At 34.5% G+C, this 71221-nt stretch overlaps 6 protein-coding genes across 13 annotated transcripts in view; 2 read left to right on the forward strand and 4 right to left on the reverse strand.

Moving 5' to 3' along the window:
• The first annotated feature begins 5883 nt into the window (after positions 1 to 5883).
• Positions 5884 to 8775, forward strand: LOC129308506 (1,4-dihydroxy-2-naphthoyl-CoA thioesterase 1). The gene is made up of 3 exons (XM_054949634.1): positions 5884 to 6228; positions 6300 to 6491; positions 8190 to 8775. Exons 1-3 carry the CDS (start codon positions 6094 to 6096, stop codon positions 8340 to 8342), a joined length of 480 nt encoding a protein of 159 aa, XP_054805609.1. The 5' UTR covers positions 5884 to 6093; the 3' UTR covers positions 8343 to 8775.
• A 20580-nt stretch (positions 8776 to 29355) lies between these two features.
• LOC129309987 (uncharacterized) lies at positions 29356 to 30317 on the reverse strand. Its single transcript, XM_054951790.1, has one exon. It carries the CDS (start codon positions 30183 to 30185, stop codon positions 29559 to 29561), a length of 627 nt encoding a protein of 208 aa, XP_054807765.1. The 5' UTR covers positions 30186 to 30317; the 3' UTR covers positions 29356 to 29558.
• A 4145-nt stretch (positions 30318 to 34462) lies between these two features.
• On the forward strand, positions 34463 to 45918 carry LOC129308148 (uncharacterized). Of its 3 annotated transcripts, none has more exons than XR_008592551.1 (25): positions 34463 to 34864; positions 35137 to 35200; positions 35553 to 35641; positions 35779 to 35834; positions 35982 to 36057; positions 36425 to 36491; positions 36611 to 36677; positions 36760 to 36826; positions 37301 to 37384; positions 37472 to 37513; positions 37694 to 37849; positions 39113 to 39190; positions 40437 to 40505; positions 40665 to 40730; positions 40845 to 40973; positions 42214 to 42270; positions 43051 to 43140; positions 43331 to 43396; positions 43848 to 43916; positions 43989 to 44093; positions 44232 to 44357; positions 44657 to 44753; positions 44867 to 44925; positions 45015 to 45051; positions 45257 to 45299. XR_008592551.1 is itself a non-coding variant. In XM_054949183.1 (25 exons), the coding sequence occupies exons 1-24, from the start codon at positions 34634 to 34636 to the stop codon at positions 45407 to 45409; spliced, it is 2103 nt and encodes a 700-aa protein (XP_054805158.1). In that variant the 5' UTR covers positions 34463 to 34633; the 3' UTR covers positions 45410 to 45451; positions 45536 to 45918. The 3 variants fall into 3 exon arrangements, 2 of the variants coding, with proteins under 2 accessions (XP_054805158.1, XP_054805157.1); XM_054949183.1 differs by lacking the exon at positions 44657 to 44753 and adding an exon at positions 45536 to 45918 and having other exon boundaries at positions 45257 to 45451; XM_054949182.1 differs by lacking the exon at positions 44657 to 44753 and having other exon boundaries at positions 45257 to 45918.
• Positions 45919 to 46346: 428 nt separating this feature from the next.
• On the reverse strand, positions 46347 to 48443 carry LOC129308149 (diacylglycerol O-acyltransferase 3). The gene is made up of 2 exons (XM_054949184.1): positions 47974 to 48443; positions 46347 to 47496 (listed from the first exon to the last, which is right to left on the reverse strand). The coding sequence occupies exons 1-2, from the start codon at positions 48367 to 48369 to the stop codon at positions 46756 to 46758; spliced, it is 1137 nt and encodes a 378-aa protein (XP_054805159.1). The 5' UTR covers positions 48370 to 48443; the 3' UTR covers positions 46347 to 46755.
• A 5511-nt stretch (positions 48444 to 53954) lies between these two features.
• LOC129309218 (protein CHUP1, chloroplastic) lies at positions 53955 to 63137 on the reverse strand. 6 transcript variants are annotated; one of them, XM_054950656.1, is made up of 9 exons: positions 63006 to 63137; positions 62848 to 62927; positions 56987 to 57660; positions 56261 to 56692; positions 56029 to 56160; positions 55667 to 55848; positions 55454 to 55565; positions 54814 to 54957; positions 53955 to 54568 (listed from the first exon to the last, which is right to left on the reverse strand). In XM_054950656.1, the coding sequence occupies exons 2-9, from the start codon at positions 62915 to 62917 to the stop codon at positions 54455 to 54457; spliced, it is 1860 nt and encodes a 619-aa protein (XP_054806631.1). In that variant the 5' UTR covers positions 62918 to 62927; positions 63006 to 63137; the 3' UTR covers positions 53955 to 54454. The 6 variants fall into 6 exon arrangements, with proteins under 6 accessions (XP_054806631.1, XP_054806630.1, XP_054806629.1 ...); XM_054950655.1 differs by lacking the exons at positions 62848 to 62927; positions 63006 to 63137 and adding exons at positions 61840 to 61946; positions 62114 to 62145 and having other exon boundaries at positions 56261 to 56689; XM_054950654.1 differs by lacking the exons at positions 62848 to 62927; positions 63006 to 63137 and adding exons at positions 61840 to 61946; positions 62114 to 62145.
• A 3671-nt stretch (positions 63138 to 66808) lies between these two features.
• Positions 66809 to 71221, reverse strand: part of LOC129310124 (ABC transporter B family member 11-like) — a 6936-nt gene continuing 2523 nt past the window's right edge. Inside the window, exons 7-13 of the mRNA XM_054951988.1 lie at positions 70890 to 71221; positions 70481 to 70754; positions 69376 to 70262; positions 68681 to 68947; positions 68010 to 68273; positions 67598 to 67891; positions 66809 to 67338 (exon numbers count right to left, since the gene is read on the reverse strand). The exon at positions 70890 to 71221 is cut by the window's right edge and continues 194 nt beyond it. Coding sequence (XP_054807963.1) covers positions 66976 to 67338; positions 67598 to 67891; positions 68010 to 68273; positions 68681 to 68947; positions 69376 to 70262; positions 70481 to 70754; positions 70890 to 71221 — 2681 coding nt within the window. The 3' untranslated portion in view covers positions 66809 to 66975. The remainder of the gene's footprint in view (positions 67339 to 67597; positions 67892 to 68009; positions 68274 to 68680; positions 68948 to 69375; positions 70263 to 70480; positions 70755 to 70889) is intronic.

The raw sequence follows: 71221 nt of genomic DNA on the forward strand, positions 1-71221 counted from the left end.
TGGGTAAAAATCACATATTAGATTCTAATTTTTGAAAAACTGACAAGTGTTTGTTCAAATTTAATGGTGGGGGTATCCTAATTTTAATTATTTAAGATTCAGAATGTATCTTTTAAAAGTTTAAAGTTCACATCATCCCTGAATCTATAATCAGAATTCAAAATGCATATTAAACTTATATTTAAATCATCTTAAATGATTTTTATTATCTTCTCCTCATAAATATTATATCTACTTTTCCTTTCAAATACTCACTATGTAATTTACCTTAACATTCTCATCTTTGTGGCACTATTCCAATTTTATACTTTTATTGTTCCTTTCAAACCTAACATTTAAGACCATATAACACGGTTAGTTTTATAATTTTAGGATATAGTATTAAAATCTTATTAAGTGTAGTTTGCATTTCTAAAATTCAAATTACCATGACAATAATGATATTTACAAACGATAACTTGCCTTTCTCTGCATACAAAAGCAAAGAAAGAAATTTATATGCTAATTAAATTATATACTAAGTGGAGAAGTTTGTCTTCGGTAAATAACGAGGTAGTCTCTCTTTAATTGAAATAACATTTCAATAAATAAGTATGCTCCCTCCAGTTCTATTTAAAGGATAGGGAAAGAAAAATTATTTTCTATTTTATTTATAATTTATGTCATTGAATTCTTATAATAAGTTTCGTGTTTTATCTCCATTATTAAATATTGATATGACAAAGTTAGAAACTTATCATATTTAAATAAAATTACAAAAAAAATTAAAGCTACTCATCAGTCATCATTAAGCTAATTTTAGAAGTCATGGAAGAAGCTGCAGGATTCAAAGTGACCTCACAATGGAAACTTAGAACATTAATATTCACCCTCCAATGAAATTACGAGTTGTTGTGTTCACATTTCATCACACGGTGATCCTATTACAATAATAACAATAATTAAGAAAAGAAGCGCAAAAAGCAGAAAGCAGCAACCAGAACAACTTTAAAAAGAATGGGGGAAAAATCTCTAAGCTGTCTTTACATCATCCTTTGCTGCGAATACAACAACTACGCCTAGCTAAGAGCCACACCATATATATATATATATATATATATTTATATATGATATCACGTCCTGTACCATCTTTATCTCCAAACAGAAAGAAATATATATATATATATATATATATAAGAAGGCAAAGCAAGCAAAGGGGTTTGTGGTTTTGCTTTTGGGCTCGTACGCATAGAAATGAATCCCTTTTCAGCTTTGCATTGTTAGTATAATAATTTGAGGCGATCTTTAAGAGGAAGGAAGCTGGGTTGCTAGAAATGTGATGCGCGCGAGTGTGTGGTGAAGGTGAAAGTGATCTTCCCAGAAAATTCCTATTACAACGCAGTGCCTTCAAGCTGTCTTCCTTTATCACATCTTAAGTCTTAAGGGATGCCCTAAACCCACAGGGCCACACTTGGTATGTTAATGTGTGTGTACATCAAGTACGTACCTTTCTTTTTATTACATTAAATACATTTATTTAATATTACTGCCTTTTCCTTTAATTTCTATATATATATATATATATATATATATCGTTGTCCAAAATAAATGTTTGCCTTTGTTGGTTGTAATTAAGCTTGAGGAATCCTGTTACTGTGCTTTATTCCCTTTATTCCCTGAATTCTATTTCTTATTATAAATCACCTCTAAGTTACCTTACTGGAACTAGTAAGAAATTATTATTAAGTTATTAGCTCTATTTTAAAATAAAATATTTTTTATTTTACTTATATTTACGACAATAAAAACAACAACAATCCTTGTCTAAAAAAAAAAAACCATGGAATAAATGGATTGCACAGTATTTCGGTGCTCTATCAACAAATTAAGTTTTTGAATGTATTGCTGACTAACAGATTTCGCTCAGTGATTTTTTTGAGTGTTTTCTTTTGTTATTCTCTACCGCTCTTCACATGGCTTAAGAGAGTATTCACTTCACTCTCCTCCCAGAGGCTCATACAACATTTTTTTGTATATATCTAAATTATCTCAAATAATTTTTTACCTGTGTTTAAATAGAAAATTTTTAAATTTGATTAATATTCTCTTTCATAGTTGATGACTTTACATAAGGGATAATATTAAAAAAACTTAATCGATATCCTATTAAGTGACTTATAATAAGGATGATTCATCTCTTGTTGAGAGTGCCTTGTTAGTAAAAGCCAGAAGGGATACTAAGGGACAATGTAATCATAATCATGCCAGAATATATTAAAAAAAAACAAAATAAAGGTGAGATACTGTTAGGCGTATAGATCTATAAGTTTTAGGTTCATACATGTATTTGTATTTGAAGGTTTTAATCATATTTAAAAAGGTGGCGATCATCTTCCTTTCTCACCATATAACTATATATATATATATATATATATATGCCACTTGGGATTTCGTAATCTTCCATACATGATTGCCAGCATATAGATCACTCAAAATTTAATATTGATACGGTACGTAAGTGGCCTTTCATGCATGTGCCAGTTTAATTTTAATATACTTAACAAGCTGCATCAATAATTATTTATGGGATTCATTTTTAATTAGTATACTATCCGGTACTTTACACATTTATAATGCAATTCATATAATTATGTAATTTTCAGTTGTTTAAGGTGCATTTGAGGGGTGGAGAAGATGATTATTGTATGGTCAATTGACCGACTTTCAATGCCTTTCTATTTGTTTATCCATGTTTTATGATGTCTAATGATAATGAAATTTTTACTCTATTAAATTTACTTCAATTATTAATTTGATTCATAAAGTTTAATTTATATCAATCAAGTCCCTAAAACTATATAACTACTTTATATTTTGAAGATGAAATGACACCATAATAACTAATTGTATATAGTTTATAAAAATTTAAAAATGTGATTGATAAAAATTAAATTTTAGGAACTAAATTGGTAATTGAAGTAAATTTAAATTATGAACGTTTCATCGTTCATAAATGTATGCGTGATCAAGATGTTTCTATAGCGTTGACGAATTTCAAGTGAATTCAAACTTGATAGTACAGATCCTTTGCTTGCCTTGAATGTGAATGCCTGAATGGTGCTGGTATGCTCTATCGAGTATTTTTGGTAAAATGTCACAATGGAAATGCATTTGACTAATTGTTTAACAACATTTCTTTTCAAAATAATCACGCTTATTTATTTATTTATTTTCATTAATTCAGTTCAAAAAATGGGCTTCATGGAAGTATGTTGTGGTTCAATTTGTGTTTCCTATACTCTTATCTTCTTATAACAAGATGAAAGATTATTTATTATTGATTATATAAGAAATGAATCTAATTGCCTTATGGCTCAATTAGCACCCCACCCTCCCCTCCAAAGGAAAGGTTATAAGATCAATCCTCAAGTGGTATGTGTGTGGGGTATATGTGTGTGAGTTTAGTAGAATTGAGAATACAAGCGAGTCTGGCTTTTAAGAGTTTGGGCTTGAGCCCTAAAACTTAATTTTTTATTTTAAACCTCATTTCTCAAGCCCGATCTCTATGCTCAGGGTTCAGTGCTGGGCCCACGAGCTCATTGTCAAAGAATAAAAAAATTAAAATAAAATTAAATCTTATAAATTAATTAAAATATTTTGAAATTAAAAAAGATTAAAATTCTCATAATTTTTTAGAAATTAAATAACACACATTTAGAAGTCTATTAATAAAATTTAAATTTTAGTTAGAAAAAATTTCATTTTTTTATAAATATACAAACATAATAATTATAAAAAAATAAAAATATCATAAATTTTATACTATACATTGATATTTATTAAATTAATTTTAAAATAAATTAAAATTAATAATAATATAATATATGTAGGATCAGGTGAGTGAGTCATTAGCTTCAAATATGTGTCATACTAAAGAAAATAATAATAATAATAATATAATAAGGCTTGAAAGGCAGTTCGGACTTGAGTCCTATTTTACAAGGCTTATCAGAACCTAGCCTTCAAGCCCAATTATTTAAAAAAATTATTTTAAAAATCTAAATTCTTATTTAAATAGAGCTTTCAAGCTCAGCTTTCCAGGCTAAGCCTTTATTTTTGGCTCTAAAGTTTAGGATGAGGGGGAAAAAACAAAGGAAGGAAGAAAGAAAAAGGATTTGACTTTCTTACTTGTAACATATATATATAATATAATTTTCCCTGAGACTATGTTTCCTCTTTTAATGTTGCCTCTTGGGCCACGAAAAATAAACAAAAAATTAAGGAAGAATGATTGTGAGGTTTTAACGAGATTATTTAATTCAAGTTAAATTTTAATTAATTTCATAATATTAATAAAATTTTTCAATTCTTTAGGGTAAATATTAAATCTAACAACTTTAGAGATTTGTAAATTCATATTTTAATTTTATAATTTTATTGTAATAAATTTACAACCTGTTTTTTAAATTCTAACAAGATTGGAGAGTAAACACTGAACATTTGTATTCCTTGTTAAATTTTGAAAAATAAATTATAAAATTAAGAGCCAAATTTGCAAATATTTAAAGTTGTTAGATTTAATATTTTTTAACATTAAAAGTAATTTTTTTGTTAGAATTTGAAAAACAAATTACAAATGCATTCTAACAAAGTTGCACATTTGGAAGCCCTATTTGCAAATCTTTAGAACTGTTACACTTACCATTACAACAAAGATCGAGGAACTTTGCTGGCATTCTGAAATTAATTGAAACTTAATTTGAATTAATTAATTTCTTAAAACTTAACTTTCATTTTTTAAAAAAATAATTTCACTTTTTAATGTTTAACATTAGGTCATCAGCCATGCTGCGCATAAGCAACAAAAACAGTTAAAACAACTCCACCGACAACCAAATCCGGTGCAGCCCATACTGGCCCTCAAATTGATATCCGCCCGGCCCAACTTGGTTTTTTGGGCCTGAAGCCAACTTGGTTCATGGGCACCTTTGTTTACCTTCTATCATTCCATTCCCATGTTCCATGTGCACCCCATGTCTTGTCAAGGGAAATTTGATATTTTTAAATTTGCATTGTAAAATTATTTAGAATTACATTTTAAAATTTCAAAGTAATAAAGTAATATTATTATTTATAATAGTATCAAGTATGACTTGTAAATTTTATTTTGTATAATGATCCTTTAAAAAAGTCTATATAAATAAAATTTAATATAAACTTTAGTATTGACAGCTGGTTTGGTTAGAATATGGGTAATGTTTGCCTTATATTTCCAACATAGAAGAATCCTTCAGATGAATTGTATTATTTTGTCGCTGATGATGACAGTACAAGGTTTGTATATTTATAATCCTTTACTTGTCAAACTTCATGGGTAATTTACTTTTCTCATTGAAAACCAATATATAAATATATCAAAAATAGAAAAAAATTACAAACAGATTCCAAATAAGTAAATAGATATTTCTTCACTTCCATTTATATGTCAGACTTGATTATCTACAACTGACCTTGGTTTGTTAGTAATAAATTTTCTTATATGAAACTTGGGTGTGTATAATTCTCCTTACAAAAAATGGCATGTAACATTTTTCAAACAAGATAACATCAACAATAAATACTATTTTCATGAAATGAAATTAATTACATGAATCACACGCTAATATACTCTATTAATAACTTACTTTAATTTAGATGTATGGTTGGTCACAAGCTCAATATATGGAATTGAGTAGTTTCTACAAATGTTTTTTTGTTCTTTTTTTGTTTGTTTGTTTGCCTTCCTTGACGAAGAGAGTGCCAAATAAAATTAACCATGAATAGTTATAAAATGACCTGAAAAAGACAAGCGTGAGTCACGCGCATGGATAATTAGAAAGCAGACAGTGGTAGGATTGGGAATTTGATTAGAAGTGATGGCCCCGGAGATTGAATTGACTATCGTCACCTCCTCATCTCCCTCGCCACCAACCCATTACCCACACCACCCACCACCAGCCACCCACCATTCCTTTCTCGGAATGCTCCAAATTACCCTCTCCTTCTTCAACCCCTTCCTCTAACAATTTCCGATTCTCTTCCCCTTCATCACTCGCGCCAGATCCATTCAATTCAATGCAAGACCAATCCTCTTCTTCATCCAAGACCGCAGATTTGGATGCTCCTCTTCACGCTATTGGCTTCGAGATTCAAGACCTGTCGCCCCACCGCGTGGCCGGCCGTCTCCCTGTCACCCATAAATGCTGCCAGGTCCACTTTCTTCATCTCCGATCTTCCCCCTTTCTTTCTAGCATTCTTCAACTCAAATTTTGTGATTTCAGCCTTTCAAGGTGTTACATGGAGGGGTTTCCGCCATGATCGCCGAGGGTCTGGCAAGCATGGGAGCTCACATGGCTTCTGGTTTTAAGAGGGTGGCCGGAGTTCAGCTCAGCATCAATCATCTCAGGCGTGCCGAGCTCGGTGACTTGGTCCATGCCGAAGCCACCCCTCTTCATGTTGGCAAGAGCATTCAGGTCTTCCTTCCCCTTCCTTCCCTCCTCTTTCCTATATTACTGCTAATTCCTTTCCCGCATTACGTGAGCTTTTCTTGTATCAATACACCGTCACAGGAATAAATTGGATAAAATTTTAATCCCTTCATACATTAATTAAAACACGTGTGATTCAATCCAATAAGTTAGTACCTGAGTTAGTGATCCCTCTGCACAATGGGACGCTAACAATGCATGGGGCTGCTTCATCACAAGTCATAACCAGAATCTCCGGTAGCCACGCGAAATAAGCATGGTCTGGTCCTGCCATTTCTACCCTCCCATGTCCATTTTATAATTAAATCACCTTGAAATTTCCGGCCAATAATAATAACAATGACCTTACGCACTTCTGTTTTGTTTGTCTGACAATTGACATCCTCCCTTCCATTAAATCTGCAGCTAATGAAATTGATAACTTGACAAAACCGCACTTGCAAACACTGGATTATATATATATATATATATATTCTGTAAAAGTACCACCTCCTCAGGTTTTATTTTTAGTCATTGTGGATTATTTTCATCGTTTCTTATCCATTTTATTTATTTATTTGAAAAAAATACTCGGAAAGATTATGAGTTGGCCCAAACAATATTAGTTTTGTTGAGGTTCAATATCTTATATTCTTTTAGACCCTTCTCATTTGCGCGTGCTCATTTTATGGGAGTGAGATTTCTTTTCCTGTTGTTAAAATAGACCAAATTTTTATTCACACAATTTTATAATTTTTTCCCTTCTCAAGATGCTTTTTTCTCCCCAGTCATCTAAAGAGTATAACAGTTTTAAATTCACTTCAACAAAATTAACACCTTTTGGACCACCCCTGTCCCCACCACTTGACCAAGTCAGTCTTAGGGATCTCTACCTCTTGACCATCTCATGATTAATCTGTCCATTTAACCAGTGATTGAAAGAAGCTGTTGAACAACTTGAGAGCAAAATTTAGTGTGCGCTTATTTTTAGATTACATATGATAAAAGTAGGTTTGAGGGATCCAACTATTTGTTGAATTTTAAAAAAATACATTATATTGTATTGTTTGAATGTCCTTTTGAGGATTACCAAACAGACTTCTGGTATTAAGAGATTGAAAATTCCAGTCCCTTTTGGTCACTAGCTTTTGTGGTAAAAAAGTGTAAATCATAACATGAACATTTTCCTGAATAAACATGATATCGCCATAGCAATTTTTGTTTTTGTTTTTGCTTTTCGTTTTGCTATTTCATAGTAAACGTCTATAGTTGAGTTCTTCCTTTTGTGGCAAGCCATTTCATCGTCATCAAAATAAATTGGCATCGAAAGTTTTCTACTTTACATGCAGACATAAATATAAAGTAGCAAATAGAAGAATTGGACCAAGACATAAATCAAAGTCAGCTCAATGTTAAACAATGAGGTTGGTTTCAAGTGAACAATCAATTAATTGGCCGTTTCAAATATGGCAACTTAGCATCGTTAGTTTACGACAGATGAGAAATACCATCGATGTTGTTTTCTCTTCGGCAGTGGCCATCACACTATACCTCCTACCCTTGGGAAAAAATATTCAGAAGATTAGGAATTACCATAAAGAGCAATTACATATTGGCTAAATTCTAAAACACAGTCATATAATACTCTATTCAAACGTCATGAAACAAACCCTGCTCATCAAGTTTCACTCTATTCTGAAGCAGGTGTGGGAGGTGAGAATCTGGAAGATAGATCCTTCAAACTCTCAAAATAGATCCTTGGTATCATCGTCCAGGGTAACTCTTCTAAGCAACATGCCAGTCCCGGATCACGCAAAAGATGCTGACAAAGCACTCAAGAAGTATGCAAAACTGTGAATATTTATATGGTTTGATTCGTAAGTGCAATTCTTCTGTAACCTGAATTGCATTAAGTCAAAAAACAAAAACAAAAAATTCCTACAATGCACAACATTATCATATCGTGTTTCTTGTATTGTCGTATATATGAACAAGGAAAAATCTTGCAACTGCTTAAGGTTCAGGAGAAGCATGGAAACTGATCTAACTGCGAAAAGCAACACTTTTACACGAGCAGCTTTTCTTAGCATTTTGCAATTGCAGCATCAAACTAGTTCACTTGTTGCTTCGCTTTTGACTGAACCAGATGAACGAACAGTCCTGACAACCAGCCAGCAGTTCCCGGAGGATGTAGAGTTTTATTTTTTATTTTTTAATTTTTGGTAGGCTGGTGTTAAAGGAAATATTGTGGCTATGTTGAGAATTAGGATACTGGTTCTTTCTTCCGAGATGATCCTGCGTTTTTAGTGTCCCTGTCCTTCGTTCCCGTGCGAATTCCAGAGATTATGTGCCTTGCAGCGAAAATAACGAAAGAAATTGCACAATCAGAGATAGACTGACAAAGAAGGCTTAATGTCACGTTTTGTCATTTTTCACAAGGTTAAAAAGGTCCGGAACGCTCCAGAACCCTCCAGAAGGCTCCCAGCTAACCTTAAGAGTGCTAGATAGTGCAAGAACATTCTAGAGAAGCCTACACAACTCTTGCCTCAATATTTTAATATTGTCTCTAGATTCTTCCATTAAAATATCTAGATATTTGTTAAGAGAATTCTAGAGAATCAATTGTAACCGTACGATAGATTTAATCTCCACCGTCCATTAAGGAGGTGGGAACATTCTAGATCCAAGGGGAGGCCTATAAATACCTCACCCCTCCTCATTTGTAAATCATCCTTGAGTTCTCAAAGCTATAGAACTCTCACATTCTCTCTCTACTCTCCTTTGCCTTCAAGCTTTCCCTTTCCTCTTCTTAGCCAAGCATCCTCCTTTCATACGAGTTAGGCTTACTTAGCAACTTCCAGTGAAGGTTGTCTAAGTGCCGCACGGGTCGAAAGACTAGCCCCGTGACAGTTGGTATCAGAGCTCGGTTCTACCGTTGTGCTTGAAGGAAGGTATTGTACGATGGCAACTGAGGAAGGAAACGTCGTTGGCACGGAAGCACAGGAGCAAGCTCATGCACAACAGGAGCAAGCTCACCCCAGGTCCAAGCGAGAGCGAGGCCGGAGCAGGGCACCCGCAGGTGAGTCCCTTGAACCTCGTGTTGGTAGCTTGGAATCTAACATGGAGGAAGTGAGAACTACTATAGGGGGACTCAACGATCAACTCAACAATCTCCTCCAAGAGAATGCTGAGATAACACGGGCTGCCAAGTTGATGATTGCAGACCTTAACGATGATTTAGGGGAAGACATTCGTTCCCTCAGACGTGATCTCGCCGATCTCCGCAAATATGTAAGAGATGAGGTACGAGGTCTACGCTCTCAAATGGATGAGATTCGTCATGAATGGGATTCTCATCACTGTGTGAGTAGCCCTATTAGTGGTAGTACTTCAAACGCCACTTCTCAGGGTTTGAAAGTGCCCAAGCCGGCCATGTACAATGGGACTCGTAGTGCTACAATTGTGGAGAATTTTCTCTTTGGCCTAGAACAGTACTTCGAGGCCATGGGAGTCTCTAACGACTCAATCAGAATCAACAATGCTTCAACTTTTCTCCGGGATGCAGCCCAACTATGGTGGCGCAGAAAGCATGCCGAACGAGAAAAGGGCCTTTGCACTCTCAACACATGGGAGTTGTTCAAGTCAGAACTCCGCAAGCACTTTGTTCCCCACAATGCTGAGACAGAGGCTCGAGGTAAGCTTCGTAGATTGAGACAAACTAGTAGTATTCCTGACTACATTAAAGAGTTTACTACCATTATGCTCGAGATTGAGGACTTGTCCGACAAGGAGGCTCTTTTCTACTTCATGGACGGACTTAAAGACTGGGCGAGAGTAGAACTCGATAGACGTAAAGTGCAAACTCTAGATGAGGCAATTGCTGCTGCTGAGTCTATAATCGACTACTCCACCAAGTCCAAAAAGCCTAATCCTGGTAGCAGTGGAGGAGACAAAGGAGGACAAAAGAAGAATTTCGATCGTAAGGATGGTGGTAGATTCTTTGGTGGGAGTTCTAGACAGGATAAACCACCCTCAATCAGGCGTGATGCCTCAAAGCCACCGAGGCCATGCTTCTTGTGCGATGGTCCACACTGGACTCGGGACTGCCCCAACCGCAAGGCTATGAATGCCTTGGTTGCTGAAATGAAGGATAACCGGGACAAGGAGCAACAGATCGACCTTGGTTCCCTCCAACATTTGAATTCCTTGACTGGGCTCTTTTCTCCATCAAGAAGGAAGAGAAGGGTCTACTTTATGCTGATCTTGCTATTCAGGGCAAGTTCGCCTCTGCCATGCTCGACACAGGAGCATCCCACAACTTCATGGAGGCTGAAGAAGCTAAGAGATTGGGTATCCAACTCAACAAGGGAGAAGGCACCATCAAGGCAGTGAACTCCCCAGCCAAACAAGTCCTTGGGATTGCCAAGGATGTGAAGGTGAAGATTGGGGACTGGCAAGGTACGTTAGACTTTACTGTTGTCCCTATGGATGATTTCAAAGTTGTATTGGGACTTGCTTTCTTCTGCAAAGCACATGCCTTCCCGATTCCTGAAGCCAAGTCTATGGTGGTCATTGACTCTAACATGATCCGGGTAATCCCCTTGAAACGCTTGGAGAAATCTAACCCTATGATTTCTGCCTTGCAATTCAAGAGGGGTCTCAAGAACTCAGAGGGGTATATTGCCACTATACGTTCATTGGCCGAGGAAGGGGATGACCCAACCAAACCACGGGAAACCTTGCCACCTTGCATCCAAGAGGTGCTACAGGAATACAAGCACGTCATGCCCGATGAGTTGCCCAAGAAACTACCTCCCAGAAGAGAGGTAGACCATCAGATCGAGTTGGAGCCTGGTGCCAAACCACCTGCCTTGGCACCTTACCGCATGTCACCTCCAGAACTTGAAGAGTTAAGGAGACAACTGCAAGATCTCCTTGATTCAGGATACATTCAACCATCTAAGGCCCCATATGGTGCTCCAGTCCTTTTCCACAAAAAGAAGGATGGATCGTTGCGAATGTGCATCGACTACAGGGCCTTGAACAAGATTACCATCAAGAATAAGTACCCGATACCTTTGATCGCCGACTTGTTCGATCAGCTTGGAAAAGCCAGGTACTTCTCTAAGCTTGATCTCCGATCCGGGTACTATCAAGTACGCATCGCCGCAGGTGATGAACCGAAGACAACCTGCGTGACGAGATATGGAGCATTTGAGTTCCTTGTCATGCCTTTTGGACTGACGAACGCCCCGGCAACGTTCTGCACGCTCATGAACAAGTTGTTCCACCCTTACTTGGACCAGTTCGTGGTGGTATACTTGGATGACATCGTAGTATATAGCAACACTCTTGAAGAGCATGCTCAACACTTGAAGAAAGTCTTCCAGGTACTCTCTGATCATGAACTTTACATTAAGCTGGAAAAATGTTCTTTTGGTAAACAAGAGGTGGACTTCTTGGGGCACAAGATCAAGGATGGAAAGCTCATAATGGACCCAACTAAGGTTCGAGCCATCCAAGAATGGCAGCCTCCTACCAAGGTCCCAGAGTTAAGATCATTCCTTGGTCTGGTGAACTACTATCGGCGGTTCATCAAGGGGTATTCAACTATCACTGCTCCATTAACAGATTTGCTTAAGAAGAACAAATCTTGGCATTGGTCACAAGATTGCCAGGATGCCTTCAACAAGCTGAAGCAGATGGTCGCGCAAGAACCTGTTATGTCCTTGCCCGACTACTCCAAGCCATTTGAAGTACACACTGATGCCTCAGACTTTGCAATAGGGGGCGTGTTAATGCAAGAAAGACACCCTATTGCGTACGAGAGCCGCAAACTCAATGACACAGAGAGGCGCTACACGGTGCAAGAAAAAGAGATGTCTGCCATTATCCATTGTCTACGAACCTGGCGTCATTACTTACTTGGGAGTAAGTTCACTATTATGACAGATAATGTTGCTACGAGCTACTTCCAAACACAAAAGAAGCTCAGCCCGAAGCAAGCTCGCTGGCAAGATTTTCTTGCTGAGTTTGATTATCGGTTGGAATACAAGCCAGGCAAAGCAAACGTAGTGGCGGATGCCTTAAGCCGGAAAGCCGAGTTAGCCACTCTCTCAGCAAGCATGCCCCAGAATGACTTCCTTGAACGAATCAAGGAAGGTATGTCTCAGGACTCATCTGCAAGCAACTTAGTAAAGCTTGCTACTGAAGGCAAGACTCGAAGATTTTGGGTGAATGATGGAATACTCTACACCATTGGGAACCGAGTCTATGTGCCGAAATGGGGCAACCTTCGAAGGGATGTCCTAAAAGAGTGCCATGATTCCATGTGGGCCGGACATCCAGGTATGGCACGAACACTTGCTCTCGTACAAAATCATTTCTATTGGCCACATATGCAAGATGATGTTGAAGCATATGTGAGAACTTGCTTAGTGTGCCAGCAAGATAAGGTTGAACAACAACATCCTGCTGGTCTGCTCGAACCTTTGCCAGTGGCTGAGAGACCATGGGAGAGTGTCTCCATGGACTTCATAGTTGCTCTCCCTAAGTCTGAAGGATGTGGGAGTATCATGGTGGTGGTTGATAGATTCAGCAAATATGCCACCTTTATACCAGCCCCAGCAGATTGCAAGGTCGATGAAGCGGCACGCTTATTTTTCAAGCATGTCGTGAAACTATGGGGGATCCCTCGCAACATCGTCAGTGATCGAGATCCCCGATTCACCGGGAAATTCTGGAGAGAACTTTTCAAGCTCTTGGGGACAGACTTGAACTTCTCAACAAGCTTTCACCCTCAGAGCGATGGACAAATGGAGCGAATCAACGCTTTGTTAGAGCTCTACCTTCGCCACTATGTGAGCGCTCATCAACGAGATTGGGCTAAGTTGCTCGATGTGGCCCAATTCTCTTACAACTTGCAGCGAAGTGAGTCGACAGGTAAGAGCCCTTTTGAGATAGTTACCGGACAACAACCTCTAACCCCCAACGCACTTGCCACTCCATACAAGGGAGACAATCCAGCTGCCTATAAGTTTACTAAGGAATGGCAAGAAGAAGCCGACATTACTCGTGCATGCCTGGATAAAGCTTCCCGAAAAATGAAGAAGTGGGCAGACAAGAAGCGGCGCCCCATTGAATTTCAAGTAGGTGACTTGGTCATGGTTAAGTTATTGCCAAATCAATTCAAGTCACTACGCAAAGTCCACAAAGGCTTGGTCAGGAGATATGAAGGCCCTTTCCCTATCATCAAACGTGTGGGAAAGGTTGCGTACCAGGTACAACTCCCTCCCAAGCTTAAGATTCATCCTGTCGTCCATGTTAGTCTCTTGAAGAAATACTATGGAGACGAAGAAGATCCATCTCGAGGTATCTCTAAGAGAGCACCGACAGCGGTCATCACCGAGTACGACAAGGAGATAGAAGAGATCCTCGCCGACAGGGTGATCAGGAAGAGAGGAGTTCCCAACTACACCGAGTACTTAATCAAGTGGAAGGGTCAACCAGACTTTGAAGCTAGTTGGGAACGTGAAGACCTCCTGTGGCAATTCACTGACCAAATCCAACGCTACAAAGAGGAAGGCGCGACGAGGGCGTCGCGAAATCAAGTGGGGGAGAATGTCACGTTTTGTCATTTTTCACAAGGTTAAAAAGGTCCGGAACGCTCCAGAACCCTCCAGAAGGCTCCCAGCTAACCTTAAGAGTGCTAGATAGTGCAAGAACATTCTAGAGAAGCCTACACAACTCTTGCCTCAATATTTTAATATTGTCTCTAGATTCTTCCATTAAAATATCTAGATATTTGTTAAGAGAATTCTAGAGAATCAATTGTAACCGTACGATAGATTTAATCTCCACCGTCCATTAAGGAGGTGGGAACATTCTAGATCCAAGGGGAGGCCTATAAATACCTCACCCCTCCTCATTTGTAAATCATCCTTGAGTTCTCAAAGCTATAGAACTCTCACATTCTCTCTCTACTCTCCTTTGCCTTCAAGCTTTCCCTTTCCTCTTCTTAGCCAAGCATCCTCCTTTCATACGAGTTAGGCTTACTTAGCAACTTCCAGTGAAGGTTGTCTAAGTGCCGCACGGGTCGAAAGACTAGCCCCGTGACATTAAGCTCTTCATCTATTCTATACAGATTATACCAAACTACGGAACTTGAGAAGTATTACCTGAGATTTCTAAGTTGTTGGGCTAAATCATTCAGCTCCATACCAGAAAGTTTTAGAGAAGATAGAGTTCCAGGCACCTCTTCCGAGGCAACTCTAGACAATTTTTTCATTGAAGCTCCTAATCTTCCAAAAGCCTGCGCATGGCATCAAAACCCACCAATAAATGCCAGCAATTCTAAACTTGCTATACGTTTGCAAAAACAGATCAACTGAATTCTTAGCTCGCGACACAGAAAAGAAATAAATCCTTCTGAACTTACAATTATAGTCGGAATAGATGCCAGGGCCACTGACAAGAATGCACCAAAAGCCTACTATCCAAACACCAAAAAGACAAACTTATGGTGAGAAGAAATGATCACAAGAAACTAATTCTGATTCCGTATCCAAAATATGCTTCCAAACTCTAGTTGACTATTTCGAATGCCAAAGTCGGTAGCAAGTAAACAGAGAGGGTCAGAGTAAGCTTACCATTGAGAGTGGAAACAAGATAGACAGAAGCCCCAATTCAGGCTTGGGTTGAAACCCTAGATTTTTCACCCCATGAATGGGCGGAGCAGTCGAGGCCAATATCTCTGTAGATGGGAGCGGGATAGACTTGGAGGTCTCTGGTTTCGGAGTTAACTCCGATGAGATGGCTGATGCCGACTTCGTGGAACATCTTCGAAAAATTACGGGTGAAGCAAAGGAAGCGGCCGTCGGCGGCGGCGGCGTGAGGGGATTTGGCACACTGATGCAGAGAAGCACAGACGGCGATCCCATTAGGCCCGACATTCCTTCAAGCCCGATTCTGCTGGTTGTTCCTTAGAAATGAAGATATTCAAAAACTGAAAAAACAAATTGTTCAGTAGAATTAATAGAAGAGCCCTCCTCAAAGAGTGTTTGCATTTGGATGGAGCATTGCTAATTTTTTTAAATTATGATAACTTCAATAAATATTTTTTTAAACCATGAAGGGAAATAATAGTTAGAGCCGGTAATTCGAGTGGATCGGGCTTATTCGGATTGGCTCAATTCGGGTCGGACTTAAAGAATCTTACTCTTTTTAAAAAACTCATATAGCCAAACTCGACCCTAACACCTTCGTATTTCGGGCTTATTCGGGCCGACCCGAATACTCGAAACTTTTTTTAAAATATTTTTTATTTTTTAATGAATTTTAATTTTTAAATAATTTTATTAAGCATAAAATATTTTTTTAACTTAAAAGGAATAAAAAATAATAATTTATTAACTTTGTAGTTAAGTACTTAAGTAGCTCTGTTACTATTTTATTGTATTATGTACAATTTATTCATGAATGTTTCCTTTACTTGTAAATTGATGTCTTATTTATTTAAATATTATCCTTATCATGGTTATATAAAAATATTTATATATTTTAATTGAATCATATTATTTTAATTATGATCAAGTTAATCTTAATTTAACTATGATTAGATCATTAATTTAAAATTATTATCCTAATTAGTTCAAAGTTTTTAACAACTATTAGATAAACTGTACTTTTTATTTTTAAAAATATAAAAAATAGCCATCATTATATTATATAAAATAAAATCATTTAATTATGGGTAAAATATTATTTTTTTAAAATTTTTTAAACTTTTATATTGTTTAAGTCCTATATACAAAAGATATTTACTTTAGTTTATTTTTAATTTTTAACTAAGTCTGACGTGGATGATAATCAAATAATTATCTAAAAATATTAGTTTATTTATTATGTTTATTTAGTAGTAGAGCCAGAATTTGTATATGCCCAAATTTTATTTTTAAAATTATTTTTAATTTAAAATTAATTATCTTATTTTATAAAAAATATAAAATATAATTTTTGGATAAGAAAATAGTGTATATGACTCAATTTTTTTAAAAAAAAGATTGAGTCTTAAAGTATAAAAATTAATATTAAAATATATTTTAATTATTATTTTAAAATATTTTATTTGATTAAAAATTATAAAAATAGGAAAATATAATATTTTTAATTTTTTTTTAAATAACTATAGTAAAACACTCAAATGTATGGTCTTTTAAAATAAAATAATATAAAACTTTAAAAATAATTAATATTTATTATATTATATATATTTTTAAAAATGTATTTTTTCTATTCGGGTATTCGGGCCAAGCTTGAACCTGATCGAACTTGACTCGAATTTTTTTGGGCCTATTTGGGCTGCCCGAATAGGCCTAAATAATTAAAAATTATTATTTTATTCGAGCTTTGGCCTAAATTTTTTGAGTGGGTTTGGGTTGGTCCGTCGGGCTTGAACCAAATTACCGGCTCTAATAATAGCTTATGGCATACTACGAGCTCATTTAAATTTTAATTAAATATAATTAATTATAAATAATTAATTAATATGATTAATTATAATTATAATTAATTATGTTATAATATAAAATATTTAGATACTATTTTTTTAAAATTAATTTTAATAAAATTAAATATGTTTGAATAATGTAACCAAAATTAATTTTAACTATATAAATTATTATAAAAAGACATTATTTTTTAAAATTAAAGTGTTGATAAATTTATATTTAATATTATTAAATTCATTAAATTGTATTTAACACAAAGAAAAATTACTGACAAATTATTTATTTTTAATATGGTAAAATGAGAATCAAATAAGCAGCTATCTATAGCATAACAAAAAAGTTGATTTTAACCTCATAATTGATTATTTCATGTGAATGTTGTTTGGATAATTTTCTTTTAAAAATTGATTTCCACCCAAAAAATTAATTACTGAGGTTAACCAAACGGGTAGTACATTTGACTGCAGTCATCACCTACTCTGCACTTCTATTTGTACTTTACTCTAGTTAATATATTAATATTAATATGAAATAAAAAATTATAGCAAAACATATCATTTATAAAATCCATCTCAATGTCGTCTGGATCAATGGTATTTGTCAAGATTAAAAAAAAAAAAAACCCTTAAAGTGAGGATTGATTTGAGCTTTTAAAAGTTTAATTTATGCTGTTTTCTCTAAAAAAATTTATTTTACTCTGAAAATTGCATAATTTTAGGTAAAATTATAAATTTAACCATAAATTATTTTTTAAAAATAACTACACTTCCTATATTATGAGATGGTGTAAAAAAAATTATCAACTATCGAAAATGTATTATTAAACACTTGCCGTCAATTTTTAAATAATGATCATTTATTAAAATTGTGGACCCACAATCATTTAATTTCTCTCTCTTTCTTATTTTGCATGGCTTCTCACTTCTATTGTGCAACTCCTCCCCCCCCCCAACTGATAAACAACCTTCTTCTGGAGTTACTAAAAAATCTTAACAACCATCACCTTAAAGAAGAGAGGAATTTAGTCAAGTAGAGTCAGCCTTTCTTAACAGATGATTGTTGATTGTCATTGATTATGGATCCTCAACTTAGAGGCCAGTTTCCTTCTAAAGCAATGAGGATAGTATTTGACATTGCCCTAAGGTGCCTTCAAAACAATCCATAAAAAAGATCCACCATGATAATTGTGGCTGAGCATCTAAGAAAAATATAGCATATAAAGCACTCTTATCAGTTTCCACTATAAGAGCCAGTAGCAATTTTCAAAAAACAAATGTCAAGGTCATCAAGTCTTAATGGAATCATTAGTCCTGTTCTTATATTAAGTTTCTCACAATCATCACCTTCATTAGCCAGACCATCAATTCCACCTTCAAGATGGTTTGATGTGCCCTTTTTGCTTTCTTCTCGTGTTTGTTCCTCCACCCTTTCATTAAAGGAGCTTGATTGGGAAAAATATTGAAAGTCATCATCCTCTATCTTTATAAGTGCTAGTGTTAAAGGATTTTGATTGTTCATAATGCTCATTTTCTTTTCTTTTCTTTTCTTTTTCGAGCTAAGGGTGTTCTGTTGGGGAAGAAGATAAAAATGCTTTCTCAATTAGCTCAAATTCTCACTAACTCTTCCTCCTTCACTGCCCTCCCTTACAGCCTCTTCCACCTTGATTGATTTAAAGTCAATAAAAACTAGACAATGAACATGAAGATTGGAGGCCATAACTAGAATGGAGGCATGGTTTATGGCAATGACTCAATAAAAGTTGAGGTGCACAGTTGGTGTTCTAGAAACTAGTAAAGGGAGAGAGAAAGTCCACAAATGACAAAGAAGAAAGAGGGGAAGAATTGAAGAGGAGACACATGGCATGACAGCTTTTTTTTTTTCAATCAAATAATTAGTCAACAAACACCTATTTATTCAAAATAAATAGCAGGTGTTGAGCGCTACAATTTTGTTAATTCATGTTTTATTTCGTGCCACCTCATAGTATAGTATACCACATACTTCTTGAATATTAGTTTATAACTAAATTTACACATTTATCCATATAGTTTTCAAAAGTTTGAAAGAAAAGTGTTACATTTGGGTCCATTAGTTAACATATTTTATCAAACTTGTTTGTAAAAAATAGTTTTTAGTTAACACTCCTAAAAGAAAAAATACTTAAGATCACATTTGTTGCCACATGCCAACAAAAGTACAAAACAAACCATTTTTTTTCTAACATTTAGGGCTAGGAGCTTGGGACCTTAGTGCTAGATCTATTGATACTTATACATAGCAAAAGCTTTTTGAAAAAAATAAGGTAGAAGCTTCCTTGAAACACACTTGATTAAATTGAAGACTTCTCTAAAAAGAAAGAAAGAAATACGGAAGGAATTGAACTATTGTGATAGTTTTAACCTTGATCCCAATAAAATTTTGAAATTCAATTCATTTATTAAGAAAAGGGTTAAGGATTATTTTTGTCCTTAAAATGTGCACCAAAAATTCACAAATGACCCTAAACTTAATTATGGATTTATTTTATTCTTCAACTGTTAAGATTTTTAAATTCATCACTTGCTATTTTCTCTGTTCATTTTCTTTGTTGGTAGGGTCTATTTTTAAATTTTTAGTCTTTTATTATAAAATATTTAAGTGGTCCCACCAATCACTTTTAAATATTTTTCTCCTTCTTTCTTCCCTTCTCTCCTCTCTCTCTCCTCTTCAAAAGATTGTCCCCATCTAAATTAAGGTCATGCATCATCTATATAACCAGCAATTGCATACACTCAAAATGAAAATGAAGCTAATATAGTAAGGAAGTTGGTGATCGATGCAACTGAGCTCTTTAGGAACTTGTATGAAAGTTAATGAGATAAGTGCTTGTGTAGAGCTTTAAAGGACACGCAAGTCGAGTTGGCTACAAGCACGAGAGGGAGAGAGAGCTAGTTTAGCTTTAACGAATTGGCAAGTCGACTCATTCCTCTCTCTCCTTCACTCCCCCTCTCTCTTCCCATCAACAACACTCCGACGACTCATTCTTGATTCAAAGTAAACAATAGAATCCTTAACCTATCTCTATTTTTAAGAAAAAAAGAAAGGAGAGAATAGAGACATTTCATTTCTTCACAAAAGAGCATGAGCTTAACAACGGTACATGCATGTAAGGTCCTTTATGTGAAGGAGAGAGAAAGTAAGAAGGGGTAAATGCTATTGTCTCTCTTGTGACCTCAGCTACGATGTAAAATAGGTTGGTGGTGACGATGGTTCTAAAGTATGAAGCTCTAAGGAAGGAGAAGGCATAATAGGGAAAATTGAGGAGGAGAAGCATGATGATGTGGCCATGCCTAATGTTGAGCTTGTTAAGACCAAAGGTGACTTTCCTAAAAAAAGGTTCGATGTCAACATACAGTAGTTGAATTGATGATAGAGAAGGAGAGAGTAGGAGGATGAATGCAATAGAAGAGGTGGTGAGGATCTCCTATCATGGCTTATATGTGCAGGTGACTAAAAGATGACTAGACATAAGGTAAAGAAGAGATGATAAGAGATAAGTTTTATACTAGCAAGAATGGACATGGCAGCTTCAACTTTCACAAGATACTAATCACGGAGCTCCTAAATAGGGGGGCCATTTGCTTGGCGCCCAAGGCGATGCTAGTATTGAATGTCACATGTAGAAACAAGTCTCTAAGGTATGGTATGAGCTCATCCGTGATCTACAATGGCAAGGATAAAGGAAAGAGCAGAGAGTAAAGTTGGAAGGGCGATGCTAGTGTTGAATATCACATGTAGAAATAAGTCTCCAATGTTTGGTATGAGATTGTCTATGATCTATAATGGCAAGGGTGAAGGAAAAAGGAGAGAGAAAAGGTAAGAGGAAAGGGGGGTAGAAGATGACAGATAAGGTGGAGAGAAGTTGATGGAGGTATTTGCAACGATTTTTATTTGTTGCTATTGTTCCCCTACATTAAACAACATATTTTAGCAACATTTAAAAACCATTTTCTAAAGTAGAATAGAAAATAGTTTTCAAGTGTTGCAATAAATTTTTAAATAGGCAACATAAAAACTGTTGCCTATATAAGATCTTTTATGGGAACATTTAAAAAATGTTTGAAATGTTCTTTATTCTAATAGGCAACAAAAATATAAATGTTGCCTATAGTTATTCTTTTTGACAATATTTAAGAACTATTGTTTGTTTTTCTACACATAAAAATTTATTTTTGTAATTTTTTTGCATAATTTTATTCATTTATTCTCTTAATTTTATATATATATATATATTATTTTGCATTATAATATCAAAAAGTAAACTTTGAAGAATGATTGGAATCACCTATTTCTTTCGATAGGAATAACTCTTAAAGATTTTCTATTTTATGTAATAAGCAACATTTGAAAAACATTGCAATAGACTTTTTAAAAACTATTGCTTATTTTTATAGTTTTAAGTAACAATTTTACAAAAGGTGTGACCGTGTGGTTAAAGATAAAAAAACTGTTGTTTAAAACAATAGACCACACTCAAGTTGAAAACACTTGAAAATTGATGTTTATAACTTTAGGTAACATTTTTCAAGTCTATAACAATACTTTTAAATTATTTTTAGATAATAAAAATGTCATAGTGTTAGTGGAGAATGATGTGTATGCAACTTCAACTTTCCTTGCAATCCTCTTCAACCTTCGAGAAGAGGAGAGAGAGAGAGAGAACTAGGGGGAGAGAATAATATTTTTATATTATAGAAATATAAAAAATGAATTGTGGGATCCATTATTAAATATTTTATAATAAAAATATTAAAATTTTTAAATATGAAACTCACTTAATAGAAAAAAAATCAAGAGCACAGGCAATTATATGATCAAATTTCTAAAATTAAAAGATAAAATTAACCTTAAATTAAATTTAGGATCATTTGCGAACTTCACGAGTAGTTTAAGAATAAAAATAATTCTTAATAATTAAAAAAAAAAGTATAAAGAAGCCCAGGTCTTGCCTTTCTAATTACGCCAAATTTATTGAACTTTCAAAGTCCTACAATTCCAACTCCCTGGGAATCCAACATTTCATGCAATCACGTTGCTTATCTGATAAATTGATTGAACTCTTCTATAAAATATTTTTTTTCCTGCGATTACTAAGTCTGTCAAGAAAAGTAACTTTTATTAACCAGTCGTACGTGCACATGATATAGATTTAAAGTATATTTTCAAATTTTTTTCCCCTTATAATGCAGTGGATAGCAAGAAGTTGAATAAGTTAAGAATACTATAAGATCCAGACACGGGTCAGACGCGCACAGAAATAAATTTCCAAGGAATGCATACCATTCATCAGTTTGATTCGACTTGACAGCGTTTTTTTATGAGAAAAAATAAACACGATACCATATGTACGTCATAATTTTTACAACCAAGACTATGAGCGTGGGGGGATCCGTCTCTCACGGTGGGACATTGATTATGGTTGTCTTTTTTATTCGAGATTTGAACATTTATTACGCTATGAAGGATTAATTTTACCGCTAATCCAATATAATCCCATTGATTTGCTCGTCTTTTAAACCCATGAACAATGCTATATGTACTCTCTCCTATCTTTATCATAAGATAGGTTCAACCATTTGATATATCTTAAAAAAATTAATTCTTTATATTATAAAAAATGTATATATTTTTATTTTTATTCTTGTTTTTAAATGATGATGTACCATATTAAATAATTTCACGTTAATTAAAAGAGAGTAAAATAAAAATAATTTAATTATTATAATGTATCTTATATTTTAAATAAAAAATTATTTTTAAAAGGTGTTATAAAAATAAGATTGGAGGGAGTAATTAGTATACATTCAGTTGAATGATACACGTGTACATATACTCCGTGACGCAGATGCACGTCCCATGTGATGCTCGGAAGTTTCAGTGGCATTTTCCTCTGGAAGTTCTCGGTTCCTTTCTGTTCAATACAACCACCACTGGGAAACTAACATAGATAAATAAATAATGACCCACTATTTTTTACAGCTTTTTCTCTAAATTGATTATTCAAGGTCTAACTTAAGTTTACTTCTAATTAACCATCAATTTACTGATTGAGAAAAGTTATTTTAATAGTCATTATCCTGTATTAGGTTGATGATATATATCCAAACTTCCTTTTTTGTTATTTTATAGAATCACTTGGTGTTCAGTATTATTGAGTAATTTCGATTCAAGTCGGCTTCGACTTTTTTTTTTTTAATCTCCCCTCTATTTTTTTAATTACAAAACTCATAATTCAATTGCATCTAAGGATATATCTAGATTACGTTTCCATGGACATTATTAAAAATGAAACTGCAGTCATACTCATATGATCAATGTTGAAAGGTGACATCGTTGTTAAATAAAAACAGTTGCGTGCAGTGCCTCTGGTTGAATATATATATATATATATATATATATATTATACATATATATTTAGACAAGGACAACGAGATAAATTTTCTATGGAGGAAGCAAGATGATGACATTATAATTGCTACGTTAAAGATAGCAGTCATAACTTAGTGAAAGATCGATCCCCTTAAAAACTATTTAATTAATACACTTGATATACTTTCTTATAATGAACTCCATTGACCTACATTTTATTAATTATATATCTGTCTAAATTTTCTTATTAGACTGTGACTCATCTTAGATATATATTTTAACATTTTAATTTCTTCACGTCTTCCAGATTTTCCCTCCTTTCATCAAAGAAAATTCATATGGTAGAGAGTAAGACTTCATCTAGAATCACAATTAGTCCCTTCTTCTGTAGATTGACTCATACATACATACTTACATACATACATGCACATATACACTTCATATATATTGTGAGAGAGGCAGATACACAATATACATATACAGAACGTGTTAGGTCATGACAATTCATACCTTTGAGACAAAGCCCACTTATTGAAGTTAAAACAATGTCAGCTAAGTTTATTTAAGTATACAAATCTTAGTTATAAATCACTTTCAGCATGTTTAATTGGAATAAAAAAAAATTTAAACTTTATTAATTTTATCTTAAAATTTAATTAGTTTTCACCTTTATCCCTGCTAAAACATTTTAAATCTTATTATCGTTATTTTATTCAATGCATTTAATAAGGGCAAAAATGTAAAGAAGAGTATTGAAAATTGACAAGTACTGGATTAAAACAGAAGTAATTTTTTTCTCTCTTTCCCTTATAAATAGGACTAGAGGAGTAGATGACTCATAGTTAACATGAGAAATTAACAAGGGTGTTGGAAAAAAATAGATTCAATAAGAAAGAAAGATTAAAACTTTATTAAATTTGTCTAAAAATTTAACAAGTTTTCACTTTTATCTCTGCTAAATATTTTTAAATCTCATTATCGGTATTTTTATTTAATGCATTTATAAGGGCAAAAATGTAAAGATGAGATTGAAAATTGGCAAGTGCTCTATAAATAGGATTAAATTTTTTCTTCTCTCTCTACCTTATAAATAGACCAATGGAGTAGATGACTTGTAGTTAACATGAAAATTAAGAAGAGTGTTGGAAAAAAATAGACTCAGTAAGAAAGAAAGATTAGACTATAAATCGTTGCTTTGCACTGCATTCATTATATAATTGATCTTCAGAAGTTATATCACAGAATGCAGTAATCTTGTGAGATGTATCATCATCACTGTCTGAGAAGTAAAGTAAAGGCTTAAAGCTATAAAATGGAAGGAAGTGTCTCTTTAAGACAAATTGCTGGAAGTTGAGGAAGCGCCATCAAAGACATGTGATAATAACACCCAAGAAAACCCCATTAACACTACTGTAAGTTTCCTTGTACTTCGTTTTCCGTCTCTCCTCTTTCTTTATAAAGATGTAAAATACTCTATTGGCTAATTCAAAACAAAACTTCAGATGAATGATCTATATATGTAACTAAGCCTACTTCCCTCGGTCTTCAATTTTCTTACTTGGGCAGATGGGGTGCAATTTTTCAGTTTGAGCCTGAATATATCAGAAAAAGATCTCCAAAATCAAGAGAAGCCATTGACCAAAGTAAGTATAATCTTTTATTAGGAAATTCATGCTATGAGTTTTGATTGGTACTCTTATACGTTGGACGTGATCGATGATTTTGTTTTGATTCTTAGGTCGGTTCGCTGAGAATTAAGCTAGAGGAAGCAAAAAAGAGAATCAGAATTTAAGAGCTATGCTAAACCAGATACTGAACATTACACTTCTCTTCAGAATCTCCTTCTTTTGGCTTTGCAGAAGGAGCAGAAGCAGCGATCATCACCACCACCTCCAACAAATTATCAGATTTTCTGGTTAGCCCGAATCGAAATTTTTTAAAAGAATTTAATGGACGATTTCAATTCACCTAATGTGGATTTAGGTATATTTATGAACGAGGTTATTCAAAAGAGCACATGATAATTGTGTTCATTAATTCAGAAGCAGAATAGAGCAGATCATGTCATGGTGATGGAGAAATCGGCATGCCACTTGAGGGTGATCATCATATGAGTAGCCAAGTAACACTGGAAGGGAGCAAAAAGAACAACAGATCAAACATTTGAGGCATCTTGCGGAAGGCTAGAGTTTCCATAAGGGCACATTCAGATTTTCTCTGGTATGAATTTCTATGCCATTTGGACATATTTCTCTTGACTGCATTGATATTAATATATTAATGAGTAAAACATGATTCACCCCTTGAGGTTTCCAAAGTTTTTTCACGTCTCTCTGGCTCCAATTTTAAACTTTCTACAGAAGTGTTCGTGGAGTGTGAATGTGTTTTACTCTAATTCATTCAAAGCTCAAGGGGAAAAATTTTATAATTTTATGCATTTAATAATTTCATAAGATGAACATTTTGTTTATGAGGCAAAGCTATACAAGTTTGCATGGTGCTTTTATGATCAGATAGGTGATGGGTGTCAATGGAGAAAGTATGGGCAAAAGACAGCTAAGAATAACCCTAGTCCCCGAGCTTATTACCGTTGCAGCATGGGAAATGCATGTCCCGTTCGTAAGCAGTTCGTGCACAATTATATGTCCGTGTAGCATCGCTCAGCTTCATCTTTGATCCAAAACAATGAAAGAAAACAGACTTCCTTAAACCTGTTGCATATGTCCATTCGATGTCAGAGCAAGCTGGAATCCTGTGTTTGTTTTAATAAGCTTATTTTTCACATCCACATATGAAATGGGTTTGAGTTGTCGATGCACTTCACTGACATGTTTTTGAAGAAATTTATGCAACTGAATCATAATCACACTGGTCATGAATAAAGCATTTTATTTAAATTGATGAAAACACTGTCCAATGATTCAGACAATCAGGTTGACCTAATTTTCATTGCTACAATTTTAGCCGGACTAGGAATTACATCTCTCGTTGACAAGTGATGTGTATAATTATGAGGGTTTAAAATCTGTATAAAACTTTGTCAAATGATTCTGTTACCGTTATTTTCTTAAAATTAAGTTCAAAACTAGATGAATGCAATATTCTCTTGGAGAAATATTAAGTTAGTGGTGATAAACTTTTAAAGACTACGTGATGTCAGTGGTACCACTCAAGAACTAACATAATAGTTAACTCCCAAGTCATACATCTATTATAATGTCAAACGAATTGAAAACTTCTTGCAAAGCCGGCAAGGTTCAAACTCCAAGGGTCATAAAGGCACTGACGTTATACCGATGATCAATCAATCCATTCAGTTTAAAATATTAAGCTAAGGTGTATGAGTCAGTTTTTTGATTAGCATGTATAAGCAAGATTAATTGTGATGCACAGTTCATATTGTTACAGGTTCAAAGGTGTGCTAAGGATGATACTGTATTCATTAACACTTATGAAGGGAGCCATAATCATCCACTACCTCGAGCAGCTAGACCCATGGCAAGTATGACATCAGCAGCATTGAGCATGCTACTTTCAGGCTCAACAACTAGTCCTGCACATAATTCAGGTCTCTTCCCCTTATTATCTGACTTGGCTTCCTTCTCTGCATCTTCATCATGTCCTACAATGACACTGGACTTGACCATCCCCTCTAAGAACAACTCTATGAACTTGCAATGGCCTACCTCATCACTGAACCAGTGCGAACCATTTCCTTTCTCATTGCATGGCTCTGCTCAACAATCTGAGAGACTGAAATTGTTTCATAAGCCTCTGACCACAATGGCGCCTGTGAAAAATCTTTACTTGGAGAATTTAGTTGGCACGGCTATAGCCGAAGATCCTTCTTTCAAAGAAGCATTTGTTACAGCAATATCTTCATTCACTGGAGCAACTCAAAATCTTAACGGCCGCAATGAACTAAGTAAAAGTGGGCATGGCCCTTCTTCTAAGATACCCTCACCGCTGCATCAGTCCTGCACCACTGGATTGATTTTGAGGTGACCCTAGCAGCCAAGGAATTAGTCAATTCAAAAGCATGTCTGGGCTTCCATGCTTGAAGGAGAAATGGACACGCAAGATATGTCGTAGGAGTTTTTTATAAGAGATCTTAACTTTTCTTATTCATAGAACCACTGGTTTTTGTACTGTCTGTAATAAAAATTCTAGAGCAAACCTTCGATTCTAGACTTCACGTACAAGCCATACACAAAAGTTCTTGAAGGCAATTAGGAAAGGTTCTTAATTTTTCACTTAAATAGATGAATCTTGTTTGCAAACTAGGAAGGAATTCGTTCTTAAAATGATTTTGAGAATCATTGTTAAAGTGTCGCTGAAACCATGTGGAAGGAAACTCATCGTTACTTGCTCTAAATGATGTAACCAACGATAAGAACACAAAATCAAGCAGAAAAGGGTCATGTCTCCCAGCTCAAGTTCATAAATTTTGAACTTTTCAAACTATGGGGTAAGCTTGTCTCATAGAAAGCAAGATCATCCAATATAATGTGTGTGGCCATTTTCAAGTATCTAAATTGTTCTTTTCTTTCCAATATGATATGGTCCGGATAACTTAGTTAAAGGAGGTTGAAAAAAGCATAACACTGCAAGAGATGCATTTAGAATAATATCTAACCAAATCCAGTCACCTTCAGATATACTTACAATTAGAAAATCTTCAACTTCGATTTGAATTTGAAGAAAATCAAAGGAAATATAAAGCCTCAAATGTTTTTTTAAAAAAAAAAAAAGCTCTGGAATGGAAAATATATAATGTGCTGTCTGTATCCCTTCCAAGCCCCTGGAACAAAAGTAAGTTCATCAGCCTTGAAGGTCTTTTTCCCCAAATAAATCAAAGGATATTCCTGAAACATATCGAATCTAATGTACTGGCAGGCAACCTTACTGAGTGACTAGAGCAGAAGCATGTCCATTGACCTTGAAGGGTTTTTCAAATAAATCAGAGGATATTTCCTGCATAACAGCATAGATACAGAATATTTCACATACAAACTGACTCTTGTTAGGCCACTGAAAGTTATAGAAAATAAGGATTCTGAGCCCCCACAGTAAAAGAGCTATCAGAAATTCTCTGAACAGATTCTTACTGCTACCAGAAGTAGCTACTAAGCATGTTGAAACTCATGAAGAGCAGCCAATAAAGTTTGCTCCCCATTCTCAGACTAAACAGGATATCTGGCATCAAAACTGAAGAACAGCAAAGCCATAACTGGCATTCAGAATGCGTACGCAAAGGAAGATGAGTAGAAATTTAACAAAAGCCTCGGCAGCAACAACATATAAGATATTAATAAAATGGCAAAGAATGGAAAAGGAACGGACAAATAGCATGCAAATTCTGTGACAACGTTTAGCCATTTAAAAGCCCTGATTCATTCAGTATTAGCTAAATACTTCAGAAAATTGGAACTTGCAATAACTTATAGAAGTACTGTGAAACAAGGCCGCCAATCTCAAACATTTTAAAACAGTCAAACTTTCTTTAAGATATTATTTTGTTCTATTGTTAGCATAGAGATTATATTAACTCAAAGTGGAAAACCTCTCAAGGACCAAAAGGGAAGTAAAGAAGATGGACTAAAAAGTGCAAAGCTGTCATGCTGCATTCATTCTGCAGAACTTTGTTTAAGTTTATGGTGGAAGTATTAGAATGAAATGTTCATCTCTTCTTCTCTGGATTGAGAGTCGATGTAAACGAATCATCATGTTAAACATTACCTGAATTTGTTCAAAGTTTGTAGTTAACCAGCATCTTCCGTGTCACAAAATTATTGGTTAAGGAGATTGTGATTAACTCAGGTTCTGAAGATTGGGTTATCCATTGAGCCACAACAAGAATGTACTTATGCAGAAGAAATAGGAAAAAATGGGCAGTGATAGAAATGACAACAAAATTGTTGCATATATTACAGCGCGCAATGTCCTGATAGCAATTAAGGAAGGAAGAACGAATTGATCTCATTAAAATTTTCAACATTTGAATGACAAAGTCAACCTGATCTAGCAATGTGGTTCTACTCAAAAACAGACACAAATCAACACCAGCCCAACAACAATCGAACTTTGTTGCAATATGAACTTAAGGCATGGATGTACACTATGTCGCATGGAGATCAACGTTTTGGCCAGCGACACACTATGCAGAAAGCCCTTTGGCATCTTTCTCCTTGGCCGCCAGATAGGCGACCCGTTCCAGTGCCTCTCTGGCTTTTTTCCGGGCCAAGGCAGCTTCTTTGCACCGCCGTTCTGCGTCAATCCGAGCAGCTGATGCCGCTTTGGCCATCGAAGACGCCGCAATCCGAGCAGCGGCAACCAGCACTCTGGCCGACCGCATATCGATAGCTCTAAGACTCTTAGCGTTATGAGCAGAAGCAGCAACTAGGTCAACTGAATCTCCCTCCCCGTTGGCGCTATCGACAGTGAGGTTTTCACTGGTCAACTTAAAGTATGAAAATTTGGGGTCAGCGCAAGGTGGGCACAGGTAAAATGGAGGAGTAGAATCGGAATCGGAGGAAGCGACGACACAAGAACGGTGAGCGAAGGATGGGCACTTGTGGCACATAAGACGGAGGTGGGGAGGTGGATTGTCGTCGTAAACGTCGAAACAGATTGGGCAGAAGAGACCCTGGTGGTTCTTGAGGACACAGTTGGTACAAAAACGACGTTGGGTGGCTCTGTAGCGAACGTTGTGGAGGAACAGAGAAAGATCCCTGGTGGTGCCGCAACCCTCGCAGGAAGCGGAGGAAGACTGATCAGGCTTCATCGGAGAAGCCTGGACGAGGAAGGGCCCTACCGAGCAAGTGGCAAGTCCCAACGGTAACCCTAGAAAACAAACGCAATGTTCAAGAAATTGAAGAGAGAGGATATCTTTTTTATTTTTTTGGCAACGGAGGAGAGAGGATATGAATGTGAATTATTATTATGATTTATGGGAAATGGTGGAAACTGGGAAGTAGCATCCTAACTTGTGGTCGCCTTCCGTAATCCGGCAACGGTTTTCTCCGATTCTATATGAATTAAAGGGAACGAAATATTTAAGGTTTTTAAATTTGTTGTTTAAAAATTACTACTGCATATTTTATTATAAAAAATCAAATTCAAAATATTATAATTTTTTATTTACCTTTCTTGAGTTTTAAAATAATTTTTTTAACATCATGGTCTACTTCAAAATTTTATGTATGATTTATGACAATACTATGTCGTGTTATTTTTGACGGGAATGCGCTGTGAATTTACATTTACTATATGTCAGGAAATTCCTTGTGAATAAATTTAGTTATTTCTTTTTATTTTTATTTTACATCGACTTCTTTGACATTTCTTATGTATAGCTTTTATATGTTTTAACTATGTTGACTTTTCATGCAAATTATAATTAAAAATGATAACTTCTGTGACCGAAAATTATATTAGCTTCTCATGGACCGGGGCGAAAAAGTGGAGTTAAAATATAAACAATACTGCCCACACGTTATCAGCTTGGATCAAAAGACCATCGGCGGATTTTCAAGACCTATGTCTGAAATAAATTGATACTTCTTTCATTTAATAAAATAAATCATTTTAATCTTTACAATAAAATAATTATTTATTTTTAAATTAATATTATATTTTTATATTTATTCTTATTTAATAGTATATTTTACTTTAAAATAATATAAAATTATTTATTTATTAGGGATATTTAAAAAAATAATTACATTTAAAATATTTAAAAATACTTTAGATATCTAATCCAAGATACCGGGGGCAAGCAGGCCACAATTTACTTTAAGAAATTGGTTTATTTTTAATTGTAAAAAATGTTGAAACTAACTTTTGTCTCCCCATTATATAATTTTGTATTTTGGCCCTCATAGAATTGTTTTTATATCCATCCTTGATTTAATCTCTTAAAAAATATTTTAAATTTTTAAATGCGGAAGTAATATATATTAGAAGAGATAATAATTTTACCACAGATTAGCCTTTCGGCTTTTACAAACAAAGCGATGAGTTCAAATTGGAGACTCATGAAAGAGTCTTTTTTTTATATAAATCATCCTATATTCTAGAGTATCATGGGTTCATTATCCGTCCCAAACTAATTTGTACCCCTCGTGAGGAGATTTTACTGTGGTAGTGAGGTACCAATAGGATGATCTCTTTGAAGTAGCGTTAATTATCATGTCTGTTACTCCTTAAAATTCAAACCTTCACCTTAAAAAATATCAATGATAATCCTTGCCAATTCTATCAAGCAATCCATTGGCTTTATCTATTGAAAAATGCTCTGCGAAGCAGCAACTTGGTTGGCAAGTTGGCATTTCTTATGTGAATTTATTTGGTCAGTGGCTCACTTGTCCAACACGTGAATTAGACTTTTGCTTTCTGCAAAAAATTCCAATGTTAGTTAGGCCTCCTGGGCTTAAGAAAGCTCCTTTTTTTTAAGAAAATAAAAATAAAATGGAAAAGTCATATTGTTTAAAAATAAATGTTTACATTCTTGAGGGTGCGAGTATACAAGCATTAATGTGTTAGGTCATATCAAAACCACATAGTTAAGTGTATTCGTATAAGAGAAGTATTAAGATGGGTGATCTCCCATGAAATCTTCATGTTACATCTACTCAATAAAACCTGAACAGAACTCATAATTTAAATCCACAACATAAATTATAAATAGAAATGGCTTTTATTTGTACTATTACACTATATCAATGGTAAGACTTAACATAAAAAAAAATGAATTGCAAGGCTCATTAGTTGTTGAAATTTAGTTGTTGATTACTTGGATTAATTCAAGGCAACCACATGCAATGCATGCATTGCAAGGGGAAGGAAGGATAGTGACCGGGAAAATACATAATCAGCAGTAGCCCCATTTTGATTTGCGTAAGCGAAATGCATTATATGATTCTAAAAGATAATAAAGGGAAGGGAAATGACAAGTGTCATTTACCACTTTGTCTTCTGAAAGCAATGGATCACAAGCAAATGGTTCTCAATCAAAATAGAATGGATTAGATTTAACATTAACAATAGCAAAACTACAATTTGTAATGGCATCATTCATTGTGACCAGGGGCGTTGTGAAAAGCTTTAGCTTTTAATGGAGTGACAAACTTGCTAAAGTCAATGTCTCTTATTCTCTCAAAGTGTTAATGCTCATTCAACACAACTTCTCCGCTAACTATTATATTTTTTAAAATTATCAACAATATCAAGGATTTTATTATAAAAAGTTGAATGGTTACTTTTAACTACATGTTTCTTGTTTAGAGAGGCAATTATTTGGTTTGCTCACCATGTTATCAATGACAACTTAAAATCATGGTTTTTGAAGTTCTATCCACCTAGATGCATATTCATGTTGATATGAACTAATTTATGTAAATACAAATTTTTTTCGTGACCTTATATCATAAAAAAGGCAAAATTATTCAATAAATATTTGACTAGAAGCATTTACCAATCTAAAATGAAAAAACATTACTAAAAAACTTATGTAGTTATTTTTTCAGTGTATTTATAACTAAACTATTAAAAGTTAAAGACATTGACTATTATGTTATAGATAAGAAATTTAATGGTATAGTCATAAATACAAAAAAAAAATTTCATGAACATTCAAGTATTTTTTTTCTCACTTTAGGTTAATAGATGCTCGAGGTAAATAATTTATTGAATATTTTTGTCTAATTGCCTTGAAAAAATAGAAGTCTAGAACTCCTATAGCGACCATGATGAGTGAATAAATTATAAAAAAGGATAAAAATGTTTTAAAACTTTTTTATGAGAGACTTGGTATTTGAAACTTTTTTTTAGGATAATATTATCCTGAAACTTTTAAAAAGGGCATAAAATTGCCCTCACTGTTAACCCAAATATGTTAATTGTTAAATCTCAACCTTTGATCCAAAATTAACACATGTCATTCTCTAAATGTTTCTTCTTCTTCAGTTGATCAAAAAGTTTATATTCTTGCAGCTTAGAATCCATAGTCATAAGAAACATACACTTAGCTAACCCTCACTAAGGTTGTTGAAGCTTCTCAACTCCTATTGTTTTCCTTCATTCATTTTACAATAAGTTTATGTGATTGTAGATTATCACAAAATAGAGCAACTTTTCAACCAGGAAAAAAAATCGTTGAAGCAAGATTATTCAAGGAGGGGGAGGCAAACAAATGGACCCCAGACTAGCATGGTAATACCCACTCGATCTGAAAAAATTGAAGCCATAAATCACATGATGATCAGTACTCAAATGAGATGAGGAACAAGATACAAACTAGTACCCACTATCTAGATGACAAAAACAGACGAGACGAGGTCGAGATGATGTCGAGCGAAATTGTGGTCAAGGATGAAGCACCTGGCACCAGCGCAAGCTCAGCAACATGAGGTCGGTGATCTAAGTTGAGAAGAAGGAATCATGAAATCTAAACAGAGGGATTGCCAAAGATTTGTCAAAGTCAGAGTTAGCGTTGAGGTTGTTGCGAGGGAGAAACTTGCGAAGGAAAGCCTTATTAGAAGAGGAAAAGCTAAGGGAAGTCAGGGGACATGTCGGGGTCATCATGGATGGTGGCCAAGGCTGAATGGTGAGTGAGAAACTTGCGGGATATTTAGGAGGGACTTCTTAAAGGAAGGGAAGGAACTTGAGCTGGTAAGCACAGACACTGCTCTTGATGATGAAGAGAGGGAAGGAGAGGATGGTTTCAATTTCCATTGAAGAAGAAGAGGAAGAAACACTTAAACATAACACCTGTTAATTTTGGGTCAAAGAAGAGATTTAACAATCAACGTATCTGGGCTAACAGTGGGGGAAATATTATACAATTTTTAAAAGTTTTAAAATAATATTGTTTAAAGAAAAGTTTAAGCTACCATGCGTCTCTCACAAAGAAATTTTAAGGCATTTTCGACATTCAACCCAATTATAAGTGAGCATTGCTTGTCAACAAAACGATGTCGTTTCCAGATATGCACGTGCCTAGTCATTGGATCACGTTCGCGGTACAGATTGTGCGCATTGGACGACACGAGACAAGGGAACGTCAAAGAAAACTGACGAGCGGCGAGGGCAGGACATCTGACAGGGAGCCAAATCCTCATTTCAAACCGCGAAGCGAAAATTATAAAATAAAAAAACGCAGCCAGCAATAAGGCAAATCAAAATTCGAAAGAGTGGGTTTGAGAGGAAAAGCTTCCCTGAGAACTATCAACTATGGAACTGGACGACTGGGACCTGAGCGCAGAGGATCTTGATTATCTCGAAAAAGACGCCTTCCAAAAGATTGCACAACTACGCAACCCCTCTTGCTCTGCGTTTGTTTCTTCTTCCACTCCTTCCAACAGTCAACGAGTGAATGTACACCAACAGCATTCTGCAAAACCTCATGGCAAAGACTTGGAACGATCCCCTGCAAAACCCATTTCTGATTCTCGTCCTGAAAGAGTAAAGTTACATTCTTTCCCCCCGTGTCGTATTATTCTTCCCATTTCGTGGTTCAATTTTTTTCCCGGGTCATGCGACTGCTGTATTATTTTGGAATGATTGCTTATTTTGTTGTTACAAGGGATTGTTATTTTGCTGTGGCCCTTGAAATTTGTTGTTATGCTGGTTATTAGCATCGTCTGTTTATGCCTATTCAGTATTCAATTATTATAAGAGCAGCATTTGTTTGGTATTTTCAGTTGCTCCATGCATTTGTTTTTGTATCACGACAGGTAGAAGCTTTGTCTCCACAGTCTAGAGCGTTACCCTCGTCATCAAAATCAGGAACAAACAACGGTATTCTTCTATTTCTCCATTGTTTTAAGTTCAAATTTCCCTGCAAATTTATACTTAATCATGTTCTTCTTCAAATTGGTTTCGCCATTTTTTACTCTTTGTTTATCACTTCTTCCACTGGTCTTCTTGTGGACAAATTATTCTGTTTGGCCTTCCTTCTTCCATTTAGCCGGCACATAGTAAAACGAGAAATATTTTGTGGCAATATTGTTCTAGATTTGCCCTTGATTGTAAATAACTAAATATTATGGCTATTTCCTTTGTTTTTGTTGTTGTTGTAATTTTATTTTACTTGTTTTTAAACTGGTTATCCGTTGGTTTCATCTGAATATCCGACTTTGCTTGCAATCAGATGATCATTCAACAGAAATTCCAAAGGTTTCTGTTAAACTGTTTCTTCATTCCTGTGGAGATATTGCGGCAAAGTTTCAATATAACCAGGTATATTGGCTAGTGTTGAATAATAGAATTTAATATATTTTCAGTACCATAGTGATTCGGCATATCACTTAGTATCTGACCATATACAGACATGCACATGTTTTTTGGCTCATGCTTTAGTCTTCATTTTGTACCAGGCAGTAATAGCTGCTATAAGGAGAGTCCCCAAGTCTACTTGGAATGCAAGAGAAAGGTTTGTTACTCTGTTTCTTTTGCTTTCTCCTTCTCTGTTGAATGTGTGTATGTTCTATTAGGTTTATGGTAACTCAGGAAGCAACACTGCGTACTCTGTATTGGCTATTATGAAGCTATAGCATTACAAAATGTTTTGAGCCTGTAGGTTATGGATGTTCCCACTATCTTCTTTGTCAGCAGCTGAAAAGGTTCTCGCTGAAATTTCTGGTAATAATGTTCAGGTAGTAGCCTCTGCTAGTTTCATTACCTTTATAATTGGGCGGCTGTGGCCAGTATTTTGCAACATTGCATAAATAAGCCTTGCTAATGTAGATTCAACTTCTCAATCAATTCACTTTTAATCTTACAATTTAAAAACAAAATTGTTAGCATATAAGACCTGATTGAATAAAGGGTAATTATTTCATTTACAGGGAGCGATGAAGTTAAATGCTAGAGATAACACATCTAAGAAATTTTTGTAATGATTCTGTTTATGAATAATGTGGTGTGAGAACATCAGTTAAATTTTAGATTTTATATAAATATGGCCCGAGATATTTTGTTCCTTTAGTTTTCTTAAGATGTTATTCTCATTTACTTTTACAGGTTGATAACCTAGACCCCCTAGTGCACCGGGCCATTGCTGCTGCATCTGCTGTGCCTGATCTTCGAGGTAAAAGTTGAGTGTTTGATTCTTCATTTCTTGCATCTACAATAGCTATAGAAATGTATTTCCTTTTTTTTTTCTGCCAAGTTTCTTATGCTGCTATCTTTGGCTGTCTTTTCAAAAAGATCGATATGACAAGATCCCTAGCTATGTTGAATCAAAACTTTTGCCATTTCAGCGAGAAGGGATTAGGTATATAGTTTCTACACACATTTTTCAAATTTGCTCTTGTATGCCTTCAATTTTAGTTTTTATTGATTTGTTATTCTTTCAGGTTTATATTGCAGCATGGAGGGCGAGCTCTTTTAGCTGATGAAATGGGACTAGGGAAAACTTTGCAGGCAATTAACTATTTATCAAAGCCAGCAATTTGATATAAGTTCCTTAATTTTAATTTACTCTAGGTTGATGTCATACTAGATGCTTCTGCGCTCACTACAATCTTGTATTGTGAATGTAATCATTTACCAGCTATTGCCTTTGTCCTGTACTTTGCATTTTCATTGGTACTGTCTCCTTACACATGGATTTTCCACAATTTGTTGGTTGATATGGTCAAATTGTTAGAATCTTAAGCAAATACCAGCATATGAGAGATGCTTATGAGTTTATTGGCTAGATATCACTTAGCTTCTGTTTCTATGATTCAAGTTTTAGCTGCCAACTTGAGTGATGATCCACATTTCTTGGATGTTATGACCGTGACTACTTTTCGATGTGGGGAGGAATACCATATTTTAGAGAAAGGAAGTTAGGCATACAGAGGAGGAATACCATACTTTGTGTTCCTGTCTAATTTATCATGTCTTCTGCAGGCCATTGCTGTAACTTCATGCATTTCTGAGTCATGGCCTGTGCTCATACTTGCACCATCTTCATTACGGTTGCAATGGGCTTCTGTAAGGATATTTGTATAGCTCCATTTCTTATCTTCTGAAAGAAGGTGCGTTTGTGAAAGATGCACTTACATTTTTGCTCTCATCCAGATGATTCAACAATGGCTGAATATTCCTTCATCAGATATACTTGTATGTTATCTCTGTACTATTTGTATCGTTTCTCTCTCTTACTGCCTTCTGATTTTGTCTGAAAACTGCAGTGAACCTCCTCCTTCTTTTCTTTTTTTGGTTCTAGTTTTTTTAACTCTATGTAAAACATAATATCTTCCTTCTTGTAAACACTCTTTACTGATTTGTTATATTGAGTAGGTTGTGCTATCTCAAAGTGGTGGATCAAATAAAGGAGGCTTCACTATAGTATCTTCAAATACAAAAAACAGCATCCATCTAGATGGAGTGTTCAACATCATCTCCTACGATCTGGTTCCAAAGCTACAGAATATGCTTGTGGCATCTGACTTTAAGGTTAGACCATTAGAGCCATCCGGTTATTGAATTATTCTGACTTCCACCGTAGTTCTGCTTTTGATTTCCTTTTAGAAAGTAATGAGGTTTCTAAATAGAAGAATCTCTTATATATACCTGTGTCATGATTTGTGAAATGACTGCTGAAACATTAAATTCGAAGTAACCTGTCATGTTTGTAACTTGGAAGGTTCATTATGATCAATATTGCATTATGCTAGACTGTTAAAGGGTTACTTGATTGAAAAAGTGAGTTGATTTTTTCTAAGATTGTTGAGAGCTATGGGGATGTAAAATTTGATAATTTCCTTGCTTCTTTCAGATTTGATTTTTGCAATTATGTATATTGGTTGTTTCATTAACTGAAAATGATTCCAAACCATTCAACCCAAAATGGCATTTTAATGGCTGTATGTTTTACTATTTTACCATTTATATCTCTAATTTGAGATTGCCTATCAGATGCATAGAATTCAGTCTATTATGGAGAAAATTTAAATGGCAATTATTTTTAGTCAACATTCATTTTTGGCCTCTGAAATTTTGTGTTAGTCCTTGAATTTTTTTGTTCAATATTAATATAGTTGTTAAAGTTTAATAAGGATCTTTTTCCTTGATGTCGTAAACTTAGTGTTTGATGTGGCATCATGTGTGATGTAATAGTTTGGTTGAAGATGCTAACATGGCCACTAAAATTGAACTCAGACCTAGATGACACCATTTTGCCTCTTCTAATCATTATATGCCCAAAATTTCATCTCCATCATCAATTCCACGTGTTTGTGCAATTAGGTTCAATTCACTTGAATCCCATAATCAGTTGGAAGCAAAAAAAGAGAAAAAAAGAAAAGGAATGAGTTTAAGTATGAGTGAACTGGTCTTTGGGACAGGAACAATATTAAACCCTTTTTGAAACTTTGACTATGTTAAGCCAAGATAAATTTTTCGGACTTAAATGAATCTTGAGTGAAACCTTAGGGATCAAAACTTAGAAGTGAATTTTGGCTTATTTTCATTTCTTATTGTAGTGTTTGACATTTATATAAGAAGTGAATTGAGCCAATAGATAATATTTCCATTTACGTTTGCTAATTTTGTTATTGGGATGTAAGATGTGATATCCCAACTTTCCCTGAAGCAGTCTTTGGTTCTGTAGTAGTTGTGCACCAACTTTTGCTTCTTGGGTGTTTCCCAAGTTGGTCTTTGAATTTTTTTTCCTGATTAGGTTCATAAACGTTCTCATTAATGAAGTACTTCATTCAGGTAGTGATTGCAGATGAGTCACACTTTCTAAAAAATGCTCAAGCAAAGAGAACTACTGCTTCTCTTCCAGTTATAAAGGTATTCTAATCTCGAAAACCACAATTACAATGGCATGCTTGCTTCTGGTATCTTTATTTTTATACTAACCTCATAGTTAATGGATTTAAAATCCCACTGTTTGTTGAAACTTGAGACACATTTGTTTGCTTTCTAAATAGCTATATTCCTTGTTGTATGCATTACTGAAATTTAATTTGCTGCTGACTTTTGTTGTAGTTCTAATCTAGTTCATAGTAATTTCTGTTCACGAATAATAAGAAAGCTGTAGTGGCTTCTGCTATTTTTTATGCTTTGCCTTGTGCTTTCATTAATTGTTTCTTAGGAATCAATTCAAGCAAATTTCAATGGCTAAAGGTATTTCAAATTTACAAGCACGTGATTTTGGGCTAGTCCGTTTGTTTCATCATTTCTATTTTTTTTTTTTTTGGGAAACAAGTCACTTTGTTTAAAAAAGAAAAAAATATTTTTTAAATCCTTTTTTCTTAGAAAATGGTCCATGTATAAGAAGTATTAGGTTGTTTGTTTAAGCTTTTAAGAATAATTGGAATATATGAAAAACAGATTTTTAATTATTTTAAGAAGATACTTTGGGTAGCTTCTTACTATTTTGAGGAGCACTTTAAAATAAAATGTGCCTTTTCATTTTTAAGCACTTTAAAACATAAAATAATGTCTTCTTTACATAAAAATATCGAAAGAATAAATCATGTTTTTTAAGCTTAAACAAATGCGTCCTTTATCCTTTTTTCTTTATAGATGAGCCCCATAATAAGTATCATTAGTCACTATAATTCTATTTTTTGCAGAATAATGATCTTAGTAGATTGATTCTATTGCAATTGCAGCTATTTTTTTTTTTTTCCTAAGCGCACAGGATGGAATTATACCTAGAGTAGAGAATAGATAATGGCCTTTGTAGATTGATCCATTACAATTAATTTTTACTCATCTTGCAGACTGGAATTGCGGTGCTAAGAGATGATAATGTACTTTGGCAATTGTTACCCTTTTTTTAAGTAGCATATTGACCCTCAGGATAATGTAAATAAAAGAATTTTTCAAAACCTTTATTGCCGTCCTCCTTGAAAGAAATCCTGGTTTCATATGTGAAAGTGAAACATCCTGTTGGGACTTTCTGTTTTAACCTGCTTTTTAAATTCTAGAGTCGCAACAGAGTCAGACAGCTTAATATCAATCTCTCTATCTTTCGTATGTTTTTTTTTTTTTTTTTGCCAAAACTCAATGTGTATTGTAACATTGTCAGAAAGCTCAATATGCAATGTTGCTTAGTGGAACTCCTGCCTTGTCCCGACCAATTGAACTATTCAAGCAGGTATGTTCTCTTCCAATTTATTTCAGATGTAATACCTTGTTAATGGTTCCATCCACCAAGAGAGAGAGAGGGGGGGGGGAGAAAGAAAAAACCTTATTGATGTTTGGCATTGTTGGAATCTTCACATCTTATCATATTATTTGGAATTGTGCTCTACAGCTGGAAGCATTGTATCCTGATGTTTATAAAAACGTCCATGAATATGGTAACAGATACTGCAAGGGTGTAAGTTATTTCTTTTAGCACACAGATAAGATTCTTTAAACTAGCCAGCGCTTTTTCCGTTATGAATTTTATGTCAGATTTTGTCCACATTTTGTTATTATATTGGCCATCCAGGGATTATTTGGACTATACCAAGGTGCAAGTAATCATGAAGAATTGCACAATTTGATGAAGGCAACAGTGATGATTCGCAGGCTTAAAAAGGATGTTCTTTCTCAACTTCCTGTAAAACGCAGGCAACAGGTAAGTATAACTATCACTATCTAACCTGGTTGCAGACTTGCTAGCCTGTGATGTAATGATTGCTTGTTTATTGCTGCATACTTGAGTTAATATCATTATTTTTCCCCAGATGGCCAGCTGGCTATCAGATATTATAACTGGAACCTTGAGTTATTTATTTATTTATTTTTTTTGAATGCATACATGTGAAGCACAACTTCTGTGTGTGTGTGTGTGTGTGTGTGTGTGTGTGTGGAGCTGCTTTGGCTTTGACATGTCCAAAATGTGCCAAATTTAATTATTTTATTCTTTTAGTTTCAATCTTTTCTCTATGGTATATTTTCGATATAGCCATGCTTGATGTGGGACAAGCAACATCTTGGCGCTGGCTTGGGTAAACAATGCAATAGTAGCCACATTTACTCCAGTACTGGTTAGAGTGGGAATAGTTTGGCAGAAGAAAAAGTCTGAGCAAGAAGACTTTGGGTGTCAAGGAGGGGGATGGGGTGGGAGAAAGATGGAAGACAGTGCTCCTTTCAGTTGGAATGGCAGTGGCGGACCTTAGTAATGGCCTCATACCTGTACATTTTATATGATTGTTTAGTTTTCCTTTTTCTTTTTTTAAAATAAGACCGTCTGATAACGTCCTTGAGAGGCATCCTTAGGTGGCTTAGGTCGAATTAATTATTTTCCATTTCAATATTTTTAAATCATTGCGGTAGCCATTTTTAAACTTGATTTTCCTCCCACTTGGTGTTTATTTTTATTGTATTTGCATGAAAGTGTATTTTACTACTTTTGCCTAAAAATACTTTCTAATATTCAACATAAATTGGCATAAGTATGTTCTAGAGTTTACAGAAGTTGACAACCTCAACATGTCTAGCTATAATATTTTTACAAATCCCATTGTTTGCTTTCCAGAATTCGATGTTGAAACATGTTTAAAGCAAAGAAATTCCTTTGATCTGTGAGGTCACCTGTGGGCGCTTTGGCAACTTTTTTCCCCTTTTTGTTTTTTTCTTGGAGAAATTTTTTTGATTGGATTGAATAATATGTTTTGGGTCTAGTTCATGTGCAAACAGTCTCTACATTTAAGTTTATGGAAAGAAAATGATTCTTTGACACAAATTTTTTGTCTGGCAACATGGGTGCTTCTTTGTGGGCACTTTTGCCTGTGCTTGCTTGCATGTTTATAAATACAAATTGGATGGAAGTGTTCAATTAAATGTTAATTATTTAATGTCAACTTGATTCTCAGGTCTTCCTAGATTTGGATGCCAAGGACATGAAGCAAATCAATGCCTTATTTCGGGAGGTAATTCAATGTATTTGGATTTTTAACACTGAATATTCTCTGATCATATTTATTGTGCATCTTGAGAGGTTAAGGATAGCAACATTTCATATTTTGAATTACTCCCTCCTGTCCTAAATTTAAGAGCTAGATAACTAACTTACATACATTAGGAAAATTAGTTAAATTAGTTATTTACAAAAAAGTGTGCAGTAATTCCCTAAAATACCCCTTCTAATTATCTACATTGGAAACTATCCTTATTGATCGCATGCATTCTGCAATCAATAGGGGTAGTCTGGGAAAATAATAATAAATGTGAGACAAAAGAGCTTGAGCTCTTACATTTAGGATCAAAGCAAATTCTCCAACAAGATCCTACACATTGGAACGAATGGAGTACTATCTAATATTGGTTATTGTCTTGTGTGTCTTGGTAATTTTTTTCAGTTCATTTTATTATTGAGTATTGTACTGAGAAGCATTGTATGGTATTGTGCAATATCCTATCAGTAAACTGGTTTCCTTATCTTGACTCTTTGTTGGTTGTTGATGTCATCTTAATTTTATATTTCTTGTGAGTTCATTATTTTTTGGTGTCTATCGTGCACCGTTCATGGACAAGTTGCCCTAATGAGGACTGAAGACTCTATTTCCTGTAGGCAATTTGACTCTGGTTAATTTTTCTCTTGAACCACGGTGTTGAAGTTTTGCTAAATATATACATGGAAGTGGTAATAATCATGTATTGTATATGGCAGTGGAGGTAGTGTAAGCCAACTTATATGCATCTTTTTGCAGTTGGAGGTTGTTAAAGCCAAAATTAAGGCATCCAAATCAAAAGATGAGGCTGAAGCGCTTAAGTTTACTCAAAAGAATCTTATTAACAAGGTAAGGATAGGAGTTCTGCAGTTGAGTTTGGGATCCACGGCATGTGTAAAATAGTTTAATTGTTCAGTATAACATCGCATGTTTTACCTTGCATGGTCTGTCCAAATCATTATGATCATTTTATGTGATTGAACTTTAAACTTTGTTGGTTAAAAAAAAAAACTATTAATATTTATTTGTTTATTTCCAGATATATACTGAGTCTGCTGAAGCCAAGATCCCAGCGGTTCTTGATTATATGGGAACTGTTATTGAGGTACCCCTTTCCTTAAAGTCTTTCAAAGGAATCTAAGGATAATATTTTCTACTTAATGTATGAAAAGAAACGGGAGATCTGTTTTCAGCTCTCTTGTATCTCATTTTGCCCATGTGCTTGCTTATATGCATCCTTAATGTTTGTCAAATTACAAAAAGAAATTATTCTTCCTCCCTTTTTTCTTCTCTCTCTCCATCTCCCTGCATTCCCTCTCTTCCCCCTCCCCCTTTTCAAGGATTATTTGCTATTAGTTCTACATCACGACCCCTACAATTTTAGCTAGAGTGCATGACTCAATATGGAAATATATTTCCTAAACTCGAACACTTGAGTTTGGGACTCATTAACTATTATGGTAGATAATTATATATTCTTGATAAATATGGGTGACATCTTTTTGTGATTTCTGTTGCCTACCTTTTGTTATGCTAATATCTAATGATTGTTGCAGGCAGGTTGCAAGTTTCTTATATTTGCACACCATCAGCCAATGATGGATTCAATATATGATTTTCTTATTGTAAGATCACTCGACTTTACTGGGCTTATCATGAAATAATTGACATTCATACAAATTGTTCCAAATTTATAGAAAAAAAAGGTGGGTTGCATACGCATTGATGGCAACACAGCCCCTGCATCTAGGCAAGCGTTGGTTACAGATTTTCAGGAAAAGGATTCTATCAAGGCAGCTGTGGTATGGTTTCCTTTGCATATTGTTCTTTGTAATTATTCTTCTATTTTCTCTGCTAGACTGCTTGCTAAATTGGACCCTTGTTTTGGTGTACAGTGGTAGTCGATATTGTAATCAACATTTCTTTATGTTCTCCTGTAGCTATCTATCAAAGCTGGAGGAGTTGGGTTAACTTTAACTGCCGCAAGTACTGTCATTTTTGCGGAACTATCCTGGACCCCAGGTGACCTAATTCAAGCTGAAGATCGTGCTCATAGAATTGGCCAGGTATGTTCAGGAAATTGAAAGAATGAGAACCAGTTGAACTTCTATGCCTTTGATTAATTCAAATACTGGTTTTTGCTGTAACTTTAAATGCGCTTCACTTGACTGATATGGAGTTTCTCCTAGCTAGAACCTTCACTGTTCTGTTAGAATTGGTGAGCTCTAAGACAAATAATTTCTGATTGGATTGAGTATAATGATTTAACTGTTGAAAATATATCCCAATCCCTAGAACTGGATTATAAATTAGATCTCTTTGTACTTTTGCTGACATTCCAAGAATTTGACACTTGTTTATTCAGAAACGAGTTTTTCCCCAGAATTTTTTGTGATGCTTGGTCATGCGTTCTTAACCAAGAAAGAAAATCTAGCATTCCATTTACAGCTTGAGAAGTGCAGGTTTGAAAAGTTTTTCTTGTGTGTGGACATCTGAAGAAACTGTGATAAGATTATCTGTAGTTATAGGATCTGTCCCCAATGGATAGTTATAACATCTTAGTTCTTGTTTACAGGTATCTTCGGTAAATATATACTACTTGCTAGCAAATGACACAGTCGATGACATCATATGGTAGGTTCATGTGTATATGGTGCTCTAGGTTAGACATCGATTTGATGCCTTTAAATATATTTTGATTTTTCTTGTAATTTACTTCATAGGGATGTAGTGCAGAGCAAATTGGAAAATTTGGGACAGGTAAATCTCTTTGCTTTGAGAGCTTACATAATTATTTTACCAAAAAGGGAAGTAAAAGTATATCTTCCACATAGCCATTTCTATAAATTGAGATGATATGAAGTCCAAATCTCATTTCGAGGAAGATTTATATACTGAAAGGGATCATATAGTTTAGATTGGCATTTCTGGGAAGTATTCTGAATTCCAGTAATTGAACTATCAGATGTTAGATGGCCATGAGAACACCATGAAAGTCGCAGCCAATCAGCCAGGGAATAGCCCTGCAAAGCAGCAAACTCTTGACACCTTTGTGAAAAGATGTAATAACATGGATGTGCCAGAACAGCAGCCCAACCTCAAACGCCCCCGACACTGACAAGTTCTGCAAAAGGGGGTCAATTGATTCTTGTACATACATGTATGCTTTGACTTTCTGCTTTGAATCTTTTCAAGGTTCAAGCTTATGTAAGCTGTAGTAAGATAGTTGTCCAATATATATCAGAGTCAAGAGAGGGCCTTATAAAGCGGATGCAGCTAAAATCTATACACAAGGAGGCTTGGATTAGTAGGTTGCTAGAACAACCCCATGACAATGATGGTGCTGGTGGTTGGATTAGTTTTGAGAAACCTTGGGTGGAAACAGGGTTAGAATGTCTCAACTATCCAGGACACGTTTTTGAGTAGATCTCCACTTGATGGCACAAGGCATCATGACCAATTATTAGAAAGGCAATTATGTCTGTTCTTCCCGTCCCCTCCCGTCCTTTTTGTCCTTTCTCTGCTGACTGCTGTGGGGAATGTACGGGGCATACTGTCATATAAATGACACCTTTGTTTAAGTTACTCCATTAAGTAGAAATTTAGAATATTGAAGATTGTGAATTATTTCCAGTACACTTAGCTATCATTGGTTCCCTATAACTACAAGATTTTTTAAAATAAAAAATTAAGAAAAGAAAAAAGAAACAAAAGGAAAAGGGAGTAGAACAAGGAAATCAGACTCGAATGCCTGTGGTTTAGGAATTTTTAGTATGACTTTTACATAAAGGACTCTATCTTTGATTCCTTCAAAAGTATTTTGTTTACATGAATGTTTTAACTCAAATTTTGATGAAAGTTGCACAAATATTATTTTTCGGAGACGCAAGTAATATGTACTAATCTTCTCGTGAGCCCACGCAGACTTCTACAAAAGCGTTCCCAGTACAACTATTGAAAGTTCTAATCGATGTTGACATCAGAAAATGTGAATCCATGAACGATTAAGCAATGAGCAAATAACGTGAAGATTTGAGTAACTCCCACAGAAAAAATAAGATCAGAAAAACTAGGGTTCACGCAACCCAAATTCCATGTGCAAATTGCAACCTCGATTCCAATTACAACACCAATAGCATGTTCAGTGTAGCTGTTGAAAACTACCAAACCATAGTTTAATGAAAATAACCAACCCAAGTCCAGGCATCTGCGTTACAACGAAGTAAATATTTACGATATGGGCAATTATCTGATCTATGGATGCAGAAGGGGTCACATGATGCCCGGACTAATCCAAACGCATCTTGATTGACATAACTACTAATCCAAACGCGTCACCTGATTAACATAACGCATCTTGATTGACATAACTACTAATGCAAACGCATCACTTGATTAACATAACTACTAATCCAAACGCATCACTTGACTAGCATAACTATTTTATGTTGCTTAAATTGATCGTCAAGGGGTAGCAGCAGCACCAGAACCTGAATCGCTCTGATTCTCCCCAAAGAGACTAGTCACAATAGCATCTACGTCCTCCAAAGAGACCCCAAGGTAGAGGGGGTTAGCAGGAATCTGAACAGAATCATTATTTAATACCTCAGTGAAACCTTCAACAGAGTTTTGAACCCTCACATTGGGACCGCTTTTGCACTTCCCCATGCACTTGCAACCAACAACAGCACCTTCAGCACCCATAACCCTCTCAAATTCTTGAAGCAATGCAGGAGCTCCTGACTTTTTACATTTGTTGCCCACGCAGACTTCAATCCTCTTTTGAGGCGCAGTGGTAGTTGTTGCTATACTGTCAATTTTAGAGACAACATTGATGCTGATAACATTAGGATCAGCAGGGATTTCTTTTGCATGATGTGCATCAAGCTCAAAAAGGTTCTCGTTAGTAGTCTTTCCTTGAGACAAAGAGCTCGGTGGGGAGAGCACAGCAGCCTCCTGAACAGGTGACTGTAATTGATCTGCTGTTGCTAGGGCAAGGGCAGCATTTGCTCTCAGGCTGCGCATATCAACCACCTCTCCACAATCGCTGTCACTTGATTCAGATGAAGATGAAGATTCACAATCAGGCGCAGTTTTCATCCTGGAGGCTTTTAGCTTGGCCTTCTCTTGTTTCTTCAGCCTCTTCATTTCCTTCTTCTCTGCTCTAAGTTGTTCTAGTTGTTTCAGTAAAACCTCAGCAGCATCCTGTGTAAGGAAAGAACAAATAAGAGTATGACACGCAAGGGGAGCTGAGCTCCATCAATTTTACACATAACGGAACACAATCCATTGAACATCCACGACTTGAAGTTCATACAACCTAATAATAGTTTTTTATCTGTTTTCCAAGAAAAAGGGACTAAAATGGCACATTTCTATTCTACGGATAAATCTTTGCGCTTCCGCCAATTATCAAATCTTAAAATGCATTTGTATTGCCGGCTAACATGAAAAAACAGATACTTAATGAAGTATTAACAATTCATAAACCTATTGCCCTATCCCCCCAACTTTTCAATTCAACGTCGATCATCACTCAGACAGAGAACTAGAAGTGAACTTATAAGACTACAATCTTAAACGTGCCAAAACACAAAGTTAATTGCTTCCCAAAAAATAAAATAAGATCACCACAAATCAACCGAGTTATGTGCAGTGCAAGAGTGAAAACAAGAGACTCACTGAGGTTAGCTTCCCCTGAAGCTCCTCCAACAAATTAAGCTTTTCCGAATCCAAAGAGAAACCTAATTCAGAGGCCATCGATAAGCCATTATACAAGCCCTTGAGCAGTTTCATCTTCTTAGTCGTCAGAACTGCCGAACCCTTTAGCTTGTCCCTACCACCGCGCCTAGGAGTAGAAGCCTGGTAATACTGGAGATGACCATCGTCATAAAATCCAGAATCCGATCTAGCCCTCACCGAAACCCCAACATCCCGAACGCGCCTATTTAAACAAGCACCATCGCCACCCACAGCCACCGACCCGCCGGACGCTAGTCGCCGACGAAAAGGCAGGCTATCAGTTCCGGCGCCGTAGATGTTGGAGACCCGCTGGAGAACGGTACCGGAAACTTCCATAGCCTAAGAATCGAAGTGGGAATTGGCCTTTTCTTCTTCAGGGAATTGCTCTGTTTCTTGTGGCCAAAATTAAAGATTGCCATGTTTCTCTCGTGTTAAGGGAGGAATTCATCAGGAGATTCAAAGGAATACCACGTGGACGCCTGAGATTTGCCAATGATGGCGTGGCATTCTCTCTTAGTTTCCCTTCTGGAGGCGCCCGATCATTTATGTTTCGCACGCTATTTCTTCTTCCAAACACACGAACAAGATCAATCTAGTCCGTCCAATGTTGCTTTAGATATTGGACAGTAAAGATGATGACCACGTGGTAACACTAAGTCTACCCCTAGTGCACTTCCTGGACGTGTCAGTTTTTCTTTGCCACCTTGGAAGTGTCATTCGGATAATTCAAATATTTAATTAAAATTAGTACTCCCTACTTATTTTTATGATGAGCAGAACATTAGTATATCATGTAATTCACATCTCAAGTAATACTCCTCTAATTCTTACGGTAAAATACTTTTAACTACTTCAAACCTCTTTAAAAAAGTTAATTGTTTTAATAAAATAAAAAATATGATGTATTTTTTATCTTTAATTTTAAATAATTATATAAGTATATTAAATACTTTCATGATAATTAAAAAATTTAAAAAAATTTAATTATTATAAAATCTCCTGCATTTTGAATAAAAAATTACTTCCAAAAGTATAATTTATTAAATTTTGTTTGTTTATTAGTGGTGTTTTATATTAATATTCTTATTTTTTTTGGCCAACTTGATATTGTTATATTAATTAAATTGATGGTCTTAAATGTACTGATGATCATAATGAACATTTTATTGTGCTTCACGATAAAATTTAAAATAAAAAGTATTTTACGACTTAGGATTTTTGACTTTTAATTTTCTGCCAGCTCTTTTATACTTTGTTCACTCATTCTTTTATCATGAAATCTTAGGGAAAGGTTTTTTTAAATTTTTTATTTGTTATAAAAGCTTTGCAAGGGGATTTGAATAAACTCAAGATGAATTTGTTTTAGTTGTTGTATTAGGATAGCAAACACTCAATTTAAGTTTGTAATTTAGTGTAAAATCTCAAATGTGATATTGAAGATTAGATATAGATCATGTGATTTGGTTGAATTAATATAAATCTTTGTGTTAAACTTTTCTCTCCTTAAACTTCATCTGGTTTATAAGCTCTTCATTAACTTTGTTTTGAAAAAGGAAAAACATAACTTTAGATCTTTACACTTTGTTTATATTTTGTTATTGGTCTTTATACTTTTTTTGATATTTTAGTTATCTACACTTTTATTTTTTATTATTTTATGTCCTTCCAAGGTCCATACACTTTATTCATAAAGGAACCTAAAATAATAAAAAATAAAAGCATATGGACCCAAAACACAGGAAAAAAGTGCAATGATTAGTAATAAAACGCGAGTAAAATGTAGGGATTTAAAATTTTGTTTTCCTTTTGATAAAAGTTTAGTTATTGCTTTATTTGGGAAAAAAATTTGAAATTCAAAGAACACCCAATCCATGACTTCTTAAATGCCAACTTATTACTAATATTAACCCTTGTTATGTGAGACCATTATTACTAATGGTACTCTCATGGATAAATTGAGAATGCTTTTAACATATATATTGAATATGACTACATAAACTCAAATTCAAAATCATATGATAAATTAATTCAACTCCATCAACCAATTAACCAAATGGCCCTTGATATATTGTGTTGTGTAACATCCTGATTTTTTATATAATAAAAAAATTATGAAATTTAGGTTTTGAGAAAAAAAATGATAATAATAGGAATTTATATTATTTGAGGTTATTTAGAAATAATATTATGGATAGGTATTTAATTATGAATTTAAAAATTTAAATTTAAAATCACATAAGCAATATTTAGTTAAGATATAATACATAAATAATTTTTTTTATGTATGTGTTGAAAAAAATAAAGAGAAGGTAGAAGGAACAAAAAAAAAGGGGTGGAAGGTTGTTGTTTCTAAGTCCCACATTGGTTAGATGAGGGAAGAGAAGAGGTGCCTTCATGTATAAAAAGGAGGGGGTGTGTGCATTAGGAAGCATGAGAGGCTAAGATGCAATTTAGAGAAAATTGCAACTTTTGGCCCAAAGGTTTGAATAATTAAATTCAAACCTATAGTTTTTTTTAATATAATTTTGGTACTCACAATCCCATTTTTATATTATTTTTCTCTCTTCTTCTCACGTTGCTCGGCGTTTTCTCGAAAGGGGGGATTATTTTCTTTTTCTTCAGATATGTTCTAACTTTCCTGTTTAGATTAGCATTTAAAAATTTATTTAATTATAAAATTAATTTTATAGTTATTTTCTAAATAATATTAGCTTTCTAGTGATATGATTATTTTGTAGGATAGAGTAAATATTTTGATTAGGATTTATCTATAGGATAGTTAATCTGATGATATGATGGATTAAAAATATAGGTTAAAATTTTTAGGGATATAAAAAATATTATAGAATATTTTTTTAAGATTAAAACTCATGTTTAAGAATTTTTGAGTTAAAATCTAGATCTATATGGTTGAATTTATGTGGAATTGAGACGTAGGGATAAACCTATGATTATTAAATATTTATTTAAGTATGAATAGGTATTTTTGAGGTTATAGAAAGGTGATTTGAGGCTTCAGGATAATTCTAAAATTTTTAATTTATTTTTGGATGAATTTTTAGAATATAGAAGGATGAAATTGTGATACTAGAAGTGAATTGAGGAAAAAAAATAGTTCATTAGGGTACGAGAATTTTAGAAAAGAATTTGAAAGTTAAATGAGGCATAAATCTTAAATTAGTGTTAATATGGATTATAGATCTAAGACTTTCTAACTCTTTAAATTAGAGTTATTTATTTTAATGTAAAATTAATATATAGTATTGTGAAATAATTATGTAGATTATATTGACAAAGATAGTGGTGAAAAAGGAGTGGTGAAGGGGAACTTGTTATTCAAGACACAAGGTAACCATTATTAATGTGTTGTGATGGGTGTGTTTGTGAATGGTTATGTGTTGTTTTGTTATTTGGAAAAATTATGAATTATTGAAAATAAATACTGTATATACTTTCGTGAAATCATTGCCAAGTGGGTTAAAAATTTATTTTTATTTATCATGATGAGATATTATTGTTCGGATATATTTATGTTTGGATATTTGAATGATGCATGACTTGTCAGGATATTTTAATGTATGGTGTTAATGAGAATTTCTGTTCGGTTAATTATTACCACATGGTAAGCCCTCATTGGACCCAATGAGTGGCGTGTCGCTTGGTCCAACTCACCTTTGGTCGGGTGATTTGGCGTCCGAGCATGACGAAAGGAGTATATAAGGTGCAGTCATGCAAATTAAATACTTGTTCGGTTTGTTTGAAAGTATTGTTCGGTTAAATGTTTTGTGTGCCCACTTAGCAATCGCATGATTAGTTACATCCGCATGCAACATTACATATTAATTTTTGATTACTGGGACTTTTAAGTCTCATTCCCCGTGGTTAATATTTTTACATGAGCGAGACCAGCCGAGAAAGCACCAGAGGTGTAACTATGGTGTATGAGACACCATCTTTTACGTTGCCTCTTATTTTGGATTATACAATGTATCTTGTGCCAACTTAGGACATATCTTCTTTGTGAAGCATGTAAACTCTAATCCTTTTTATTAAAAGTATTTATATGACCAAGAGGATTAAATCTGTCCCTCTTGATTCATGACCTGATTTAAATATCATGCCATGAGGATCCTGTCTGTCCCTCACGATTCTAATTGTTTTTTTTTTTTGAGATATTTTAAGACCTGTGTTATATTGTCTTGGATGTACCATGGTAGAAATTTTTCTACCATGATAAGGGTATGATGAGGGTTCAATGAAAAAAAAATGATTTATTGAATTAATGATTTGCGAAAAATCAGTTTGTAAATTTGAGGGTGTTACATGTTGTTTTATTAACAATGATATTTTCTCTTTTTCCTTTTAGTAGTCTGTTAAGATAAAACTGTCAATGCTATTTGGACTGTTTGATGACCTATTTTTAGAATAATTTTTGTTTTGAAAAAAAAATTTAAAAAAACATATTTCAAAATATAATTTATGTTATTTGTTTTGAAAAACAAAAAAAAAGGTTAAAATTTGTTCTGAAGAATTAAAAAATAAACATCTTTTAGATGTTTTGTCACTTAGGTGTGGCATTTGTTAAGAGAAAAATGGTAAAAAATCATTTAAGATAGTTTGGTCATATATAAAAAAGATTGTAGGAGGCATTGATGAGAAGAGTGAAATAATTAGTCTTGAGCCTTGTTAAGAGAGGTGGAAGAAAACAAAAAGAATACTAATAAAAGTTGTTGAATAAAACCTCTTAATTAATAATATTTTTAAAAGCTTAATTGACAATAGAACATAATAGCATCATTCAATTCATGTAATCGACCTCATCTAGTGAGATAAGGTTTGTTGTTATTATTTTTTGTTTTGCATAGTAGAAAATATCATGCTTTCATCAATGACAATTATATTAATAAAATAAATTATTCTTTCACCCATTGTTTCATCAATGACAAAAATAATGAAGTGTTTAGATTAGAAATTATGTAATTTATTCAAGTTATATAAATTAAATACGTCGAATATAATATATACTTTTGGTTTCATGAGACATGTCAGTCGTCAATAGAGAGACAACCTACAGCTCATGGTGGTATGTATATTTGAGGGATTAGTTGGAATTGAAAGTGAGAATACACAGCTATAAATGGAGTGGACCTCAATTATTTTATGGCCTTGTATCACAATTCAACTCTTTATAATCACATAAGTGAATCATCGTTTATCATTATTGAACTAGCAAATATCATACAAATAAAATAGAAAAACCTAATGCCTTTAATGAATAATACAAATTAATTTATAGAATCAATTATAGTATTTATATTAAATGAAACAGGGTCAACCTAAGTCGAATAGAAAATTGCACCTGATAAGAAACTCTAAATAAACTATAATCAAACAAAATTTAGTTATATTTACATTAACATTGAGTTTATTTGTTTTAGTTATCTACTCACTTTATTTTAGTTTAACCGAACAAGGGGGGATTGCAAAGGAAATGATGGAGCAATTCACTCCTCAGACTTCAAGGAATTTAAGGTTGCTCTGGAGCACTTTCGAAGTTTTGATTCTCCTTCAACTTTAAGGAATTACACTCTCTCTTTTGATTGAAAATAATCAACATTTCAGAATTAATATGGTAAGAAACCAAGCATCAATAAGATCAAGTATTCGGCTATCAAAAGAAAATAATACAAGTGAACCCAGATAGTAAGAGATTAGAGAATGTTGTCTGGCCAGAATTCAATTTTATAAAATAAAACTGTACAAGTAATATTATGCAGAAAAAAAAACCTCTGTAGCAGTAGTAGTAATAATAATGATTTATTGTTACAAATATGTTCATCATTTCATATAATGAATCAGGTGTGTGGATTGATTGGCATCAAGGACCCAGCAAAATTTCATCATGTTATGTAACCAAAATATTACTTTTGAATGGTGCTTTCTATTTTTTAATATGATTAATCAGTAAACACCAAATACAATGAACTTGAATCTGACTATCAGTTTTCAGAGACAAAATCTAAAAATAAAAATATTTAATTACCATCTATAACATCAAATAAGCACAAAATATGACGATGCATTAAACATGATGCATGTCGGTTATTATAGTAGAGAGCTCAGTAAACATTAAGGGAAGTACCTGAACATAGCAAAGCATTTCTTTACAGAAACAGAAATGAACTACATGACTACGCCATTGATACTTTTTGACAGGAGATTAGCCATTTCACTTACTCAACTACTCTATTACGGAACGTTCTCTCTTCAAAACATCTTGATATTGCTCCTTATTTCTTCTGAAAGGTTGATACTTGATATTGATCTTGCAGCCATTGACCCTGGAAATCATCAGGAAAAGAATAACGAATGATTAATTGCTAATTAATCATTAGGCCTAGCACCCAAAATCAGTGGCTTCTCAGGATGATGGTATGCCAGCTAAAAGTTCTCGGGATCCCGCTAGATGCCCTGGGACACGTTGCCTTATCTCTTCGAACGCGCACAATGTTTCTGAGTCCAAACCTCCGGCAAACTGCAGAAAATGTCCAGAAACACTTAATGGTAAGAATTGATTTACAGATGCCCACAAGCTTCAATCAGTGATGAACATTTTAACTTGAATTTTTTTTTTAGTGACATCATAATTTTGACAGGTAAATACATTAAATGGCAGGCTAGCAGCCTAAGGCAATATGTTCTGTCGGATCACACACAATGATGAACATTTCTGGATGCATTATCATAGTTATGTCTGGAGATTTTGCTCAAAAAAGATACCTGATGTGCCCTATATGCAAAATGCACACCCTGAAGCAGAAGAGATTCTTGACTAGATTCTCTGTCTGAGTTCCGAATGGATTCAAGCTCCATTGTCACTCTTTTCATGTACATCTTTACCAGAGTCATGGAATGCTTCTTTATCTGCAAAAAGGTGGTGTAGTTCCAATCAACTCAACTAAATCGCTACAACTGTAACTTGTAAAACACACCATGAGTACGAAATAGGACTCTGATCACTGGACAAGAAATGCACAAATCCTGTAACGTAACTTTTAGAGATAGGCTTATTAAATAGTATTTAATAACAACTACTGATCACAGAAACTGAAGTAATACGTCCTAAGCATTATTAACAACAACACATGCTTCATGGAATTTGTTGGGCCGACCTCACTAATATATTCATAGGTTAATTGAAGACCTGAAATAGAGTAACATGGGGTAGATGGATATAAGCACGTGCCAAAAAGGGATCGATGGGCAATGCCATTAAATACTCATATCTATTCAAGCAGCCAATTTTAATAGTTATCATACCATTTTCACGTTATATAAATTTAGCATTGATCAGAAGCCAAACCGACCAAGTTGCATTATGGTTCTCATATGTACAGAGTATAAACAGAAAACTATATACCTTGGACATAATTCCCGAATCAAGCATCCAAGCTGTCGGAATTTTCAAGTCCTGATATGATCGCATGACAGTATTTCGCAGCTTCATTAGCTTCTGCATGCTTCGCTCAGACCTACCAAAACGAGATGTGAAAGAGGAGAGAAAATAGCATCATCATTCATAATTCTAGCATGTTTTGAGCCCGTAGATAAATAAGTTATCTTTTTTTTTTACTTGTCCAATAAGCTGGCCATCTTTTTCAAGGCAGCTCCACAAGGAATGTCAGGATCATCCTTGAATGAGGAAATCTCCCGTTCTAACAACTTAAGTTCGCGATATTCGACTGCAGCTTCTCGCAAGGCATCAGCTTTCCTCTCAGGCCAGTTAAAATGCTTCAAGACCGCTTGCTCATCAGCCTGTAGAGGATAGAATAGGCAGCCAGTGATGACAACTTCTGTAAACCAACTGAGCTCGAGGTCCACAACATCAACATGAAATCAATGACTTTCTACAGGTCTTGCAATTAAGTCTCATTTACTATTTTTCAAATTTGAGAAACTATCCAAAGAAATGAATAGATTTCGTCAAAAACTTACCAATGACGAGAGTTGATCATCAAGCCAATCTACAAACTTCAGCACTTCTTCTATATCTGAGTATGCTGCATCTACCACCTTCTTTATAAGGTCATTAATTAACTCTCCTTTCGTTTCAATGTCTGTCCTTATCTAGATAAGATAGTCAGCCATTAATGCTACATACTCTGAAGTTATTACAGACCTAATAGGAGCATAACCACAAATTGATGCTCAACACAAAGATGCTTACTGCTAAAAGATGAGCTGAACGGTTTTGAATTTCTCCAACAATGCTGCTGTGTGCACTTATAGGCATGGCCACTGGTTTATGGTAGTTCCCTGATCCTCTTGGATTTCTCTTCTCTTCTTGCTTCTTTAAAGCATGATACAAATCAACAATGACGGGGGCCTTCTGGGTGATTGATGCTTTTGCTGGACGCCTAGATGGGATTGGAGGTGGAAGCGGTGGTGGTGGGGGTGGTGCAAGACATGGGCTTGGTGGAGGTTTTCTTCCAATAGTTGCAACTTCAGGAATGACACGTCCTGATGCTGGTGCTGGAGCTTTAACAAAAACTGATTCAATAATATCAACCTTTTTGACCTTCGACCGCTCCAACTTGTTAGCGATGAGTCTTTGTATGTCTTTAAATTTGGTATTCTGGTGCTCTCCACTTATCTCCTTCTTCATCCAAGATAAAAATCAGAATAATCTCTCAATAAGCTGGTAATTAATTAGGCATCGTTCATAAGTATAACGCATATATTCAGTCTCATTTTCATATTAAATTAACGACATGGAAAACGCAATCGAACAGTGATAAATGATCACGAACAATGGGCTAAAACTTGGAAACAAAACATAAATGTAAACGACATTAAAAAAAAAAAAGAAAAGAAAAAAAAAGGAGCAAGAGAGATTAAAAGAAATCCTATGTTTGAAGCAAGGTATAAAAGAACCATAGAATTTGATTATCACCTTTTCGCGGGTACTAACTGCAACTAGCTTTGCTTCAGCAGCAGCAAGATTTTCCGTTAGCTGCCTGTTCTGAGACTCCAATTCAACATTCAAGCTCTTAACTCTACCCAACTCAGCCTTCAAGGCCACCACTTCAGACTCCAAATTCCTGATCAAATTTTCGCTCAAATCAAGTTTCTCCTGCATTTCCTTCTTCGCACTCGGGTCATCTTCATTCTTCCTCAAACTAAAATCGCCAGACCGCCGTCTTGGTCGAGCAAATTGCTCCACTGCAGGACGGTTCACAAAACGACCCATCACAACTTTGGCCTCTTCGGTTTCCCTGGCCTTTTGAGATCCCTCAACCACCTCACCAGATTTTGGCTTGTTGAGCAAAAGAGCCCTTTTAGCCTTCGAATTGTTCTTCATGTCTGGAGGTACTGACTTCGCTCTTGATGATGATGGCGATGATGATGTTGATGAGGGCAAAGATGATGATCCATTGACAGTCTCTGGTGATTTTGGAGAATCTTTGACCTTAGAAGATGCTCTGAAACGAGAAGGCGTTAGGCTTTGCTGGGACGTGTCACTAGCCTTACATACACTTCTTGCCGTTACTGTTGTCGCCGGAGGTGGCTGAGGTGGTGCGGGCGGCGGCGTCACTTTCTTCATAACTCTTATTGTCAAAATGGGGCCTGCAAGTGGGACAAAAAATGATCACAGTTTGGCAGCAGAAAAAGTTATCAAGCCGAAAACTTTGTGAAGAAGGATGATCTTTTCTGAAGGAAAAGACAGCGCATATATGCTGACGCCCGTGTGTGTGAAAAGGGTGAGACTTTGAGGATGAAGACAGTATCAATTATAATAAGGGGCAGCCATTGACAGACACCTTGAACCTTAATGACCCACAAGCACTCGCACAATAATTAGCTTTGATTCTTCTTCTTCTTCTTCTTCTGCTCTTCCCAGTTCAATTACAACCCTCGAAAATCAATCCTTCGACCTATGAGGGTCATACGCTTGCCTTGTTTTGGCCACCTTACGACCAAGTAAGTGAACCCAAGTTGAAGAGCTAGGGACATGACTCCCAACCTAGGTCCAGGGTGTGAATTAGATGCTAGAGAAAGTGGAAGGAAAAAAGTGGTGAGAAAATTCCGATTGCTTTTTCGTCTCCTACCGCATGATCCTAGTCGTTGTCGTTGCCTTTGTCCTTCATACCCTCAAAAAATGATTCAGCATATGCCTCTCTATGTACTCGTATAGGATTAGTTTTTGTTAGTAAAATCTGACAGTTATAGCTAAGGTGTTGAAAAAAGCAACCATTATCAGCAGAAAAAAAATACGATATAGTTGGAACTTTCTCGGTTGTTTGGCTTTGGTTTTGTATACATTAGTACCCTATTACCAGCCGCCAAAATACCCCCAAACATTCCATCTTTGGATGACAGTGCTTGTGCTTTTGTCATTTGAAATATTTTGCCGAATTCTTTTTTTTTAAAAAAATAGGTATGTAAATTTTTCTTCAGCTTTCCGTGAAAAAATGCACCCGTGCGCGTGCGCTTTGCCTTGAAAATAAAGTATTTATAACTTAAAATGAAAGATCTGCAACTAAAAGTTTTGAAAACTCTAATTATAAAATATACTGATTATCGTGCCAGATATAGTGTTCGTGGGTCCCAAATATGAGCCTGTTTACGAGCAAGCGTTCTAAACATATAAAAAAGAATCACCAGGCATGTCCAATTCGTCACTCTGAGAAAAGAATCTTCCATAGACCAAGAAAAACATTAACCATGCATGTGATTAAAATAACTCTCTTCAAAACTTATTATATATATATATAATCTTCATAAATAACATAGTCTACATAAATAGAAATATTTAAAATCAACTATTATATGATGAAATACAAGAATTAATTATATGAATCCAAGGCTTTGAAGCTTCATGTAAGAATTTAATTATGCAGCTGTGTCTTGTAAGGTGAACTTGTTAGCTGAGGGTCATGCTTCAAGGATAGATTCGGTTGGTGAGTTTTTGTGAAGTGGGTTTCCATCAAAACTAAGTTTACTTGAATTCAAGTGCTTCTTTAATTACACTTTTTGCCTTGCAATGTAGCTTTAACTTCAAGTCTTAACACATCTATTCATTGCTGATAACCCCCCCTCCTTTTGTTAGTTAGCTCAAGTGTTTCAATCATCAATAAAAAGTATTCTTAATTTTCAGGTAGAGAAATCCTAAGTATACAAACTTTAATTTCATTTTCACAAATAATAGATATAGATGTTGAAATTGCAACCTAATTATTAAACATACATATAAATCATTCCATCAAATTGCTAATTACTTTCCCAATATGAATACGTGGAAAAAGAATGCCTTAATTCTGACTAGATGGAACAAATACGTGGGTAAGATTATAAAACAGGTCCCTTGGCTGGCCTTGTCATGTGGTTTGATGTCAAAATCAGAGTTTATAGAGGTTGGCTAGGATGGCATCCATATCCTTATCTCCCAAAATAACTACAACTTCTATGAAATATGGACCACACCTTCAACCAGACCACCCTCCCATAAGCCTCCAAACAAATCAAATACATACAACCAAAGCAAGGGATAAGATATTCTCAGATTTCTATGGTGAGTTCAGACACCTAGTGTCATAGGAAAAGTTGGCTAGTGCATTGCGCAGAACGCCGTATGAGAAGTTATAATATTTATATATTCGGATCAACAATGGTGGATTTGATTACATTTTAAATATGATTAAGAGTTCAAATTTTGTGAATGAAAAAAAAAAAGGGAGAGTTATCTTTTAAATTTGACCTTACGATAAAATTATATTTTGATGGGTCCACGAAGATTGGGAATGCAAACAAATGTTCAGAGCATAGGCCACGCAAATCTAAGACCTAGGATCAAGCAATCTTTATGCAATGCATTTATGAAAAGATGTGACTCACTCTCAAGATATCCTATCTCGATAGAAATATATTCTGTTTTTTTCTTTAAAAAATATTTTCTTTTCGTTGCAAATGCCGTTAGAATACTCAAAACTCAATGATAGATTATTATATATATTACCCTAATATTCTAGCAATATTCTCCACTAAAAGACACAAAAAGCTAGTGAGTCACTGACTCCTTGCTTAACGCTCTTAAAGCTATGAAGCAGCAAGTCCCTTTCTTGGTCTCTACAAAATGGCTCATTATCAAGAAAAATTGTAAAAATTACTAGAAGCTAATCACATTAAAAAACACGTCCCTGATCTGTCTCTCGTTAATTTTGCATAACAACATTGACATTGTTTTAAAATATCTTTGTAATTAAATATAGCTGGAAAAGAAAATTATTACTCATTCTAAACTTTATTAGTTTGTTATTTCACAAATATATGCAAGCGGTAACAAACTCATTCTGAAATTTATTTTTGATAATTTTAAAACTACTATGTACAACTTTATTTTTAAATTACGATAATTTAACTATGCACAACTTTATTTTTAAATTACAATAATTTATTAACAAATTTTGAAAATCATGGAGTTATGTGTATATGACTCAAATTTTTTAAAAAATAATGTACATCATATTAAAAATAAAAAAGTCAAACTATTGTTACGTGAGTTATTAGAACTAGTTTGATCATTCTAACTACTGCAAATGAAATGCCAGTTCAACCATGCTATTATGTCTAGAACTGTGATGGTCAGCGGCAAAGCCGAAAAGAAAATGTTTGCGAAAGTATCACCAAACGAACATTGGAGTTGTTTTATATCATAAAAAAGACTTTGAAATTGTGATTTTTCACTGCACCCCTTAATCTTAGCTGGACATAAGTTTTTATGGGAATAGATCGCATTACCTCTAAAATTTAAAATAATAAATATTCATCCTACATAAACAAGTCATATGATTTTTGACAACAATTAATTTATAATTAAGAACACATTTAAAATTTAACAAGACTAAAATACTAACAACACATATTTAATGAAACAAGTATTTATTTTGCATAAACAACAAACTAATCAGGTTTTGACAATAAAATATTTAGACTTTAACAAAATTAAAAAATTAATAGCACATATTTAATGAAATAAGTATTTATTTTGCATAAATAATTAGTCATTTGAATTTTAACAACAATCAATTCACGATTGATAATAACATATTTAAAATTTAATAAAATTAAAAAATTAATAGCTCTTATTTAATGGAATAAGTATTCACCCTACACAAATAATAAACAATTCAGGTTTTAACAATAATCAATTTATGATTGATAACAACATATTTGAAATTTAATAACATTGAAAAATTGACAATATAGGTTGAATAGAATAAGCGTTTAACTAGCATAAATACCAAACAACTTGGTTTTTAATAACAATCAATTTGTGATTGACAACAACATATTTAAATTTTAATAAAATTCAAAAACTAATGGCACAAGTTCAATTGAAAGTGTTCACCATATATAAATAATAAATCATTCAAGTTTTGACAACAATTGATAACAATAAATTCAGTCGTTAACAACAACAAGTAGTTTCTTTCATTAAGAGAAGCAATTAAGTGATTTCTCATGAAAATTTATTTTCAGATAAGGACCAAGGGGTGCAGTGAAACAGAAAAATCATAATCTTAAGGTTCTTATTTGATATAAAATACCTTTAGTGGTCCTTAAGTGATATTTACCCAAAATGTTTCCTAGTTCCCATGATCCTCCAAAACTAAGGAAGCAACAAGGCGGAGCATGCAAAATGGAAAATGATAAGAATCACTGTCTATGAATCTTAAGACATACATGCACATGAAGAGTCAAGTTAAGAAGAATAAGATGATGATTAAACAAAGAGAAGTTTATGACCTGCCTGGCAGAGCTTTTCACCTTCTAAATTTTGCAGCAAATAGAGTTCACTCATGCAATATTGTTGGCCAAGAGCCTCATGCGGATGCCAATTGCCAAAGGCCGTCCTATATATATTATATATATGTATATGGTTAAACTCTTAGAGTTGGTGAAAAGGGGAAACCCGTGAAACCTGAATGAGCTACTTATTCTATAGACTTTAGCAACATATTCACATGTGACAGTATGTGAGTGCGCTTGAAAGTGAGAGAGGAAAAGGAGAACCAGTTACTGCTGTTTCTGCAGCATCTGCTCAATTTTAGAGCCACCGCACTCCACTCACAGTTCAAAGCAATATTTTCCAGCCACGTCTTCTATGAGACCTAATACAAACAAAACCCTTTCCTGAATCACATGTTTGCCCCACTCAACCCCAGGACCACTCTGAGCTCATTTCTTAATTTGACTTCCCTCATAAGCAGTATGGTCTCTCCAAAAAAGAAAGAAAAAAAAAATCAATGATTATTGTTTATAACAGTTAGAGAGATTCAGTTAACTATATATAAGTGTGTAAATATATCTGCCAATTTTCAAGGAATAATCTACCTTTAATAATCGTAGTTTCCTATTCATGTTTATTTATTTATTTTATTTTGTAGACCAGGACGATGCAAGAATTTTTTCTAGTTCTTTTAAAGCAAAACTAGCTTGGTTAAATGTGTTTTCTATAGAAAATTTCATAGGCACATGAAGACTTCTCTACAGACAAATTTAAGGGCAGAATGTTTGTTAATTCATCAGCTTCCCAACTCTAAAGTTCCTTCATTTCACGAGAACTTTGTCAAGTTTTCTGTCAAAAAAGCTTCAAGAGTCAAAACACAACCATCTGCGCTTTGGTTATAAAAAGAATTTAAGCCTGCGGCTTTCACATTTCAACTGATCAAAAATCAACCAAGAACCACCCAGCAATATGTCACTGCCCAAAAACAACTTTAACTTCAGAAATCAGAGAGACTGAATATATACCTGCAAGAAAGCTTCCAGTATCTTTCATATAAATATTGCAGTCCTCAAGTCTTAATAGCTCCTCGTTCATGTGAGCAAACCTGGAATAGGAAAGAAAATGAAATAATAGATATACGATGAATGAACAAGCAGAGAAATTAACAGAGGAAGAAAGAAACCTTGAAGAATTGTTGAGGCGGGTTCTTGACTTTATAATGGGGTTTCACCGGAGCAATTGATCAAACACTTGTGAGGTGATGAAGGGAATGGGTGAGTGAAGGGGATGGTGTAGTGGGTGATTTCCTTTGAAGGAATGCTTGGAAATAAATAAGAAGGAAGGAAGAAAGAGACTCCAAATCTTCTCTTCCTTCGTTGGGTGTGACTTGCATATCACATGAAAGTGCCATTTCTTACAGCGGTTGTTATATAACGCAGACGAAAGATTGAATCACCCTTCTAAAATCCTTTTTGTCATTGAAATTGCGTCCACGTTCTTGTGCTGTTTCCCTTTAGGGAGGTTTCTTTTCTGCTTTCAAATCCTTAAAACAATATCTCTACAATTTTTACAATCGAAGCACAAAAGTCATATTATTTGATAGTACATCTTTCATTGTTTAATTAATTCAAACGCTGGGTGATTTTGCAGTTGTGAGAAAATAAAGGGAGAGAGAGAGAAGAAAAAGATTAAAGTGAAAGAAGAAATGATTGTTTATAAATTATATTTTCTGTGTGATTGTATTTTAAGATGTTGTGGATTAAAGAAAAATTAGCTTATCTTAACATGCAACCGCGTTAAAAAAAATGTTGAAGACATTTTTGAGTTGCCATTAGTCAAAAATGATCCGACATAGTAGAGTTTGGACAAGTGTAAACGAAATGTGATAATAGTCTTTAATTTCTCAAAATACAAGGCAAAGAAATTTAAAAAAATAAAAGTTGTTGTGGAGAAATATTTGCATTTTGTCCTTTTGTAACAATTTTGTAATAATTCAAAGCAGAAAAACGTTACCAAAATTAATTTTTGATTGGCCAACGAATTTGATCCCTTAATGGCTTGTACGTCGCTTAATGAAATGTGTATGGGAGACATCGAAAGTAGCACTTAATTATTAAGTTCTAACCAACTCAAATGTTGAGAAGTATGGGCTTTGGTTCCATGTGTTTTTCTCTCGTTCCAAACAATTGACGCTTTAACTTAATGGAGATATCTGCATGGCTCGGCCCCTAAAAAAACAAGTTATGAATGCTTTCCGCTTGGTAGAATAATCTGCTCAGTAATTAGCAATTGCTGTTGATCTTGAAACACTCAACATGAAGTCATGGACGGTAATTTGTCATTTAAAGTTAAAAAAAAAATAAACCTGTAAACATTTACAAACTTTTGACATAATTCACCCATAATAAACAAATTTTAGAAATTTTAGAGTTTTGAGCACAATAAACTCATAATATTGCAATTCATATTTCGATTGAATTTTCTTTTTGTCAAAAAAAAATCTAGAAGATAAAATTTCTGTACAACATTACAAATGTCTTTATCAATAAATGATTTCAGATAGCGTTAGACTAGTGGATTTAGATTTTAAATTTTAAATTTTACATTTCAAATCTCATATTCAAAATTCATGTATTTAAAACCCTTTATTTGAATTGTTTAAAAAAATTTTAAATGAAAAATAGAGATGAAATAAGATTAAATACCAAAATAAAAAAAATTTGAAAAATTTGAGTTTGTTTTTGTTTTTCAATTTATAAGAGATGAGAAAAGACAAGGGAGTTCTAAAGGTATCAACAATGAAAACATGAAGAGAATAAAATATTTGAAGTGATTAAAAATTTTAAATAACTAAGATGTAGAAAAAATTTAAAATTATAAATGAATTATAATTTAAAATAGATTTAAATTTGAATTAAATTTAAATTCATAATTTTTTATGTATCCAAATGAGAGATTTAGTTCAAATTCAAATCCTGATTAATCTAAATATATCATTAATGTATTTTTAGAATTTAAAATTATGCTCTTATAGAAAAGTTATCTCTTTTAATGTTGATGACATTTGCTTGTGAGAGTTTTCCTTTGAAATTTAGGATCTAATTTTTGCAACAAAATTTTAAGATAAGATGAAAGATGATTTTCTCACAAATTCAACATTATGCTAGGAAGGAGAATGCAGAAAACTTTATCACAAACATGATATGGTATATACTAAGATGAAATATGATTTCAGCTTTGTTAGAATACGTGGCTTTCTAATATCAACATACATTCTGATTATATAAAAGCCTCTTCACTTATTCAGTATAATCTCTCTGAATCTATCAATAAAATCAAAGACTTTGTCATAAAGAATTAGACTATTACTTTTGACCACATGTTTAGGAAAACGAATAAATGAGCCGACTTTCTCCCTCACTAGACCTCTCAAGATAATTGACCTCATCATTTTTAATCATCCGTTGCTAGGAGGCAGATCCCTCTTGAACTTTCCTTCCTCACGGGTTCTCTATGGCCTTGTATTTAAAAAAAAATGAAATATGATGCTTATGCCTTTTACCCAAAAAAAAAATAATAACAAAGCAATGTGATGCTTATGCCATGAAACATTGACGGGCAAAGTTTAAAAAAAAAGAGAATTACATCTAGATCCTACATAAAAAAATTAATTACTGTAAGGTCCAATAATAACTGAACTAAGGAGATTAACAATAGAATCAGTTTGTCAATCTCCTTACTTCAATTGTCACTGGATTATATAATAATTAATTTTTTTATGTGGGATTTCAATGTAATTCTTCCTTTAGAAAATAAAAGTAAATATTTAGTTTAATCATGTATTTCAAAAATCGAATATGCATACATTAAAACATTTATATTTTATTAGTTTTATATATATATATATATATATCATAATTTGTTTCACATTTTAGGTAGTTAAATTTTTCTTCAACTGCCATATGTGTATTGGTGTAATTAGGTGGGCCCCCATATATGTTACTGAATTCAAAGTATGTGCAGTCCGGTTTGCAGTTTAACAAAGTGCATTTTTAAGTCAACTTTACATAGATATATTGATATATAAATAACTGATTAATTTTAAATGTCATACATGATTTTATAGTCCCTTAAAAATTGAAGTAGGACCTAAAAAAGCTCTTATTAAATCCCTGATATATGGTCAGATTGTGATTGATTGCATGAGATCTTTCACATTTTGTAGTTTGAGTAAGAAATTGCATGCCTGCAGCTTAAAGACAAGGGATGTTATTATCAAGTAAAACTAACGAAGATGACACTGAAGATGATGACAATACAAAGAGTAAAATATAATCTATTTCTTAATAACAACAACATTCAAATATTACGTTAAGATCCTAAAACACAAATCCAAATACGGTGGTTGTGAATTTTGAAGTAGTAGGTTCTGGTGCTTTGCTGGTGGGGTCCCAGTCTGAGTCACAAACTTTGGCTTGGCAATAAATTCAATCTCTCTCTCTCTCTCTGTGGACCAAGGTTATTTTTTTCTTTATTGATTGGATCCTTAAAATTGATATTAATCTAGTAGAAAAGCTAGTGATCTTTCGGTGGAGTCAGTTTGGTGTTAACGATGAGCGACTGGATGTCCTGTTTGTAAAAGTGATGGCTGTGCGTGTCTCCATCACCAGATTACATTTTGATGCCATCAAGCACATATCAAAACATTTTCAATTGAGTAGATTAACAGAAAATTAGTAATTATTGTTATTATTATTTGAAAACATTCAGCAGATTCTCCACATATGAGTTGGCTTGGCCTATACTTTTTTGGCGTATGGAGTATTTTGCAATTCTCTTTTTGTTCTCTAAATTGCAAGAAAGGAATAAATACTGTAGTTGAGGGGACATTTCAAGAATCTAAACCCACAAACGAACTTTTTTTTTTCTTTTTTTGGAAGGACAAAGCAACCTTAATTTTATATCAATAGATATGAACGCAATCCATTTCCAGTATGAACGCAATTTTGCTTATATTTTAACTTTGAAAGTTCACCAACAGTCTTTATATTGACATTTTTCTTGTTAACATTTCATAGTTATTTACTGTGAAGTCTTAATCTTACAAGGTCTTTGATCTGCTGAGTGATATAAAACTTGTAACTTGAAGGAACTCAATTGAGTTCTTTTAAGGAGGAACTCGTGCGCAATGCTGCTAAAGAAGCATAGGCATCACCTTTGTTGAGCAAAGTTTCATGCTTTCCCTTCTCTTCTATGATCCCATTTTTAATTACTGCAATCAAATCTGCACTCTTAACTGTAGATAACCTGTGAGCCACTATTACTGTGGTTCTTTCCACCATGATTTGATCCAATGCATCCTGAACCACTTTCTCAGATTCAGCATCCAGGGCACTGGTAGCTTCATCTAGAAGTAATATCTTCGGATTCTTTACTATGGCTCGTGCAATAGCCACCCGCTGCTTTTGTCCCCCAGATAACTGAGCTCCTCGCTCTCCCACTATTGTATCATACCCCTTCATGCATCATGTATTATCGATATAAATATCCATATAAAGTATAAAATCTATAACAAGTTGTACTATATCCAGGTCGTTTATAGCTAGACTCGTTCCTCATATTCTATGTAATGCACGAGACTCATCTAGTTGTTTTCCAAAATCAAACATGTTCATGTATGGTGTATGAGTATGAGTTCATATCAATGTTTTGGGAGCTATTTTAACTGTAATGATCATGAAAAAGAAAATGAGCTGACAGAACATTGGAAGTTACCTGCTGCAAACTACTAATAAACTTGTGAGCATTTGCAAGTTCTGCTGCAGCAATAATTTCTGCCTCTGTTGCATCCCTTTCCTTTCCATATGCAATATTGGCTCTGATTGTGTCATTAAATAACATAGGCTCTTGGCTTACCAAACCCATTTGTTGTCTTAACCATTTAACTTGTAGCTTTGGGATTTCTATTCCATCCAATGTTATGTGACCTGAATCAGGGTCATAAAATCTCTGCAGCAACGAGATTACAGTTGATTTCCCACTTCCACTTTCTCCAACTAGAGCAACTGTCTGTGTTTTTCCCCCAGTAGTTTAATCAAAATGTTAGCGGGTATATGTTCAACAAAATAGTTTGTTAATGGATCACACTGATGCATCTCAATGCACAGTGTACAGACTAGAAATTTACCTTTCCTGAACGAATGCTGAAGGAAAGATCTCTGAATACTTGAACATCAGGTCTGGATGGATACTTGAAACTGACATGGCGAAATTCAATTTCTCCCTTTAAGTGTTCCAATGTCATTCCAGAGTCATCACTGGGGTCTATTTTTGATTTCCCATCAAGAATAGCAAATATAGAACCAACAGAACTTTTCGCTTTACTAGAATCAGGAGCCAAGGAGCTAAATTGGGAGATTCCTAGTGCTGATACAGTGAGAGCAAAGAAGACCTACAAAATATGAAGCAGAACCATCAGAAAGTTCTACAGTACTGCTATTGGAAGATTTCTCTGATAATATATTTTTTGATCGAAGTCATTGGTAACTGACACTATTCTGTATACGGCTTCTCTTTGGAGCTCAGAACATTATTGGCTTTTAAGAAACCATTTTATGTTGTATGCAAGAAGATTGGACAGTTCTATTGCATAAATAGGCTTTGCAGGTTTCTGTTACTATTTTTTTAGCCTTTTTGCAGTTTCTAGTATGAGAATATCTTATCCTTCTGCTAGATGGAAATTCTTCTCAGTACATTTTCCTCCTCTCTAAAAAGAATGATACGTAATTTTCAGTGCTCAAATGAAAAGCCATAAATGTGTGTGCCATGTTGAACAAGTTAGAAGAATAGAGATCCCACACGAAAAACATCAGAGAATGATGATTTGCCATCTTCTACAAGCCGAGCTCCAGCATAAAAACTGCACGCATAGACAGAAAACAGCAAGAAGAATGATAAACCAAACCCAGTTCCACTTATTATCCCTCTCCTTATTCCTGTTTTAATTGGCCCTTCACAGCTTCTATGGTATAACTCCATCACCTTCTCCTCAGCACAGAAAGAAGCAATAGTTCTAATGCTCCCTACTGCATCACTTGCCACTTGACTTGCTTCCTCATACAATTTCTGTTAAAAGTATAATGAATATCAGTCAAGACAGGCAAAGACACAACGTTATGATAACTTTTAACATGTAAGTTAACTATTCAAGTATAATAATCATAAAGAACAGTGACTACTTAAGTTATCAAGTCACGATCAAAGTATAAGTTCACTTTACAAGCTAGAAAGGTGTTGCAAGTTAGCTGGTAACTATGCATTAAAAATCAACTAAAGATAGAGAACTCTCAGGTCCAGAAACTCATAAGCTATATGGTTTTTCCTTTGTTTGAAAGACACTGGCATCAGTATTGACAACAAAGAGATACGTCAATGATGTATTGTTCTAATGTCTATAAAACCATTGACCTGTGCTTGCTTCTAATGTGGTGTTCCCATTTCCCCTCTGTATAATATCACAAAGTCCCCCTTGTCCAAAATTTAAAGGAGCAAACCTTAGCATCTGCGCTGAATCCTTCTATGAACTTGAACTGTGCGTATCCATTGAGTACTAATAGGGGTAGCATAACAAGAATTATAAGAGCAAGCTGCCAGCACGCCTCCAAAGCAATCACCAATCCAATAATTGCAGTAGCACTATTTTGAACCAGCAAAACAAGTGCATCTCCTACCAGAGCTCGAACAGAAGCTGCATCAGTAGATAGCCTGGCACCAAGGGCTCCACTTGAATGCTCAGCTTCGTCAAACCAACTTACTTCCATGTGAATTATCTTCTCGAAACACATTAACCGGATCCTTCTTATCAACTTACCACCAGCCACAGCAAAAAAGTAGAACTTTGCTGGAATCACTAAGAAGGATGCCACCCCAAGAGCAACAAATATCAATGCCCAAAACTTTGAATCTTTGCTGAGTTTATCTGAAGGTTCATAGAAAGTGTTTATCATTTTGGAGAGCAGTAACCCGAAAGCTGGGAATATTGCTGCATTTGCCACGGCAACTAGAGTCCCTATTAGTAAAACTGGGATCTCAGGCTTGTTTAGATGAGCCAGGCGGTAAAGTGGCACTTCTGGAGGTGTTGGTAGATCTGTTGAACCAGAAGCTCCAGGTTCTGCACCTGCAGTTTCAAAGCGTCCATTTGTTGGAGGCACACCATATGGCACTGAGGATGAACGACGACTGCTTCTTCCAAGTCCGGATGACTCTGGACTTATAGATTTAAAGGAAGAAAGTCTTTGACTTGATTGCCTTTCAGAATTCATTATGCTTTCTGGCTTATCCCTGTCTTTTGCACTAATGGTCTCTGACTCCTTTGTTTCCTGCAATCTAATGAGTTGGCTATATGTTCCATCAGGGTCCTTAGCGAGCTCATCATGTGAACCTGATCAGTTAAAAGAAAAAATACTGCATTTGGCTTTAAGGAACCTTTTAGCAATTGTAATTATGTCAGAAATAATGTGGCAACAATGAAAGGAAAAAATGAGGGGAATTTGGAGAAAAATAAATCAGAGTCACTGGCTTTTCTGTGAGAGAAGTAGAACAAGATGACAGTAGATTGCTAGTTGAAAATTTATTTCTATTGTAAACAAGACTGTTCACCTTTCTCTACTATTTTTCCTTGATGAATAACGGCAATAATATCAGCATTCCTTACAGTACTCAAGCGATGTGCTACAATAACAGTGGTTCTGTTTATCATTATTCTGTCCAGTGCCTCCTGTACAATTCTCTCAGATTCAGCATCAAGGGCACTTGTAGCTTCATCGAGAAGAAGAATTCTTGGGTCTTTCAATATTGCTCTTGCTATGGCTACCCTCTGCTTTTGACCCCCAGACAGCTGGGTTCCATGTTCACCAACCATTGTGTCTAACCCCTAAAGCCAAAAAGATTTTAAGCAATATTGGACTTGGTCTTAATAGTTTTGCAGAAACTATGCGAAAAAAGCAAGAGAACGCCTCTTGAGCGCTTAATGCAGTTTCAAGGTATAGATCAAAGTTTGTGATTTCACCTGAGGAAGTTTATCTATGAATTTAGCAGCATATGCAAGCTCTGCTGCTGCTCTGATTTCTTCATCTGTTGCATCATCCTTGCCATAGGCAATGTTCTCTTTAATGCTACAAGTAAACAAAACCGGTTCCTGGCTGACAAGACCTATTTTCTGTCTGATCCATTTTAGCTGCAACTCTTTGATATTGATACCATCAATGAGAACTTCACCAGCTTGTGGATCATAAAACCTTTCTATCAGACTTATAATTGTTGATTTTCCACTGCCACTTTGTCCTACCAAGGCCGTTGAAGTGCCACTTAGTATTGAGAGAGAAAATCCATTGAATATGG

This window comes from Prosopis cineraria, unplaced genomic scaffold (genome assembly GCF_029017545.1).
Source record: "Prosopis cineraria cultivar Desert tree isolate PC_DT_omini unplaced genomic scaffold, ASM2901754v1 PC4, whole genome shotgun sequence".
NCBI classification, from domain to species: domain Eukaryota; kingdom Viridiplantae; phylum Streptophyta; class Magnoliopsida; order Fabales; family Fabaceae; genus Prosopis; species Prosopis cineraria.

Excerpts from the sequence above, each read along its gene's own strand:
- LOC129308148 (XM_054949182.1), top strand. The coding sequence starts at position 34,634 with ATGGAACTGGACGACTGGGACCTGAGCGCAGAGGATCTTGATTATCTC. Across the intron at positions 37,850-39,112 it reads TTGTGGCATCTGACTTTAAG|GTAGTGATTGCAGATGAGTC; the intron begins GTTAGACCATTA and ends TACTTCATTCAG. Across the intron at positions 43,917-43,988 it reads CAATATATGATTTTCTTATT|AAAAAAAAGGTGGGTTGCAT; the intron begins GTAAGATCACTC and ends CCAAATTTATAG.
- LOC129308506 (XM_054949634.1), top strand. The coding sequence starts at position 6,094 with ATGCAAGACCAATCCTCTTCTTCATCCAAGACCGCAGATTTGGATGCT. Across the intron at positions 6,229-6,299 it reads TCACCCATAAATGCTGCCAG|CCTTTCAAGGTGTTACATGG; the intron begins GTCCACTTTCTT and ends TTGTGATTTCAG. Across the intron at positions 6,492-8,189 it reads ATGTTGGCAAGAGCATTCAG|GTGTGGGAGGTGAGAATCTG; the intron begins GTCTTCCTTCCC and ends ATTCTGAAGCAG.
- LOC129309218 (XM_054950654.1), bottom strand. Across the intron at positions 56,161-56,260 it reads GTTCAGCTCATCTTTTAGCA|ATAAGGACAGACATTGAAAC; the intron begins GTAAGCATCTTT and ends TATCTTATCTAG. Across the intron at positions 54,958-55,453 it reads ATTCGGGAATTATGTCCAAG|ATAAAGAAGCATTCCATGAC; the intron begins GTATATAGTTTT and ends ACCTTTTTGCAG.
- LOC129309987 (XM_054951790.1), bottom strand. The coding sequence starts at position 30,185 with ATGAAGCCTGATCAGTCTTCCTCCGCTTCCTGCGAGGGTTGCGGCACC.
- LOC129308149 (XM_054949184.1), bottom strand. The coding sequence starts at position 48,369 with ATGGAAGTTTCCGGTACCGTTCTCCAGCGGGTCTCCAACATCTACGGC. Across the intron at positions 47,497-47,973 it reads TTCAGGGGAAGCTAACCTCA|GATGCTGCTGAGGTTTTACT; the intron begins GTGAGTCTCTTG and ends TTCCTTACACAG.